General features: G+C 38.0%; 7 protein-coding genes and 1 long non-coding RNA gene across 8 annotated transcripts; 6 read left to right on the top strand and 2 right to left on the bottom strand.

The window, feature by feature from the left end:
• Positions 1 to 2,312: 2,312 nt before the first annotated feature.
• On the bottom strand, positions 2,313 to 4,890 carry LOC103432206 (FBD-associated F-box protein At4g10400-like). Its single transcript, XM_008370385.4, has 4 exons — positions 4,756 to 4,890; positions 3,380 to 4,294; positions 2,846 to 2,974; positions 2,313 to 2,749 (listed from the first exon to the last, which is right to left on the bottom strand). Exons 2-4 carry the CDS (start codon positions 4,286 to 4,288, stop codon positions 2,468 to 2,470), a joined length of 1,320 nt encoding a protein of 439 aa, XP_008368607.3. The 5' UTR covers positions 4,289 to 4,294; positions 4,756 to 4,890; the 3' UTR covers positions 2,313 to 2,467.
• Positions 4,891 to 11,827: 6,937 nt separating this feature from the next.
• On the top strand, positions 11,828 to 13,185 carry LOC103432372 (NAC domain-containing protein 41-like). Its single transcript, XM_008370561.2, has 2 exons — positions 11,828 to 12,292; positions 12,739 to 13,185. The coding sequence occupies exons 1-2, from the start codon at positions 11,828 to 11,830 to the stop codon at positions 13,183 to 13,185; spliced, it is 912 nt and encodes a 303-aa protein (XP_008368783.2).
• Positions 13,186 to 15,428: 2,243 nt separating this feature from the next.
• LOC103432370 (NAC domain-containing protein 41-like) lies at positions 15,429 to 16,769 on the top strand. Its single transcript, XM_070819772.1, has 2 exons — positions 15,429 to 15,893; positions 16,323 to 16,769. The coding sequence occupies exons 1-2, from the start codon at positions 15,429 to 15,431 to the stop codon at positions 16,767 to 16,769; spliced, it is 912 nt and encodes a 303-aa protein (XP_070675873.1).
• Positions 16,770 to 35,415: 18,646 nt separating this feature from the next.
• On the top strand, positions 35,416 to 36,819 carry LOC103424883 (NAC domain-containing protein 41-like). The gene is made up of 2 exons (XM_070819771.1): positions 35,416 to 35,880; positions 36,289 to 36,819. The coding sequence occupies exons 1-2, from the start codon at positions 35,416 to 35,418 to the stop codon at positions 36,817 to 36,819; spliced, it is 996 nt and encodes a 331-aa protein (XP_070675872.1).
• A 5,956-nt stretch (positions 36,820 to 42,775) lies between these two features.
• LOC103410133 (NAC domain-containing protein 41-like) lies at positions 42,776 to 44,093 on the top strand. The gene is made up of 2 exons (XM_070819770.1): positions 42,776 to 43,240; positions 43,647 to 44,093. The coding sequence occupies exons 1-2, from the start codon at positions 42,776 to 42,778 to the stop codon at positions 44,091 to 44,093; spliced, it is 912 nt and encodes a 303-aa protein (XP_070675871.1).
• A 1,402-nt stretch (positions 44,094 to 45,495) lies between these two features.
• Positions 45,496 to 47,466, bottom strand: LOC139194553 (uncharacterized). Its single transcript, XR_011579516.1, has 4 exons — positions 47,168 to 47,466; positions 46,445 to 46,479; positions 46,157 to 46,214; positions 45,496 to 45,853 (listed from the first exon to the last, which is right to left on the bottom strand). It is a non-coding gene; the product is annotated as an uncharacterized lncRNA (long non-coding RNA).
• A 5,789-nt stretch (positions 47,467 to 53,255) lies between these two features.
• LOC139194848 (NAC domain-containing protein 41-like) lies at positions 53,256 to 54,596 on the top strand. The gene is made up of 2 exons (XM_070819769.1): positions 53,256 to 53,720; positions 54,150 to 54,596. The coding sequence occupies exons 1-2, from the start codon at positions 53,256 to 53,258 to the stop codon at positions 54,594 to 54,596; spliced, it is 912 nt and encodes a 303-aa protein (XP_070675870.1).
• Positions 54,597 to 66,170: 11,574 nt separating this feature from the next.
• On the top strand, positions 66,171 to 67,580 carry LOC139194847 (peroxisomal and mitochondrial division factor 2-like). The gene is made up of 2 exons (XM_070819768.1): positions 66,171 to 66,207; positions 67,108 to 67,580. Exons 1-2 carry the CDS (start codon positions 66,171 to 66,173, stop codon positions 67,578 to 67,580), a joined length of 510 nt encoding a protein of 169 aa, XP_070675869.1.
• Positions 67,581 to 71,587: the final 4,007 nt, after the last annotated feature.

The following is a 71,587-nucleotide window of genomic DNA, read 5'->3' as shown; positions in this document are numbered from 1 at the left end:
TCCAAAGAAATCAACATTGTTTTAATAATATTGTCATAGAATGTATCTTTTCAAGTAAGCATCTGGGACAGGCCCAGCTGATCACCCTTAATTATTTACATTATATTGTTATTCTTTTGGTGATCCATCAGCCATAGATATGTTCTGCCGTACTTGTTTGCCTCGTATTCAATGCATGCACGATATCGCATTTTCGCTTGGTTTGCAAGCAAAGCTGGGGATATGCGCTTAAGACTCTGACAATGAGATATTTGTTTAATGGTGAAACTGTGAAGTGGTCCATTGTTAACATAGAGAGATTTTTCAGTGTGATTAGCACATGAAGTGATAAATCATGTGTTATTATACAAATTATGAGATGTATGAGTTAAAAAGTTAATAACTTACAAAATAAAATTTCTCACAATTTACATAAAAACATGTGGTGTACCACCTGTGTATCTGTCATAACAAAAAAATTTCTAGTTAACATGTATGTTTCATCATTACATAATCCTTTCTCTCTCTCTTTATAATTAAAAGTAAGTAGTCCACTTGTATACATGTTACGTTATATGCTGATAGATTGTCAATATAACTGATATTTCAAACAAAATTGAGTTCATTTGATTAGTGGTTACATAACATGTCGGTTTTAATATACTATATACATACCAAGTAGTATTACCAAATTGTCGTTAATTTGAACCACATATTCAAATACAAACTTACATAATTAATAATTTATATCGCTAGTCTGACAAACATTGATGTGTGTGTATATATATATATGTCAATGTTGATATCGACATTAACATATGGTTTGATAAGATGACATTTTTCTATTTGTTCATGCACACATGATTGGCCAGTCCATAATAAAAGGTCACCCCGGTGGTCATATGCCTATATAAAGTCCTACCTCTCTTGAAGGGAATCATATAACCAAATACACAAATATTTAAGGGCCAATATCTCACTTCTTGAGCTTGGCTTTCCTTGAAACTCTTTATTTTCTTCAATTGTTTTCTCTCCTTCAAGAAAATAAAAACTTCTTCTGCAAAATGGATTCTTCCACCACACTGATCAGAAACTATGCAAGCATGAATGACAACGACGCTTATGCTTTCGAAGTTCACGAAGGCATGGAAACAAATGGTGCCATTCTCATGTCGTTGCTAGAAGAATTGCAGGAGGAAGATCGAGACGAGGAGAGATTAAACAGTGTGATCCAATCCCTAGAGGCAGAAATAATCAAACCAACAATATTGGGCAGCGATGGTTTGAGTAATACAGACTCTGAATGCATCACTATCAAAGATTTGGAAGATAGTAACTTGTGGAACATCGTAGGAGGCTTGGACGGTCAGGATTGCTCACGATCACCGTCATCAGATGATTGTGATCATTTGGGATGGTTTGAAATGGATCAGGCGGCTTGCTCACCAAGTAATGACATGAATTGGTATGTGGATTCTTGTGAGTATGATCAAATGGATAATTTTCCGATTGATCATTGTGAATGGGTTGGTGATTATTCTCATGTTTATTGTAATGGTGATGGCATAGAAGAGGAGCATGTGTACAGCTCTATATGGCAGGAAACAGCCTATGATTCAATCATGTACGACTAGGCCAAAGAGATTTTTGCCCATCTGTAAATTTTAATTTGAAAGCCTTGGAGATTTTTCGATTCAGATATATAATGTATGCATCTGCAGCCATAATTGAATTTCCTCGAGATCTAAGAAGCAAAGAGATTTATTATAGCAAAAAACGCTTATGAACAAAAGTGCTTCTAAAGCAGTCCCAAACGGATCATTAATAACAAAGCCTGAATGCAGGTAGATTTATGATATATCTTCTAACAACAAACAGGATGGTTTTACATGTTTGAAATCATATAATTCTTCTGAACTCAGGCAACTGAACTTCAAAATTCAAATCTCTGGAAAACCAAAGGTTGCATCTTTAAAAATTCAACTTGACAAATCATCGAAGCCCTTTGGAACATCAGAATCCTCCTTGTACAACTCGTTCTCTAAATGTAGTGTGTATGGCATTGCATTTTCTATGTTTGAAGATTCATTTGACAACTCTGTTGGAGCACAAAAAATTCTTCGTAGGTAAAGTAAGATCAAAATGAAGTTACAGGAGCGTAACTAAAAATAAGCCTTTTATTTTTAGAGAAAGAGATTAAATATATATGAGACAATAGAGAGATAAAAAGGGGTGGAGAGAGATGTGAAAGAACACGAATAAAAACTAAAAACTAAATACATGCACGCGTCAACTAAAACAACGAGAAAAACTTGCAACTAAACAAAGCTAAATAAGCTTAAAGAGATTCTATCATTACATGGAACACAGACTGCAAAATAGGTTCAATCCACCATCAAAAAACAAACATGATGTGATACTTCTACAAGTTCGAAAAAAATCCTTGTAATCCAAAAAATTGAACTTCAAAGCTCAAACTATTGTACAACTACATCTTGATGAATTCAACTTGACAAGTCACCGAACCCCTTTGAAACATTAAGAATTCCTTGTATAGCTCTTTCTCTGTAATATGCACAAGACTTGTATATATCCTCATTTTCTTCAAAATCTTAGCGTTCTCTAACAAATACTTTGACACTTCCCTCTCAATCTCTCGTCCCTTGAATCCTCTTATGGTGATAGTCTTGAGGTGCGACCGCAGATAAAGAAGCAAAAACTTTGGTGGATTCCACCGAAGCTTTGAATAATCTCTTTGACATATGGTTCTCTGACAATGATTTACAAAAATGAATGAGATTAAGAATCTTTAAGAGGGCATGTTGATACCATGCGGCACAATATGCATCCGCCAAATCTTACTTACATCTTCTAAGATAAGATCCTCCAGATTGGGCGTCTTACGGAGTAACATTACTAGCATTTCCCAATAACAGCTATCATAAAGAACCACCTTCAGTTGGCTCAAATTAGGAAAAACAGGGAGATACCATTCCTACATGAAAGATACAAGTATTAAAGCACTCAATCAGAAATTAAGGATTCTCTTATCCATAACAAGCAATTTGAAATCAATCGTATTGACGAAAGGAAGGAACTGTTCCATCACTTTCTTTAAGCTCACAACAAAGGATAAAAAGGAAACACGTGTAAGCGGGAGAATGAGGGTATGTGGAGGATGTTCTTGTACAGTTAACATTTTATACAAACAAAGGATGACCTAGCGTTCGTTACTCCTGGACCCCAACATTATCAATAAATCCAAGTTTGAATTGATGAGGAATGGTGCACTATATGCTGGACTTGCCCCTCGTACCTTCCTCCTCTACCGCTTTCTTCATCCAATAAAATTATCTACCAAACAAGAAATGTAAAGGAACAAGAGTTAGGGTAAACTTACCTTCAAACGTTCAGCTGAAAGAGACAGATATTTCACATTTGATATTGCTTCCAGTAGTGCAACTACACGGCAGGGAACTTCTTTGAGAACAATATTAGCTTTTACTAGGGATTTTGAATGCTCCAGAGAATAATTTGACGAAAGATCTTGCTTGAAATCAATGTTTTCAAGCTTTGGGCCATTGATAAGAAGATTGTAATCATGATACTGAGGATCAACGGACAGATTTATACTCAATGTCTTCACTGTAGGCACAGAAATATGGATATTTGAAACTACGTCACATCTTAGAATTCCATCTATATTCAAGTTTTCCAGGATAGGGCAGCAAGAAATAAGCTTTTCAATTGAGTCGGTATCAGGATAATGAGCTGTGACATAGAGGAACTTGAGGCTTGGGAAACACCCCGATGTAGGAGGAGCATAGGTAATGCAGTTTGAGCTCAACTTCAAAACCGTTAGTGTTCTGCACGTGAAAAGGCTCTGAGGCAACTCAAATTCCCGGTATTGATTATAATGAGATTGACAAAGCTCAAAATCAAGTTCAACGACATTACGCCTTATGGCAGTGCAAAGCCAACCATCAACATGAGACAAATCATCAGTATAGGTAACTGAAAGACGGAATTTTTTTATGTCTGATGAGTCGCGGAAGTAAAGTACACGATCAACAAATCTGGTAAAAAGGTTAGAGCCATATGGACCTGCCTGAAAAGAAGGAAAATCTTTTCTGTCGTTGAAGTAGAGATTGGGAACAGAAGTCCATAAGTTCTTCCACCTTCTAGACAAAATGGTGGTCCTCACAGCATATTTTGTAGGAAGGAACGAAAGTATGTGACATAGAAGTGCATCTGGTAGCGCATTGATCCTATCTTTAACTTTTGCTCGACGCTTCAACACCAAGCTCATTTTTACCTTAAATATTTCAACAAAACATGGTTAAATTGCAACAATAACACACAAAATTAATCATTTTTGTTTTTACTTACAAGCGTAACCAGAGGAAAAGAGCAATATATATGTACACACACACACACACACACACACACACATTACGCTCTGTTTGATCGCTTAGAAACTAAGGTAAGAAAAATGCGTGAAATTTAACAGCATTAAGATATTTCAATTCAAGAATTTCCAATTGGATGCAAAAGCAACAAACTTTCAATCTATCCATAAACAACTAAAAATTCTAATTTCTAGTGAAACAGAAATAAATCATAAAGATTATATATTTATTTTCCAGGGGCACACAATACAAAAGGGTAAGGCTTTAATTGTCTAATCGTTTCCTCTGTTTTGATTTTTCTCAATTTACTCGGTAACCAAACAGATGGTAAGGAAAGGAGCTGACAATAAATACTGAAGAAAAATACCTGAGGAAAAAGCTACGGAGAACGGAGGGAAATGAGAACCACAGGAGCGTCGGATGCGGCGACGTTTTTATCACCTCTGCAACTGTAAAGTGGGAACCTTGCAGGCTTCGATCATTTTTGAGAACTTGACTCATATTTTTATAGTTTTTTTTTTATTTTAAAGTTTTTGCTTTGGTTGGGCCTTAGGATGACTTGGGTAAGGCCAACTAATTAGAATCTATTGGTAACTAAAAATATTACTAGAACATTGATAAATTAAGAAGACGATGAAGGAAAACTAGCATATTCCTAATCTACATTAAAAAATGTAAGGAAAAGTTTAAGAGTTGAACAAGCGTGAGTAAGGCAGTTTTTAACCCAAACATCAAAAGTAAGTGAAATTGGTTGAAATGATCATTTTTAAATTCAAATTTCTGACATGTGATCAAATATCTTAGTAGTTAGGTATTGTTTTTTAATTTGTTTTTCTCTGACGACTTGCGAGTTGGGACCACCATCACTTTCTACTCCTCCCAAACCTTCCAATTGCGACCACCTCTTCACCGCATTATTGAACACCACCATCGTCTATGGAGATGAGGGCCATCAAGTGTCCAAGTCGGAATTGGTGATGGCTGCTGTCAAGTGACTTGAGTCATGAGTGAATGGGATAGGAGTGTCTAAGTGAGGGAAAAAAAAATAAATAAATCCAACGGTGTAGTGGATGTGAGATTAATCATTAAATCCAATCTAATTATCCAATGCTAGAGGCACATTTCTCCTATTTTTGGACCCGCCCTGCCCCATCAATTCCTGCACCCGTCCTGTCCCACCCCGTCATGTTTCTTCTTCAAAATATTTAGACCCGCCCTGTACCCACCTCAAACTGCTTGAACCCACCTTCATGTTTCTTCTTCAAAATATTTAGACCGGCCCTGTACCCGCCTCAAACTGCTTGAACCCACCCGACCTGCGGGTCCATGACTCATTTGCCTACCCCTTAGATTTTGATGATGTAAAATGGTTGTTCTCTTTGACTTTTTGTTATTTTTTGGGATGCTTTTTGTTATTAGTTTACCCAATTAATTAAAATAAACCCTTATTGTAACTTAAATTTTTAAGTACTACCGTGTAGTGATATTTCCTCTTCACTGGTAAGTGAAAGGTTTTAGGTTCGATTTTCGCTAAAGACGAAGTCAAACCACATAATTGTTAGCCTATTGTGAAGCTAAGCCCACCCTGTTCCTGATAGAGTAAATAATATCATTTGTTAAGAAAAAACATTAAACTTAGAAAGAAAAAGAGAAATAAAACATCAAAATATAATTAATAAATGAGGTGACTAAATGTATTAAGGGACGAAAATTAGATATTGATCTTACACAAGGTTATACTCTAAAATTATCTTTTCCAAAGATTAAAATAAAGTTTTTTAATAAATACTAGCATATGCCCCACACTTTGTGTGTGAAAATAATTTTAATTTTTATTGTAAAATGGGAAGGAGAAAGGAAAAAAAAAGAATGTGGATTAGAGAGAGAAGTTTTCTTTTTTGTATTTTATTTTTCAAAATTAGAGGACGTTAGGATCACCTGTGGGTGAGGGTTTAAAAAAACTGCAAAATTTAATTTGTGTGAATTTATTTTACTGCCCATGATTTTGTTTTGTAGTAGGAGACAAAATTATCGTTTTACTCTCTTTTGATTGACAAAGAGGGTTTTATTAATGTAGTTTATGTTCATTTTGATAATACTGATTAGAAGAAAAAGAAAAGGAACAGATGAATGCATAGAGAAGATGAGAGAAGGATGGTTGCTCTTCCTCTTTGCTAAAATTCACAGAGGGATATTCTATTTCATTAATGCCTCTCTCCACTTTTACACAACGTGCAAAAGAGGAATATTATAGTTAACAAGAGCTAAGATGGATCAACACATCATAAAATTGATCTCAGCCATTCATTACCTAATAACTAGGATCATCACACATGACACTCATGGCCTTACATCTTTTGACTTCACACTTGGCAGATATGCTCAAGTGAATACACAAATAAACTCATCTTATTTCACTAATACTAATCAGCTATAGACTTATAATTCAACACTCCCCTTTAAGTCTTGAGCTGATTTCACTCTGAGCATATTTCTAAGATAGTTGAACCGATCCTTAGCCAAAGGTTTTGTGAAAATATCTGCTAACTGCTCTTTAGTTGGACAGTACACCAAATTTATAATTCCTTCCTGCAGTGCATCCTTAATGAAATGATAGCTTCTATCTATGTGCTTAGTCTTCTGATGAAACACAGAATTCTTGGTGATTGCAATTGCAGAGGTGTTGTCACACTACAATGGAGTTGCTTTAGTTTGAAGTTCTCCAAAATCTTCCAATACAAATCTGAGCCAGATTGCTTGTGCAGTGGCATCGGATGCACTTATGTACTCTGCTTCTGCAGTAGATAATGCCACACAGTTTTGCTTGACTAAAGCCCAAGAAAAAACTCCACTTCCAAAAGAAAATGCATATCCAGATGTACTTTTGCTATCATCTAGTGATCCACCCCAATCACTGTCACAATAGCCAATCAACATTGCCTTCTTGCCTTTCGTATACTCCAAACCATAGTTTAGAGTCCCTTTAATGTATCTGAGCACACGTTTGACAGTTCCAAAATGCTTGCTAGTAGGACAATGCATAAATCTAGCAAGTAGACTAGATGCATACATAATGTCCGGCCTAATAGTTGTAAGATATAGAAGACTCCCAACAATGCTTCTGTATAATTCTTCACTTACTGCTCAACTTCCATCTTCTTTGGTTAACTTCTCAGTTGCCACAAGTGGTGTGATCACAGACTTGCACTCATTTAAGTTGAACTTGTTTAGCAAAGAACTTGCATATTTCTTATGGTGAATAAAAATGCTAGAGTTGGTCTGAATTATTCCCATTCCAAGGAAATGATGGAGAAGACCCAAATCTGTCATTTCATATCTTCCTTGAATTCTTCAAGCATTAGTCTATCACTAACAGTATAAACTATGTCATCCAAATAGATAGAAACAATCAAGATGTTCTCTCCTCTTGTTTTGGTGTACAGAGTTGGTTCACTCAAACTTTTCTCAAAACCACACTGAGAGAAATATGTGTCAATTTCTCCATACCAGGCCCTTGGTGCCTGTTTTAACCCATAAAAAGCTTTGTACAACCTGTAAACTTTATCTTCATTTCCTTTGACCACAAAACCTTCAGGTTGATCTACATAAACTTCTTCTTCCAATACACCATTCAGAAATGTTGATTTTACATTAAGCTGATACAATTTCCAACTCTTATGTGCTGTTAAAGCTACAAGTGTCCTGATAGTATCCAATCTAGCCACTGGAGCATAAGTTTCATTGTAGTCTAGCCCTAACTTTTGAGCATAACCCTTTGCAACTAGCCTAGCTTTGTTTTTTAAAACTGAACCATCAAGATTTAACTTGGTTTTGTAGGCCCATTTAACTCCAATAACCGGCTTTTCTGTTGGTCTATCCACAAGCTTCTAGGTGCTATTCTTCTCAATCATGGCTAATTCATCTTCCATTGCTTTTAACTAGGATTCATCTTGCATTGCTTCTTCATACTTCTCTGGATCTATGATGCAGAGATTGCATTGAGCCAATACTTCATCTAGTTTTCTCCATTTCAATGGAGTGTGATCATATGCTTGAGTGTTTCTTTCATCTTGACTTGTGTTGCTAGGAGACTTTCTTGCAAAGTGAGTTGAATGTTTGAATTTTCAGCATTAACATTCCTTCCATGATTCTGTGATGCAGGAGTAGTTTGTGGTAGAAAAAAACTTTCATTATCTTCAGGACTGAAGCTGTCATATACAAGTTTTCCTTCAGTGAGAGGCATCACAGCTTGGCCAGAACTTCTTTTCCAATCCCAGGTTGTTTCCTCATCAAACACAATGTCCCTGGACAAAATAAGTTTCTTGGTAACTAGATCAAACACTCTATAGCTCTTTTCACAGGTTGCATAACCAACAAATATGCCTTTGAAACTTTTGGGTTCAAGCTTGTGTCTAACTTCTTTTGGAACATGAGCATAGCATAAAGCACCAAATATTCTCAGATGAGCAATACCAGGTTTTCTTCCAGAATAGGCTTCAAAGGGAGTGATATTGTTGTCCAATACTTTTGTGGGACATCTATTTAATAGATACATAGCTGTATGCACTGTTTCAGCCCAGAAATAGTATGGCATTCCTTTCTCATGTAGCATCGACCTTGCCATTTCAACCACTGTCCTGTTTTTTCTTTCTACAACTCCATTATGTTGTGGAGTGTAAGATAGAGTAAGCTGCCTTTGTATTCCTTCATTTTCACAGAATTGCACAAATTCAGTTGACATGAACTCTCCCCCTCGATCACTTCGCAAACACTTTGCTTTAAAACCACATTGTAGTTCAGTCATAGCCTTGAATTTTCTAAAACAACAGAATGATTCAAACTTTTGCTTTAGAAAATATACCCACACCATTCTGGTACAATCATCTATCAGCAGCATGAAGTATTTATTTCCAGCCATTGACTCAATCTTCATTGGACCACATAGATCAACATGAACAACTTCAAGTGGGACATTTGCTCTCAGTGCTCGATTCTTTGAGAATTCATCTCTGTGTTGCTTTCCATACTGACAACCTTCACATACACCACTGTGACTTTCAAGCTGTGGCAAACCATGTACCATATTCTTATCTCTCAATTGCTTAAGACCACCAAAATGTAGGTGTCCAAATCGTCTGTGCCAAACCCAAGCAAAATGATTCACACTAGCTCTCAGTGCAATTTGATTTTCAGGTAGAAAAGACAAAGGATAACATCTGTTTCCTTTCTTCTTCACTTTAATGACTAAACAATCCAGGGAAGGGCCATCAAATACATTGCACATTCCTCCTCCAAATAACAAGAAATATCCATGTTCATCCATTTGACCAACACTGAGCAAGTTCTCCTTTAAACCAGGAAGATACATGGCTTCTTTGACATACTTTCTGCCCTTATTAGTGTCAATAGCCAAAGAACCCATTCCTTCAACATTTACAAGGTCTCCAGTAGGCATTTGAACTTTGCCTACAATGTTATTTCTCACATCAACAAGAAGATTCACATTTCCTGTCATATGATTGCTGCATCCACTATCAATATACCATTCTCCATTCACTTTAGCTTCAGTAATTGCATTGTTTGCATAAAACAGATTTCCTGACACTTCTGCTTGATTCGCACTATTAGCCTTCTGCACTATTTTTCCTGCAGTACACTCTCTAGCCTAGTGCCCAAATTTATAACAACTATAACATTTTGGTTTACCCTTGTGTCTACATTCACCAAAATGAAACTTAGAGCACACCTTGCACTGATGTTTTATGACTTCTTGGTTCATTGATTGAGAGGGATTCACATTTTGAGATGTGTTTGTAAAAGATCTCTGCTGAAACTTGGATTTTGACTCCCATTTCTTTCCCTTAGAGTTCCAATTTCTAGGAGATTTTCCTGAGTAAGTGCTACCTCTATTTTGCCCCTTTTGACTCACAGAGAGTGAAGAGAAAGCTCTCTCTGTTGTATCAACAGTATGTAAGTCAAACCGTTGTTCTTGACTTTTCAAGATTGCTATAACCTCCTGCAATTCTACAGTCTCCAAGGACTTTGTATTCTGAATGACTAGACATATGGGATCATATGGTTTACTAAGGCTAATTAAAACTTTCTGAACTAATCTCGCATTAGAAAGAATTTCTCCAAACGTTTTCATCTGGTTTATCAAATCATTTAGCCTAGTAAGATACCCAGACAGAGTTTCATCATCACGCATTCTAGCATACTCAAATTCACGTCTCAGATTTTGTAATTTCACAGATCGTACCTGATCACCACCATGATACTATCCATATAACAAATCCCATGCCATCTTCGTTGATTCGGCATTGGCGATTCGAGGGAAGATTTGATCCGAGACTGCATTTTGAATGATTCCCAGAGCCTTTGCGTCTTGCATATATGCTGCGACAGTTTTCTCATCATTTTCTTCCTCTGAGCTTCCTTCAGCTTTCTTCTTCTTCTGTGAATCTAAGATTGTAATCCCTTTTCAACTAATTTCCATAACCTATGAGATTTGAAGATCGTCACCATCTTGATTCTCCAGAACTCGTAGTTCTCACCGGAGAAGATCGAAGTTCTCACCTCAGAACTTCCAGATCCAGCCATCTTTTGGCTTAGATGTAATGAACACAAATCGAAATCAGGTTCTATGAAATTCCGGCAACTTCACCTGAACTGAAACGAGCTCAAGTATAGCTCGATTGCTTCAACGTCAATAACGTTAGCTTCACAATTTACGCCCATGTTCATTTTGATAATACTGATTAGAAGAAAAAGAAAAGGAACAGATGAATGCACAGAGAAGATGAGAGAATGATGTTGCTCTTCCTTTCTGCTAAAATTCACAAAGGGATATTCTATTTCATTAATGCCTCTCTCCACTTTTACACAACGTGCAAAAGAGAAATATTATAGTTAACAAGAGCTGAGCTGGATCAACACATCAGAAAATTGATCTCAGCCATTCATTATCTAATAACTAGGATCATCACACATGGCACTCATGGCCTTACATCTTTTGACTTCACACTTGGCAGATATGCTCAAGTGAATACACAAATAAACTCATCTTATTTCACTAATACTAATAAGCTATAGACATATAATTCAACAGTTTAGATATCTATAAAATATGTATGTATGTTTGTATGGTTGGGCAATTTAAACCATACATGTATAATGACGGTTACTTTTTTATACTGGAATTATTTCCCATTTAGCTAGCGGTTGATGATAAAGATAAAATACTGTCTTAATTCCTGTTAAAAAGGCCACGTAATAAATACCAAGTAATTTTAACTAGCTTGACACACAAGAAACCCTAGCCCATTGTTACCTATATAAATACATGCCGCTAGCTAATGATCACCCTATTCAGTATCATTACTTGCTCATCGCCTCCGCTTTTCTCATTCTTCTCAAATCCTTGCTATTAGAAAGTTATTATGGCTGGTTACTACCAAGTTCCAGTAGGGTACAGGTTCATGCCTCGAGACGACGAACTACTTCTTGGCTACCTTCGTCCCAAACTTGACGGACAGGACTATCCCAAAGGCATTGTTCATGACTGTGATCTCTACGGTCTTGAAGAACCATCGGACATATGGAGACGTCTTAACCGTGCATCACATGATGGTCAAGAATGTACAGATGATAAAGATATCTACGTCTTCACCACACTCAACTCGAAGGCTCCTAATGGCTCGCGTGTTTGCCGAACAGTTGGCACCACCGGCGGCACTTGGAAAGGCGAAGATGCCGGCAAGGAAATCTACGCTTCTGGGATTAAACAAGCTATTGGCTTCAGAAAAAGATTTACGTACAGGAACAAAGGATCCCCGCAGAATGACCATTGGATTATGCTTGAGTTCCATCTTGATCCATCTTTACTACGAAACAAACATCATCAAGTAAGTACACTTTTCTTTCTTTTAAATTGTTTTTAGGTTTTCTGTCTAAACTTGGCCTCTAGAAAAAAGTTAAGAAGAACGAATCAAAAGCTTATAAAATATATTCACGCTTATACGTATATTAATATTGGCAGGCAAGGAAGTATATTGGCATGGAAACAATCTTAAAGGTCGTACCCAGTGCACAATCTTATAAGGACTTAATTATTTGCGATTTCCTTTTTCTTTTGTCTTAATTTTCTAGTTGACATTGAAACTTTGCTCACTAATAAAAAGTATTGCTCTCTTTTCTACAGTCGTTAGAGTAAGCAATACATTATATATATATATATACATATGTATGTATGTATGTATGTATGTATGTATATGCATGTAGAACCTTTTTATTTATTTTAGTAAGGATCGGAATTTATATTAACAAAAGCAAACACGATTCTCAAATGCAGGAGAAGAATATTGTTCTTTGTATTCTTAGAAGAAAGGATGACATATCAAAGAAAAGGAAGCTGGAGGGAAGAGATAACTATGAAGAAAACGCAGCTAATCACTTTCAACCTCAGGCGCTTAATGATATAAATGTTGGAGATTACAATAATGCCCCTAGCTATATGGAGCAAATCGCATTTGATCACTTGCAACCTCAGGCACTTACTGCTACAACAACTGGAGATTATATTAATGACCCTAGGTATACAGAAGAGAACGCAGCTAATCACTTTCAACCTCAGGAGCATTATGCTGCAACCACCGGAGATTACAGTAATGCACATTGGTATACAGAACAGAATGCAGCTGATCACTTTGAACCTCATGATGAGGCGCATAATGCTACAAATGAAGATTTAACTACTGCCCTTAGGCGTATGGAAGAGATCCTTATGAGCGGTTTTTGAGGATGACAAGTTATATGAGTCAGTATGTCCTGAGTGACTCCAAATTATAGAAGAAGAAGAAGAAATTGCAGCAGCTGTTGGTGTTGCTTCAACAAAAACAGGATTAATGTAAAATGCTTGTTAGTGTTCACTGGTATTGCCAACCAGAGTAAATCAATGGCTAACCACGAATTGTAAAGTGATCATGTTTTGTCCTTTATAACTTTCATACTGTTAATATTTTCGGCTTATATATTTACCTTCTTCCTTGAATTGTATCACGCACCTTGACACCTTGAAATTGGGTTGCTTTGTGTAAGATTATTTCATAAATCAATATACGATCTAACAAACAGGTAGTCACGGTCTTTTCTTACCTTTAACCTCCACCCTAATCATTATTACTTCCTTATAATTCTTCCCAACATACATAACACAAAGAAATGCTTACCTCCAAATTATAAGCTGAAAGAGACAGGCACTTGACGTTGTCGATATTTTCAAGAATTTTGATTGAAAGATTATCGAAGAAAAATACCTGAGGAAAAAGCTACGGAGAACGGAGGGAAATGAGAACCACAGGAGCGCCGGAAGCGGTGACGTTTTTATCACCTCTGTAACTGTGAAGTGGGAACCTTCCAGGCTTCGATCATTTTTGAGAACTTGATTTATATTTTTGTACAATTTAGTTTTTTGTTTTTATATATATATTTTTAAAGTTTTTGCTTTGGTTGGGCCTTAGGATGACTTGGGTAAGGCCGACTAATTTGAATCTAATGGTAACTAAAAAAATATTACTAGAACATTGATAAATTAAGACGATGAAGAAGGAAAACTAGCATATTCCTAATCTACATTAAGAAATAAAAGGAAAAGTTTAAGAGTTGAACAAGCATGAGTAAGGCAGTTGTTAACCCAAACATCAAAAGTAAGTGAAATTGGTCGAAATGATCATTTTTAAATTCAAAATTTTGACATGTGATCTAATATCTTAGTAGAAAAGGTGTTGTTTTTTAATTCGTCTCTCTGGCAACTTGTGAGTTGGGACTGCCATCACCTTCAACTCCTCCGAAGCCTTCCAATATCGACCACCTCTTCACCACCATCAAGTTTACCCAATTAATTAAAATAAATCCTTATTGTAACTTAAAGTTTTAAATACTACGATGTAGTGATATTCCTCTTCACTTGTAAGTGAAAGGTTTTAGGTTTGATTTGTCGAACCACAAATCGAACCACATTATTGTTAGCCTATTGTGAGGCTAAGCCCACCCTGTTCCCGATAGAGTAGATAATATCATTTGTTAAGAAAAAACATTAAATAGAAAGAAAAAGAGATATAAAACATCAAAATATAATTAATAAATGAGGTGACTAAATGTATTAAGGGACGAAAATTAGATATTGATCTTACACAAGGTTATACTCTAAAGTTATCTTTTCCAATGATTAAAATGAAGTTTTCTAATAAATACTATAATATGCCCCACACTTTGTGTGTGAAAATAATTTTAATTTTAATTGTAAAATGGGAAGGAGAAAGGAGAAAAAAAGGAATGTGGATTAGAGAGAGAAGTTTTCTTAAGTTATCTTTTCCAATGATTAAAATGAAGTTTTCTAATAAATACTATAATATGCCCCACACTTTGTGTGTGAAAATAATTTTAATTTTAATTGTAAAATGGGAAGGAGAAAGGAGAAAAAAAGGAATGTGGATTAGAGAGAGAAGTTTTCTTTTTTGTATTTTATTTTTCAAAATTAGAGGACGTTAGGATCACCCGTGGGTGAGGGTTTAAAAAAACTGCAAAATTTAATTTGTGTGAATTCACTTTACTGCCCATGATTTTGTTTTGTGGTAGGAAACAAAATTATCGTTTTACTCTTTTTTGATTGACAAAGAGGGTTTTATTAATGTAGTTTAGATATCTATAAAATATGTATGTATGTATGTATGTATGTATGTTTGTATGGTTGGGCAATTTAAACCATACATGTATAATGACGGTTACTTTTTTATACTGGAATTATTTCCCATTTAGCTAGCGGTTGATGATAAAGATAAAATACTGTCTTAATTCCTGTTAAAAAGGCCACGTAATAAATACCAAGTAATTTTAACTAGATTGACACACAAGAAACCCTAGCCCATTGTTACCTATATAAATACATGCCGCTAGCTAATGATCACCCTATTCAGTATCATTACTTGCTCATCGCCTCCGCTTTTCTCATTCTTCTCAAATCCTTGCTATTAGAAAGTTATTATGGCTGGTTACTACCAAGTTCCAGTAGGGTACAGGTTCATGCCTCGAGACGAAGAACTACTTCTTGGCTACCTTCGTCCCAAACTTGACGGACAGGACTATCCCAAAGGCATTGTTCATGACTGTGATCTCTACGGTCTTGAAGAACCATCGGACATATGGAGACGTCTTAACCGTGCATCACATGATGGTCAAGAATGTACAGATGATAAAGATATCTACGTCTTCACCACACTCAACTCGAAGGCTCCTAATGGCTCGCGTGTTTGCCGAACAGTTGGCACCACCGGCGGCACTTGGAAAGGCGAAGATGCCGGCAAGGAAATCTACGCTTCTGGGATTAAACAAGCTATTGGCTTCAGAAAAAGATTTACGTACAGGAACAAAGGATCCCCGCAGAATGACCATTGGATTATGCTTGAGTTCCATCTTGATCCATCTTTACTACGAAACAAACATCATCAAGTAAGTACACTTTTCTTTCTTTTAAATTGTTTTTAGGTTTTCTGTCTAAACTTGGCCTCTAGAAAAAAGTTAAGAAGAACGAATCAAAAGCTTATAAAATATATTCACGCTTATACATATATTAATATTGGCAGGCAAGGAAGTATATTGGCATGGGAACAATCTTATAAGGACTTAATTATTTGCGATTTGCGATTTCCTTTTTCTTTTTTCTTAATTTCCTAGTTGACATTGAAACTTTGCTCACTAATAAAAAGTATTGCTCTCTTTTCTACAGTCGTTAGAGTAAGCAATACATTATATATATATATATACACACACACACATATGTATGTATGTATGTATGTATATGCATGTAGAACCTTTTTATTTATTTTAGTAAGGATTGGAATTTATATTAACAAAAGCAAACGCGATTCTCAAATGCAGGAGAAGAATATTGTTCTTTGTATTCTTAGAAGAAAGGATGACATATCAAAGAAAAGGAAGCTGGAGGAAAGAGATAACTATGAAGAAAACGTAGCTAATCACTTTCAACCTCAGGCGCTTAATGCTATAAATGTTGGAGACTACAATAATGCCCCTAGCTATATGGAGCAAATCGCATTTGATCACTTGCAACCTCAGGCACTTACTGCTACAACAACTGGAGATTACATTAATGACCCTAGGTATACAGAAGAGAACGCAGCTAATCACTTTCAACCTCAGGAGCATTATGCTGCAACTACCGGAGATTACAGTAATGCACATTGGTATACAGAACAGAACGCAGCTGATCACTTTGAACCTCATGATGAGGCGCATAAAGCTACAAATGAAGATTTAACTACTGCCCTTAGGCGTATCGAAGAGATCCTTATGAGCGGTTTTTGAGGATGACAAGTTATATGAGTCGGTATGTCCTGAGAGACTCCAAATTATAGAAGAAGAAGAAGAAATTGCAGCAGCTGTTGGTATTGCTTCCACAAAAACAGGATTAATGTAAAATGCTTGTTAGTGTTCACTGGTATTGCCAACCAGAGTAAATCAATGGCTAACCACGAATTGTAAAGTGATCATGTTTTGTCCTTTATAACTTTCATACTGTTAATATTTTCGGCTTATTTATTTACCTTCTTCCTTGAATTGTATCACGCACCTTGACACCTTGAAATTGGGTTGCTTTGTGTAAGATTATTTCATAAATCAATATACATAGGGAAGTCTTTTTTAAGAAGCCGATGTAAGAGTATGAGTATGATTCTTGCAAGTCTTGGGATAATTGATATTATAAAGAAGTCTAAATCATGTTGACAAGAGTTAATCCAATCATATTGGTATATTGAGGACTCTTGTGTTTGCTCGTTTATAGGACTCATATTGATATAAGGAATGCAGTCTTGTATTTCTTGTGGGATTGTTATAGGGCAATCCAGGTCTTGTAGGTCTTGTAGTATAAAACCACAAGCCCCTGCTCTCACAAAATACGCTCTTATTGTTCCAATTACCTATAACTTGGAGAGCATTGAGTTTTGCAGAGAGGAGAAGGTTGTGTGTAGATTTCTCTAATGGCTCTTAATCCTAATTTGTTGAACATAGTTATGATATGGTGTCTAGCACTTTCTTTCCTGTGATCAATGTCGTGAAGAACATGTGTGTTGCTGTGGGAGATATTCATCAGCCAAGCATGTCGGGTTCTATAAGATGAGGCAGGAAACTCAATAGCCTTGGGTTGGTATAGACACAAATCCAATCTTCACCATGTGTGGGATAGGGAGATCATACAACAAACTATGAAGGACTATTGTGATAGAACACACGGGAAAGACTTCGGCAAATAGTTTGCAGGTATGTGTTGCAGATATTACTTCAGTATTTGCATATACATAATATATTTGGAGTTATGATTGTGATTTAGTTGGTTAAATCTTACGTTCTTGGCTAGTTTATTATAGTGCTTATATGGTTGCTCTAACAGCCGATGAATTCAAGAATGCTCGCTCGTGTAAATCAAATGAGCACAATGCCTCGTTTTATTTTCTTGTGTTGTAAGGAAGCTTTCTTTGCATTTGTGGTTTTAAGGGGATCGAGCCTTGTTTGCCAATCGCCTGCTTGGCTATCATACTAACAAGTTACTTCAGGGCGAATTATCAGGAGAGGAAAATTTAATGTGTTGATCACACATTATGACCTTGCCTTAAATCAGTCAGGGAGCTTATAACAATAAGCTTGGTTGAATTTGTTTCAAACAGAAGATATTTAACAAGCAGTACGTACTTTTTAATTTCTTGGAAATTGTATTGGTTGTATAATAAATCCTTCGCTTTTAGCGTTGAATTGGATTTCCTGAAATAGTTGGCATGCAACTGTTGGCACCACCGGCGGCACTTGGAAAGGAGAAGACGCCGGGAAGAAAATCTACGCTTCTGGGATTAAACATGCTATTGGCTTCAAAAAAAGATTTACGTACAGGAACAAAGGATCCCCACAGAATGACCATTGGACTATGCTTGAGTTCTGTTTATAACAGACTTAGGGCCTCCGTATTTAGACCTCGTATAAATACTCGGGGGACTCAAATGTCATTATGTAATAAATGGAGGGGCAAATATGTAATAAGTGAGGAGCCCTTATTCTATAAAAGGACTCCTTACTCTCCTCATTAAGGGATGCCAATTCTTAGGCCATGGGAAGAGCTCTCTCACCCTCAGAAGCTCTCACCCTCTCCTTCACAATCCTTTCAGAGAAATACAATATCAGTGTGGACGTAGCCCCAACATTGGGGTGAACCACGATACATATTGTGTTATTTACTTTCTTGTAGATTCACGGTTGGATTTACATTGTTCCAAGACCCCTCCGGTTTGTGCATCAACATTTGGCGCCGTTTGTGGGAATCGACACGAAAAGTTATGTCGGTTTTCTCTCAATTTTTCACCTCCGTCGTGAATCTGCAGAAACCCAAGAACGAAACACCTGTAGAGTCACTGCAAAACCCATTTCTCAAAAATGCAAAAATGAAAACTCCTAAACTCAACCACGGTTTCTTCTCTCTCCTCTCTCTGTCTTGTAATCTGTCTCTAGTTTCTTCTTCTTGCATCTCTAAAAACCAAAACTCATTTTCCACAGGGTAAATGGCTCTGGCGATTTCCCATGCTTTTCTCTGCCCCAAATTGCAATTTTCGCAAAGGAATTTCTGCCCTAAAGTCCTAGAGTTGAGGCTGCTACCCTCTTTCTCACTCATTTTCTCTATGCAACACAGAGAGCAAAATTACCTCTAGTGGACCAACCTCCAAACCACCATCGTGCTCTAGTCCTCAAACTCAACTCGCCCGTGTCTTTTGTACGTGTCCCAAACTTGGACCCAAAGCTAGACCACCACGATCTCAGTCGGGTTCGACTTTCCCGACAAGCCCCGTCGTTTCCCCAACGAAATTGAAGGCGGATAAGTCCACTGCAGAACTCCGTTGAGTTTCAAAGAAATTGAGATGGATCAGTTTTCAGTTTTTGCAAAAAAAAAATAAAACTAAATTGATTGAAACCAAGTTGTGAGTTGTTTATTTTGGTTCCCTAATTCAAGCTGAAGCTTTCTCTGATGGCTTCCCCGTTTCAATTCAAGTTATTGAGCATGGCAGAAAAGATCAAGCCAATAGAAAAACCAGCAGTCAGGGCCTTCCACGAGCAGCAGACGGAGGTGAAAACGCGGTTCTACCGTAGATAGAAGGACACGGGCGTATCGTATATCTCCAACGTGGACCTCTACATCTCATTCTTCGACTTCAAGATAAGTAGTAGCAGCAGCAGCAGCTCGATGAAACGTGGGTTCATGGAGACCGTTGATCAAATTTGCCTACAGAAAAGCTCTACCTGTAGCGGTTCATGTGGTAGTTCATTATCAAGTAGTAGTTCTACAACAACTCCCGTCGTCATCACAGCCTCAGTTGCAAAAGCAAGAATAATTTGGTGGCCGCCGGAGCTTTGTAACGACAACTATGGCTCGGCCATGGCATGTACATGAACGCAACAAGCTATGGTGTTGTTCGATAGTCGCGGTGCTTACATCACCGACGGAGAACATGAACATAGTAGCAGATACAAGACTGTCAGGTGCTGCAGTAGAAGACAAGATAGTCTACAAAAATAACTGGTTCGATCGAATGGCCATTAATCATTTTTCACAGAATGTCCAAGCTGAAACAAGAGATTGAAGGCTGGACTGCTAAGCTTTTGCCTTCCAGACAATAGTAAAACCTGTGCTCACCCATGCTTGTTGCTAACACGCTTGCCTGCTCACCCATGTTGTAAACTTGCAACTGTCGACCATGGGAACCAGCCACACATGGTTTCAGGTATGCAAATGGAGTTACAACCAGCAAGGCAGCAAAAAAAAAAAAAAGGAAAAGAAAGTCTGTAGGTGGAGAAAATGAATAAGATATATGCTGATGCCAAAGTGCTTTCGGAATACTTTTATCATTGTGGAATATTTTATGTACTGGGGAGGAGTGAAAGGAAGTGAGCCCTATTGGAGCGGGGAGATCAAGTAAAGCAAATGGGTGATGATAGAAAGGTTTTGTCACTTTGGCTTAAATCTTCAAGCGCCCTACCCCTCGCAACTGCTAGCTGGACATACTATCCCATTATCCAACCATATGCCATAACCACCTTTTGCAACAACTTTTTTGAATGATGTAATTTATTTTTCTAATCTTCTGGAGACATCTGTGTAACCCCATCAGAGAGTAATAAAAAATAAAAAAAACGACAAGCCCAAAATAATGGGCTGGAATGTTATGTGGATGGCGAATGCCCATATGCCCAAAAGAGCCAGGCCCTTTATTATCACCAACCAGGTGATCAAAAGTACGTCCAGTACTACAAAAAATTATTCGGCAACTTGCCGCTATTATCACCAACCAGGTGATCCAAAGTACGCCCAGTACTTCAAAATTATTCGGCACCCTGCCGCTATTATCACCAACCAAGTGATCAAAAGTATGTCCAGTACCCCAAAATTATACATGAGCATTACTCATGTCAATCATACATAAACATTCATGAGCATCACTCATGTTAATCATACATAAACATTCATGACCATCATTCATGTCAACATTCATGAGTATCACTCATGTCAACATTCATGAGCATCACTCATGTCAACATCCATGAGCATCACTCATGTCAACATCCATGAGCATCACTCATGTCAATCAACATAAAACATTCATGAGTATCACTCATGTCAATCAACTTCGAAAGCTTCATTTACAGAGCTCAAACTTCGAGAGCTCCAGCTTCAAAAGCTTCATTTACAGAGCTCCAACTTCGAGAGCTCCAGCTTCAAAAACTTTAGTTACAGAGCTCTAGTTTCGAGAGCTCCAGCTTCAAAAGCTTCATTTACAAAGCTCCAGCTTCAAAGCTTTACTTACAAAACTTTACCTACAAAGCTTCAGTGCAAGGTATACAAATACCGCCTCCGAACGACCGCCACTTCGGCCCATACATGGATTCAATTTGAATTCTCCAGCCAACAGACCCTATTGACTGAAGACTTGGGGGACTATACTATGTATCATATATTGGGCCTCATAAAAAATACTTGGGGGACTTAGCCCATTATTTATATATTGAGGAGCGAACCATTATTTTATAAAATGGACTCCCTCACTTTCATTAGAGAGCACCCAATATTCATGTATTGAGGAGCGAGCCCTTATTTTATAAAAGGGTTCATTAGAGAGCACTCATTATTCATGTATTGAGGAGCGAACCCTTATTTTATAAAAGGGACTCCCTCACCTTCATTAGAGAGTATCGCCGCCAGCTGAGCAATCGCCTCACCGTGAGCATCACTCCTAGCCCATCATTTTTGTATTGAGGAGCAATCCCTTATTCTATAAAAGGGACTCCCTCACCTTCAATGCCACAAGCCGAGCCAACCAAGGCAACATAAGCCACAAGCAGAGCAGCCTCGCAACATATGCTACTTCTGGTTGAGCATCATTTTAGCTTGGGCACCGCCTCATATTGAGTATCAATTTTGAACGACATCTAGTTACTTCGGCCCACACATGGACTGAATTTCAAGTCTCCAGCCAAAAGACTCTCTTGACTCAAGACATGGGGGACTACTGTTTATACCATACTTAGGGCTTTCATATTTAGACCTCGTATAAATACTCGGGGGACTCAAATGTCATTATGTAATAAATGGAGGGGCAAATATGTAATAAGTGAGGATCCCTTATTCTATAAAAGGACTCCTCACTCTCCTCATTAAGGGAGGCCAATTCTTAGGCCATGGGAAGAGCTCTCTCACCCTCAGAAGCTCTCACCCTCACCCTCACAATCCTCTCAGAGAAATACAATATCAGTGTGGACGTAGCCCAAACATTGGGGTGAACCACGATACATCTTGTGTTATTTACTTTCTTGCAGATTCACGGTCGGATTTACGTTGTTCGAAGACTCCTCTGGTTTTGTGCATCAACAAGTTCCATCTTGATCCATCTTTACTACGAAACAAACTTCATCAAGTAAGTACACTTTTCTTTCTTTTAAATTGTTTTTAAGTTTTCTGTCTAATTATTCGGAAAATCACTATATAAAATTGGCCTCTAGAAAAAAGTTAAAAAAAACAGATCACAAGCTTATAAAATATATTCACGCTTATACATATATTAATATTGGCAGGCAAGGAAGTATATTGGCATGGGAACAATCTTATAAGGACTTAATTATTTGCGATTTCCTTTTTCGTTTTCTTAATTTTCTAGTTGACATTGAAACTTATATATATATATATATATATATATATATATATATATGTATGTATGTATGCATGTATGTATATGCATGTAGAACCTTTTTATTTATTTTAGTTAGGATCGGAATTTATATTAACAAAAGCAAACGCGATTCTCAAATGCAGGAGAAGAATATTGTTCTTTGTATTCTTAGAAGAAAGGATGACATATCAAAGAAAAGGAAGCTTGAGGAACGAGATAACTATGAAGAAAACGCAGCTAATCACTTTCAACCTCAGGCGCTTAATTCTTTAACTGTTGAAGATTACAATAATGCCCCTAGCTATATGGAGCAAAACGCATTTGATCACTTTCAACCTCAGGCACTTACTGCTACAACGATTGGAGATTACAGTACTGACCCTAGGTATACAGAAGAGAACGCAGCTAATCACTTTCAACCTCAGGGGCTTTATGCTGCAACCACCGGAGATTACAGTAATGCCCATTGGTATACAGAACAGAACGCAGCTGATCACTTTCAACCTCGTGATAAGGCGCATAATGCTACAATGAAGATTTAACTGTTATCCTTAGGCGTATGGAGGAGATCCTTATGGGCCGTTTTCGAGGATGACAAGTTATATGAGTCGGTATGTCCTGAGGGACTCCAAATTATAGAAGAAGAAGAACAAATTGCCGCAGCTGTTGGTATTGCTTACACAAAAAGAGGATTAATGTAAAATGCTTGTTAGTCGTCACTGGTTTTGCCAACCAGAGCAAATCAATGGCTAACCACGAATTGTAAAGTGATCATGTTTTCTGCTTTATAACTTTCATACTGTTGATATTTTCGGTTTATATATTTACCTACTTCCTTGAATTGTATCATGCACCATGACACCTGAAATTGGGTTGCTTTGTGTAAGATTATTTCATAAATCAATATCCGTGGGGAAGTCTGTTGATGCACAAAACCGGAGGTCTTGGAACAATGTAAATCCAACCGTGAATCTGCATGAAATATAAATAACATAAGATGTATCGTGGTTCACCCCATGGTTTGGGCTACGTCCACACTGATTGTATTTATTTGAGGGAGAGAGAGCTCTGAGAGTGAGAGCGTTGAGAGGGGGTGAGAAGGCCTATTAATTGGCCTCAGGAATGGCCTCCCCTAGTTGTGAGGGTGAGAAGTCCTTTTATAGAATAAAGACTCCTCACTTATTACATATTTGCCCATTCCTTTATTATATAATTACATTTGAGTCCCCTGAGTATTTGTACGAGATCTAAATATGGAGGCCCTAAATATGGTATAAACAGTAGTCCCGCAAGTCTTCAGTCAAGAGAGTCTTTTGGCTGGAGACTTGAAATTCGGTTAATGTGTGGGCCGAAGTAACTAGATGTTGTCTTGAACTAATGCTCGATATGAGGCGGTGCTCAATCTGAAATGATGCTCAACTAGAAGTAGCACATGCCGTGAGGCTGCTCGGCTTGTGGCTTATGTTGCCTTGGTTGGCTCGGCTTATGGCTTTTGAAGGTGAGGGATGCCCTTTTATAGAATAAGGGCTCGCTCCTCAATACATAAGTGATGGGCTAGGAGTGATGCTCGCGGTGAGGCGGTTGCTCATTTGGCGGCGTTGCTCTCTAATGAAGGTGAGGGAGTCCCTTTTATAAAATAAAGGCTCGCTCCTCAATACATAAGTGATGGGCTAGAGTTAATGCTCGCAGTGAGGCGGTTGCTCAACTGGCGGCATTGCTCTCTAATGAAGGTGGGGGAGTCCCTTTTATAGAATAAAGGCTTGCTCCTCAATAAATAAGTGATGGGCTCAGTCCCCCAAGTATTTTTCATGAGGCCCAATATATGGTACATAATGTAGTCCCCCAAGTCTTCGGTCAATAGAGTTTGTTGGCTGGAGACTTCAAATTGAATCCATGTATGGGCCGAAGTAGCGGTTGTTCGGAGGCGGTATTTGTATACCCTACATTGAAGCTTTGTAGGTGAAGCTTTGCAAGTGAAGCTTTGAAGCTAGAGCTCTATAAATGAAGCTTTCGAAGCTGGAGCTTTTGTAAATGAAGCTTTTGAAGCTAGAGCTCTGTAAATGAAGCTTTTGAAGCTGATTGACATGAGTGATGCTTATGAATGTTTGATTGACATGAGTGATGCTCATGAATGTTTGATTGACATGAGTGATGCTCATGAATGTTTATGTATGATTGATATGAGTGATACTCATGAATGTTTATGTATGATTGACATGAGTAATGCTCATGTATAATATGAAGTATTGGGCGTACTTTTGATCACTTGGTTGGTGGCATGAAGGAGAGTACGGGTTGTACATTTCATCACCTGGTTGGTGTCATGAATGGCTAGTTGCCAAATGATATTAGAGTACGGGTTATACATTTCATCACCTGGTTGGTGGTAATAGCGGCGGGTTGTCGAATAATTTTGGAGTACTGGGAGTACTTTTGATCACCTGGTTGTTGGTAATAACGGTAGGTTGTCGAATAATTGTGGAGTACTGGGCGTACTTTTGATCGCCTGGTTGGGGCTATTTTGGGCTTATGGGCCTTCGCCCTCTACACAACATTCCAGCTCATTTATTTTGGGCTTTGCCCTTTTTTTTTTAATTTTTTTATTTTTTTATTACCCTCTGATGGGGTTTATACAGATGTCTCCGAAAGATAAGAAAAATAAATTACATCATTGCAAAAACAATAAAAGCAAATCACATCATTCTGGTGGGATGTTTATTCCTTGCTTTTGCAGTATGAGTGTTTATTCCTTGCTTTTGCTTTTGTTTCCCGCATATCACTTGATTGCTTTTGCCTTTCCTCTGCACTTTTATTGCTTTTGTTTTTGTTTCCCATGTACTCTCCTCATTCATTCTTTGATTTTTCTGTCAGCAAGACTTTCCCTCTTTTCAAGGCTCACTGCCAACCAGACTAGATTTTGCCTCCACATGGTGGGTAAGAAAGTGCATAACCCATGTGCTATCTTCTTTGATTTTTCTGTTGGCAGGGTCCCCCTTCACCATCTAGGGTCCCGTCTCCAACTGCTCCAAACTCCAAGAGTGACAAAGTGTCGAGAAGTTGCATGTTATGCTGTCACATTTTGCTTTTTCTTTTTGCTTTTTCTTTCCACTGCGTCTGAACATTAGCTGGTGTACTCTAGCTGTAAAATCTGTGAGATCTGGAGAAAGTTGTCTGGAGAAATGCAATAGCTGATGCACAAATGTTGATGGACCATATTTCGGGATTCGATGGACCACCATGTTTCGAGGTTCAGTTGATAGAGATGAGGGGCTGGTGGTTGAACTCGGTGAGGAGAGGGGTCGACACAGGTGGCGAGGTCGGAAACATTTGTAGAGGACGGTGTCGGAAGCGAGGAGAGGTCGCAGTGAGAGTTGAGATCGTCGAGTTTTTCGACGTGGCCGGAGATGGAGTCGTCGATGGTGGTATGGGTGACGACGAAGTGGCTGGTGGCGGTGCACTCGGGGTCGCTGGTGACTGGTGGTGCCACTGCCAGATCTGAAAAATCGAAAGTCTCGCGGGCATGAAGGAAGAGAGGAATTGGACGATCAGGGAACCAGAAACCCTCTTATGCAGCGAAATCAATGGGAACCCTAATGATTTGCAGGCGGAAGCTAAAATCTGGAAATTTTGAAGGTCTAAAGAAGGCGGAAGCTGAAATCTTAGTATCATCAAGCTCCTGTGGTTAGCAGATTTCCAATTTTCAAGGTCAGGTGGCTCTTCACGGCCAAACTCAGTGGTTCCTGAACCAGGCTTTCTCTCATGAATTAAAATCATTTGTTCATCAGATCCTGATGCAAGAAACCGACCATGTTTAGCCCACCTGCACCTTGTGATCACCCCTACCCGTGGCAAGCCTAAGTCCACCAGGTTGAACGTCAATGGAGAAAATTTGCATTCCCTCATGTCTAATCCAACTGGGCTTCTCTAAAATCATCTTTGCTACTTATTTCCAGAACCTAACAAAACAATACCACCTTTGTGTCGAAGAAGAGGCCATTTCTTTGAACGCGTTGAGAGAGATTGAAGAGATATTGAGAGATTGTTGTGTAAGCAAGCCGAGGCAGTGGCATATGGATGGAAGTTGTGCATCATCTCTGGGCGTTTTGAGATTTAGCCATGAGAGAAAGATTTGTCATTGTCGTCGTGCAGCGGGAGATCGCAGAGGGAAAAGGCATCTTCCTCAACTTCTTGCTATTGAAAATCTGAGAAAGTTTCCATCTTTGTGATCTGGGTAGTGGTGCGATTGATTTGTTTGTGTTGCTGGTTGCGTTTGGTAGTGGTTTTTGTATTCAGAAGCTTTGAAATTTGCATCTGGTAGTGGTTTTTTGGGTTGTGTAGATTCACGGTGGAGGTGAAAAATTGAGAGAGAACCGACATAGTTTTTTGTGTCGATTCCCAAAGACGGCGCCAAATGTTGATGCACAAAACCAGAGGTCTTGGAACAACGTAAATCCGACCGTGAATCTGCATGAAATATACATAACCCAAGATGTATCGTGGTTCACCCCAATGTTTGTGCTACGTCCACACTGATTGTATTTATTTGAGGGAGAGAGAGCTCTGAGAGTGAGAGCGTTGAGAGGGGGTGAGAGGACCTAGGAGAGGGCTCGCTCCTCAATACATTAGTGATGGGCTCAGTCCCCAAAGTATTTTTCATGAAGCCCAGTTGATGCCCAATATATGGTACACAACGTAAATTCGAGGTCTTGGAACAACATTATGTACCATATATTCTGAGGCCAATTCCTAGGCCAATTCTCAGGCCATTTTTAGGCCAATTCCTAGGCCCTCTCACCCCCTCTCAACGCTCTCACTCTCAGAGCTCTTTCTCCCTCAAATAAATACAATCAGTGTGGAAGTAGCCCAAACCTTGGGGTGAACCACGATACATCTTGTGTTATTTATATTTCATGCATATTCACGGTCGGATTTTCGTTGTTCCAAGACCTCTGGTTTTGTGCATCAACAAAGTCATTTTTAAGAAACCGACGAATTCAAGAGTGCTCGCTCGTGTAAATCAAATGAGTACAATGCCTCGTTTTAATTACTCGTGATGTCAGGAAGCTTTTTTTGCATTTGTGGTCTTAAGGGGACTGAGCCTTCTTTGCCAATCGCCTGATTGGCTATCATACAAACAAGTTACTTCGGACGAATTATCAGGAGAAGGAAAATTTAATGTGTTGATCACACGTTATGGCTTTGCCTTAAATCAGTTGGGGAGCTTATAACAATAAGCTTGGTTGTATTTGTTTCAAATAGAAGATAATTAACAAGCAGAAGATTTTATTCGCGGAAATTTTATTGGTTGTATACAAAAAACCTTTGCTTGTAGCGTTGAATTGGATTTCTTGAAATAGTTTGCTTAAATCCTCAAAGGAGCTGATTCCATGAAAACATTGGCATGCAACTGTACTCTCATCTTCTAGGCTCAAGTAGCTACGTTAAACCTCTTCCCAATTTGCGTGCTTGGAAAGAACTTTAACCAATGAAACTCCGCTTTCTAACCTATATACATGTTAACCCGCCGCAAGTCCGCCTTCTTTAAAACAAATGGTTAAAAGGTCAAGTGCTTCAGATAAGGCAACACACATCCCTGGATCGGAGCCCACCCTACCCTCGGGTGGAAGCAATGGAAGTTCTCTGGTAGGAGAGAACAAGCGCTTGCACATGATTTCAATTCAATTTTTCTAGAAAAGATCGGTCACTCTACATTCCTTTCCCTTTGAGATTTTTTTAGTAGTGATAGGTTATGGTTTTAGATAAACGAATGTTGCTAACTTGCCATATATAAGTGCTAACTAGTTAGTAACTTAATCTAACTTTAACTACTCAGCTAATCGCTTTCAACTTCAGGCGCTTAATTCATGCTATAACTAGGAAGATTACAATACATAGAGAAAAACACATTTGATAACTTCCAACCTCAGGCTTTTAATTCTACAAATGGAGATTTCACTAATGCCCTTAGGCATATAGAGAAGTTCCTTGTGAGCCATTTCGAGGATGACAAGTTATATGGGTTGGTATGCCCTAAGAGACTCCAAATTCTAGGAGACCCATGAAAATTTCGTAGGATCAAGTTTTTAATAGTATTTAATTTAGTGGGGCAAAACGATGTTATCGGGTATAATATTTTCGTTAGGTAAAGGCAATCAATGCACTTTATCCTAGCGACTTCTTTCATCGGGCAAAATCATTTTTGCCCGACAAACGACTACTTCTCGTCGAATAAGACTTCGAGTGATGGGTTTTTGCAGGACCAACTTTTCCCAACCAACTTTTGTCATCTAAAGTCTTAGGCGACAAAACAAAATTTGACCCAACGAAATTTTTCGTCCGCCCAGATGATTTATTTTTTTTTGTAGTGCATGTTCTGCCAAAATAGGTATTTTACCTTCTCATGAAATTTGGCCTGTGAGCATTCCGACGGACATGAAATGTAAAATATTAATTTTCCAACATCCTGCCTCTCGATTTATGATGCTTTAGTGTAAATATATCACAATATAAATAAACAACAAAAAATTGGTAGAATGGACTTCATACAAAAGCCAGGGTTCAATTCACCAGGTACGTTCATAAACTGTGCAATACAATTGAAAAAATGGCATCAGAAAAAGCAGATTCCTTCGAATCCCTAGTATTGCACTTGGCAAAATAAAGCAAAGTTTTAAAAGACACTAAGCACTAATCGGGCGGTGAGCTGATATCTAGCGCCTAGACGGATTTAAGTAAATTTACTATATAATATATAAATTAATTGAATTTACAATATTGTATATATATAAATGAATTGAATTAACTATTATTATTATTTCTCTAATTCACATCATAAAGTCATAACAAACTAATAGAACCAAGTTAGAAACATAAAGCTAGCATGAATTTTATAAAAACCCTGCCCAAAACGACGTCATTTTGGATTTAGGTTGTTCTTAAAAAAGAAAAAAAAATCAAACGTTGAGGTTGCCTAGGCGCCTGAGGCGAACAACCTAGGTGTTCAGGCTAGTCTATAGGCTATGCCCACTCCCGCCGGGCAAAGGCATTTCCTTCCTCCCCAAAAACTGTCTTGGCGAGTCTTAAAAATATTTTTTTAAAATACGGGCTACGATCTAACAAACAGGTAGTCACTGTCTTTTCTTACCTTTAACCTCCACCCTAATCATTATAACTTCCTTATAATTCTTCCCAACATACATAACACAAAGAAACAAGTGAGGACATGCTTACCTCCAAATTATAAGCTGAGAGAGACAGGCACTTGACGTTGTTGATATTTTCAAGAATTTTGATTGAAAGATTATTGAAGAAAAATACCTAAGGAAAAAGCTACGGAGAACGGAGGGAAATGAGAACCACAGGAGCATCGGAAGCGGCGACGTTTTTATCACCTCTGTAACTGTGAAGTGGGAACCTTCCAGGCTTCGATCATTTTTGAGAACTTGATTCATATTTTTGTACAATTTAGTTTTTTTGTTTATATATATTTTTTTAAAGTTTTTGCTTTGGTTGGGCCTTAGGATGACTTGGGTAAGGCCAACTAATTTGAATCTAATGGTAACTAAAAAAATATTACTAGAACATTGATAAATTAAGAAGATGAAGAAGGAAAACTAGCATATTCCTAATCTACATTAAAAAATGTAAGGAAAAGTTTAAGAGTTGAACAAGCATGAGTAAGGCAGTTTTTAACCCAAACGTCAAAAGTAAGTGAAATTGGTCGAAATTATCATTTTTAAATTCAAATTTTTGACATGTGATATAATATCTTAGTAGATAAGGTGTTGTTTTTGAATTCGTCTCTCTAGCAACTTGCGAGTTGGGACTGCATCACCTTCAACTCCTGCCAAACCTTCCAATCTCGACCACCTCTTCACCGCCATCAAGATTATTGAACACCACCATCGTCTATGGAGACCAGGGCCATCAAGTGTCCAAGTCGGAATTGGTGATGGTTGCTGTCGAGTGACTCGAGTCATGAGTGAATGGGACAGGAGTGTCTAAGTGATGGAAAAAAATTAAATCCAACGGTGTAGTGGAAGTGAGATTAATCATTAAATCCAATCCAATTATCCAATGCTAGAGGTACATTTCTCCTATTTTTGGACCGCCCTACCCCATCAATTCCTATACCAGTCCTGTCCCACCCCGTCATGTTTCTTCTTCAAAATATTTAAACCCGCCCTGTACCCGCCTCAAACTGCTTGAAGTTGAACCCACCCGACCTGCGGGTCCATGATTCATTTGCCTACCCCTTATATTTTGATGATGTAAAATGGTTGTTCTCTTTGACATTTTGTTATTTTTGGGATGCTTTTTGTTATTAGTTTACCCAATTAGTTAAAATAAATCGTTATTGTAACTTAAATTTTTAAGTACTACGGTGTAGTGATATTCCTCTTCACTTGTAAGTGAAATGTTTTATGTTCGATTTTCACTAAAGGTGAAGCTGAATCACATTATTGTTAGCCTATTGTGAGACTAAGCCCACCATGTTCCCGATAGAGCAGATAATATCATTTGTTAAGAAAAAACATTAAAATTAGAAAGAAAAAGAGAAATAAGACATCAAAATATAATTTGTTTGTACCATACTTAGGGCCTCTGTATTTAGATCTTGTATAAATACTCGGGGGACTTAAATGTAATTATGTAATAAAGGAATGGGCAAATATGTAATAAGTGAGGAGCCCTTATTCTATAAAAGGACTCATCACCCTCACAATTAGGGGAAGCCAATTCCTAGGCCATGGAAGGGCTCTCTCACCCTCAGAAGCTCTCTCCATCTCTCTTCCTCACCTCTCAGATAAATACAATATCAGTGTGGACGTAGCTCAAACATTGGGATGAACCATGATACATCTTGTGTTATTTACATTTCTTGCAGATTCACAGTCGGATTTACGTTGTTCCAAGACCTCTGGTTTTGTGCATCAATATTTGGCGCCGTCTGTGGGAAACGACACGAAAAACTATGTCGGTTCTCTTTCATTTTTTCATCTCACCAGAAAACCTCACTCTTTGGGCTTTTCCAAGAAACCTTCGCAGAATCTGTGCAGTCTAAAAAAAAAAAGGTCCAAAACCCTTTTTTTTTTCTCTCTCTCTCTCTATTCATTTCTGGAAGATCTGCAACTCACAAATCTGTCTACATAAAAACTCTGCGTTTTGCTGCTTCCTGGGAAAAGAAGCTATGAGCGACTCAATTGAGCCCGCAACAACATCGTCTTCGGCCAAGGATCCGACCCTCTTGGTTCACCCGCGCCACGAGTTGTTCAAGCTCGGGCTACTGCCCATCCCCAAGCCCATCTTCACCGACCTGACCTTTGCTCAAGCAGAAGCTGATCGTAAAGTCGCCGAGTCACCGAGTCGACTCGTTCGCGATCTCCGAGGCAACTCAGATTGCAAGGCGTCCAAGGGTAGTCTCAATATTCTTGAACCAGCGAAGAAAATTACACACAACTCGATCGTGGGATTTCTTGGGACTTGAGCAAGAGGGTGTTGTTCCACCTAATTCAATCTGGAAGAAGGCAATATATGGTGAAGATTCGATCATAGGAAACCTTGATACTGGCGCAAGGCCAGAATCCAAAAGCTTTAGTGATGAGGGGTATGGACCGATTCCATCCAAGTGGAAAGGAATCTGTCAAAATCAGACAGATCCAAAATTTCACTGCAACAGTTAAACATGATATGCTCGTTGTTAATGCATATTTGAGTTCCATTTGCTTCTCTCGCGGGTTCTCGGAGCGGACGCCGGCGGCTGACAAGGTCAGAGGCTCGCAACAGAGGGAAGTTTGTCAACAAGGTCAGAGGCTCGGGATTCCCGGAGATGAGCCTCGACGAAAGAGAGTGGGTGAAGAAAATGGTGATGACGGGGCAAGTCGCCGGAGGTCTGACGGCGTACGATCGCCACGTCTTGTTGGCAGTAAACATCGGAGCGGCGAGCCTATCGTTTGTTGGGTCAGGGTTCATCGTCCTCTTCAAAGAGCTCCGCAAGTTCTCCTTCAAGCTCGTCTTCTACCTCGCGCTCCACATCGCCTTGGAAACTGATCCACGGAAATGAAAAGAAAAAGTAAAGTAAGTCTGCCAGAGAGGGTGGAGGTGGAGAGATAGAGACACAGTGGAGAGAAAAGAAGAAAAGCAAAAGATTTTCCTATTATTATGATTCCTTTTGTCTGCCAGGTGAAGAGACAGAGAGAGTGCAGTGGAAAAAAAAAGCAGAAAAAAAGCAAAAGAGAAAGCAAAAGCAAGGAATAAACACCACACTAGAATGATATGATTTACTTTCCTTGTTTTTGTATGATGTGATTTATTTTTCTTATCTTTCGGAGACATCTGTATAAACCCTATCAGAGGGTAATAATAATAATAAAAAAAAACGGCAAAGCCCAAAATAAATGGGCTGAAATGTTGTGTGGAGGGCAATGGCCCATAAGCCCAAAATAGAACCAACCAGGTGACCAAAAGTACCCCCAGTACTACAAAAAATTATTCGGCACCCCGCCGCTATTATCGCCAACCAGGTAATCAAAAGTACGCCCAGTACTCCAAACTATCCAGCAGCCTGCCGCTATTATCACTAACCAGGTGATCGAAAGTACGCCAAGTACTTCAAATTATACATGAGCATTACTCATGTCAATCATACATAAACATTCATGAGCATTACTCATATCAATCATACATAAACATTCATGAGCATCACTCATGTCAACTTTTATGAGCATCACTCATGTCAACATCCATGAGCATCACTCATGTCAATCAACATAAACATTCATGAGCATCACTCATGTCAATCAACTTCAAAAGCTTCATTTACAAAGCTCTAGCTTCAAAAGCTTCATTTACAGAGCTCTAGCTTCAAAAGCTTCATTTACAGAGCTCTAGCTTCAAAAGCTTCATTTACAAAAGCTCTAGCTTTAAAAGCTTCATTTACAGAGCTCTAGCTTCAAAAACTTCATCTACAAAAGCTCTAGCTTTAAAAGTTTCATTTACAGAGCTCTAGCTTTAAAAGCTTCATTTACAGAGCTCTAGCTTCAAAGCTTCACTTGCAAAGCTTCACCTACAAAGCTTCAGTGCAGGGTATACAAATACCGCCTCCGAACAACCGCCACTTCGGCCCATACATGGATTCAATTTGAAGTCTCCAGCCAACATACTCTATTGACCAAAGACTTGGGGATGTACCATATATTAGGCCTTAATTGGGCCTCATGAAAAATACTTGGGGGACTTAGCCTATTATTTATGTATCGAGGAGAGCATCGCCGCCTGCTGAGTAACCGCCTCGCCGCGAGCATCAATCCTAACCCATCACTTATGTATTGAGGAACGAGCCCTTAGTTTATAAAAGGGACTCCCTCACCATCATTAAAAAGCATCGCCGCCTGCTCTAGCCCATCATTTATGTATTGAGGAGCGAGCCCTTATTCTATAAAAGGGACTCCCTCACCTTCAACCGCCACAAGCCGAGCCAACCAAGGCAACATAAGCCACAAGCCGAGCAGCCTCGCAACATGTACTACATCTAGTTGAGCCTTATTTCACATTGAGCGTCGCCTCATATCGAGTATTCAGCTCTAGACGACATCTAGTTACTTCGGTCCACACATGGACTGAATTTCAAGTCTCCAGCCAAAAGACTCTCTTGATAAAAGACTTGGGGGACTAGTGTTTGTACCATACTTAGGGTCTCCGTATTTAGATCTCGTATAAATACTCGGGGGACTTAAATGTAATTATGTAATAAAGGAATGGGCAAATATGTAATAAGCGAGGAGCCCTTATTCTATAAAAGGACTTCTCACCCTCACAATTAGGGGAGGCCAATTCCTAGGCCATAGAAGGGCTCTCTCACCCTCAGAAGCTCTCTCCATCTCTCTCCCTCACCTCTCAGATAAATATAATATCAGTGTGGACGTAGCCCAAACATTGGGGCGAACCACGATACATCTTGTATTATTTACATTTCTTGCAGATTCACGGTCGGATTTACGTTGTTCCAAGACCTCCGGTTTTGTGCATCGACATAATTAATAAATGAGGTGACTAAATGTATTAAGGGACGAAAATTAGATATTGATCTTACACAAGGTTATACTCTAAAATTATCTTTTCCAAGGATTAAAATGAAGTTTTCTAATAAATACTAGCATATGCCCCACACTTTGTGTGTGAAAATAATTTGAATTGTAAAATGGGAAGGAGAAAGGAGAAAAAAAGGAATGTGGATTCGAGATAGAAGTTTTCTTTTTTGTATTTTATTTTTCAAAATTAGAGGATGTAGGGTTTAAAAAAACTGCAAAATTTAATTTGTGTGAATTTACTTTACTGCCCATGATTTTGTTTTGTGGTAGGAGACAAAATTATCGTTTTACTCTCTTTTGATTGACAAAGAGGGTTTTATTAATGTAGTTTAGACATCTATAAAATATGTATGTATGTATGTTTGTATGGTTAGGCAATTTAAACCATACATGTATAATGACGGTTACTTTTTTATACTGGAATTATTTCCCATTTAGCTAGCGGTTGATGATAAAGATAAAATACTCTCTTAATTCCTGTTAAAAAGGCCACGTAATAAACACCAAGTAATTTTAACTAGCTTGACACACAAGAAACCCTAGCCCATTGTTACCTATATAAATACATGCCGCTAGCTAATGATCACCCTATTCAGTATCATTACTTGCTCATCGCCTCCGCTTTTCTCATTCTTCTCAAATCCTTGCTATTAGAAAGTTATTATGGCTGGTTACTACCAAGTTCCAGTAGGGTACAGGTTCATGCCTCGAGACGACGAACTACTTCTTGGCTACCTTCGTCCCAAACTTGACGGACAGGACTATCCCAAGGGCATTGTTCATGACTGTGATCTCTACGGTCTTGAAGAACCATCGGACATATGGAGACGTCTTAACCGTGCATCACATGATGGTCAAGAATGTACAGATGATAAAGATATCTACGTCTTCACCACACTCAACTCGAAGGCTCCTAATGGCTCGCGTGTTTGCCGAACAGTTGGCACCACCGGCGGAACTTGGAAAGGCGAAGATGCCGGCAAGGAAATCTACGCTTCTGGGATTAAACATGCTATTGGCTTAAAGAAAAGATATACGTACAGGAACAAAGGATCCTCACAGAATGACCATTGGATTATGCATGAGTTCCATCTTGATCCATCTTTACTACGAAACAAACATCATCAAGTAAGCACACTTTTCTTTCTTTTAAATTGTTTTTAAGTTTTCTGTCTAATTATTCGGAAAATCACTATATAAAATTGGCCTCTAGAAAAATGTTAAAAGACAGATCACAAGCTTATAAAATATATTCACGCTTATGCATATATTAATATTGGCTGGCAAGGAAGTATATTGGCATGGGAACAATCTTATAAGGACTTAATTATTTGCGATTTCCTTTTTCGTTTTCTTAATTTTCTAGTTGACATTGAAACTTTGCAGTATTGCTCTCTTTTCTACAGTCGTTAGAGTAAGCAATACATTACACATATATATATATATATGTATGTATATGCATGTTGAACATTTTTATTTATTTTAGTAAGGATCGGAATTTATATTAACAAAAGAAAACGCGATTCTCGAATGCAGGAGAAGAATACTGTTCTTTGTATTCTTAGAAGAAAGGATGACATATCAAAGAAAAGGAAGCTGGAGGAACGAGATAACTATGAAGAAAACGCAGCTAATCACTTTGAGCCCCAGGCGCTTAATGCTTTAACTGTTGAAGATTACAATAATGCAACAAGCTATATGGAGCAAAACGCATTTGATCACTTTCAACCTCAGGCACTTACTGCTACAATGATTGAAGATTACAGTACTGACCCTAGGTATACAGAAGAGAACGCAGCTAATCACTTTCAACCTCAGGGGCTTTATGCTGCAACTACTGGAGATTACAGTAATGCCCATTGGTATACAGAAGAGAACGCATCTAATCACTTTCAACCTCAAGAGCATTATGCTGCAACTACCGGAGATTACAGTAATGCACATTGGTATACAGAACAGAACGCAGCTGATCACTTTGAACCTCATGATGAGGCGCATAATGCTACAAATGAAGATTTAACTACTGCCCTTAGGCGTATGGAGGAGATCCTTATGAACGGTTTTTGAGGATGACAAGTTATATGAGTTGGTATGTCCTGAGAGACTCCAAATTATAGAAGAAGAAGAAGAAGAAGAAATTGAAGCAGCTGTTGGTATTGCTTCCACAAAAACAGGATTAATGTAAAATGCTTGTTAGTGTTCACTGGTATTGCCAACCAGAGTAAATCAATGGCTAACCACGAATTGCAAAGTGATCATGTTTTGTCCTTTATAACTTTCATACTGTTAATATTTTCGGCTTATATATTTACCTTCTTCCTTGAATTGTATCACGCACCTTGACACCTTGAAATTGGGTTGCTTTGTGTAAGATTATTTCATAAATCAATATACATAGGGAAGTCTTTTTTAAGAAACCGATGAATTCAAGAATGCTCGCTCGTGTAAATCAAATGAGCACAATGCCTCGTTTTATTTACTTGTGTTGTAAGGAAGCTTTCTTTGCATTTGTGGTTTTAAGGGGATCGAGCCCTGTTTGCCAATCGCCTACTATCATACTAACAAGTTACTTCAGGGCGAATTATCAGGAGAGGAAAATTAAATGTGTTGATCACACATTATGACCTTGCCTTAAATCAGTCAGGGAGCTTATAACAATAAGCTTGGTTGAATTTGTTTCAAACAGAAGATATTTAACAAGCAGTACGTACTTTTTAATTTCTTGGAAATTTTATTGGTTGTAATAAAACCTTCGCTTTCAGCGTTGAATTAGATTTCCTGAAATAGTTGGCATGCAACTGTACTCTCATCTTCTAGGCTGAAGTAGCTATGTTAAACCTCTTCCCAATTTGCATGCTTGGAAAGAACTTTAATCAATGAAACTCCGCCTTCTAACCTATATATACATGTTAACCCGCCGCAAGTCCGCCTTCTTTAAAAAAATTTGTGAAATGTCAAGTGCTTCAGATAAGGCAACACACATCCCTGGATCGGAGCCCACCCTACCCTCGGGTGGAAGCAATGGAAGTTCTCTGGTAGGAGAGAACAAGCGCTTGCACATGATTTCAATTCAATTTTTCTTGAAAAGATCGGTCACTCTACATCCCTTTCCCTTTGAGATTTTTTTAGTAGTAATACATTATGGTTTTAGATAAACGAATGTTGCTAACTTGCCATATATAAGTGCTAACTAGTTAGTAACTTAATGTAACTTTAACTACTACTTAGCTAATCGCTTTCAACTTTGGGCGCTTAATTCATGCTATAACTAGGAAGATTACAATACATAGAGAAAAACACATCTGATAACTTCCAACCTCAGGCTTTTAATTCTACAAATGGAGATTTCACTAATGCCCTTAGGCATATATAGAGAACTTCCTTGTGAGCAATTTCGAGGATGACAAGTTATATGGGTTGGTATGCCCTAAGAGACTCCAAATTTTAGGAGATCGATGAAAATTTCGTAGGATCAAGTTTTTAATAGTATTTAATTTAATGGACGTTATCGGATATAATATTTTCGTCGGGTAAAGGCAATCAATGCACTTTACCCTAGCGACTTCTTTCATCGGGCAAAATCATTTTTGTCCGACAAACGACTACTTCTCGTCGAATAAGACTTCGAGTGATGGGTTTTTGCAGGACCAACTTTTCCCAACCAACTTTTGTCATCTAACGTCTTAGGCGACAAAACAAAATTTGACCCAACGAAATTTTTCGTCCGCCCAGATGATTTATTTTTTTTTGTAGTGCATGTTCTGCCAAAATAGGTATTTTACCTTCTCATGAAATTTGGCCTGTGAGCATTCCGACGGACATGAAATGTAAAATATTAATTTTCCAACATCCTGCCTCTCGATTTATGATGCTTTAGTGTAAATATATCACAATATAAATAAACAACAAAAAATTGGTAGAATGGACTTCATACAAAAGCCAGGGTTCAATTCACCAGGTACGTTCATAAACTGTGCAATACAATTGAAAAAATGGCATCAGAAAAAGCATATTCCTTTAAATCAATAGTATTGCACTTGGCAAAATAAAGCAAGGTTTTAAAAGACAGTAAGCACTAATCGGGCGGTGAGCTGATATCTAACACCTAGACAGATTTAAGTAAATTTACTATATAACATATAAATTAATTGAATTTACAATATTGTATATATATAAATGAATTGAATTAACTATTATTATTATTTCTCTAATTCACATCATAAAGCCATAACAAACTAATAGAAACCAAGTTAGAAACATAAAGCTAGCATGAATTTTATAAAAACCCTGCCCAAAACGACGCAATTTTGAATTTAGGTTGTTCTTTAAAAAAATTAAAAAAAAATCATACGTTGAGGTTGCCTAGGCCCTTGAGGCGAACAACCTAGGCGTTCGGGCTAGTCTATAGGCTATAGCCCACTCCCGCCGGGCAGAGGCATTTTCTTCATAGTTCCTCCCCAAAAACTGTCTAGGCGAGTCTTAAAAATATTTTTTTAAAACACGGGCTACGATCTAACAAACAGGTAGTCACGGTCTTTTCTTACCTTTAACCTTCACCCTAATCATTATTACTTCCTTATAATTCTTCCCAACATACATAACACAAAGAAATGCTTACCTCCAAATTATAAGCTGAAAGAGACAGGCACTTGACGTTGTCGATATTTTCAAGAATTTTGATTGAAAGATTATTGAAGAAAAATACCTGAGGAAAAAGCTATGGAGAACGGAGGGAAATGAGAACCACAGGAGCGTCGGAAGCGGCGACGTTTTTATCACCTCTGTAACTTTGAAGTGAGAACCTTCCAGGCTTCGATCATTTTTGAGAACTTGATTCATTTTTTTGTACAATTTAGTTGTTTGTTTTTATATATATTTTTAAAGTTTTTGCTTTGGTTGGGCCTTAGGATGACTTGGGTAAGGCCAACTAATTTGAATCTAATGGTAACTAAAAAAATATTACTAGAACATTTGTAAATTAAGAAGATGAAAAAGGAAAACTAGCATATTCCTAATCTACATTAAAATATGTAAGGAAAAGTTTAAGAGTTGAACAAGCATGAGTAAGGCAGTTTATAACCCAAACATCAAAAGTAAGTGAAATTGGTCGAAATGATCATTTTTAAATTCAAATTTTTGACATGTGATCTAATATCTTAGTAGATAAGGTGTTGTTTTTGAATTCGTCTCTCTGGCAACTTGCGAGTTGGGATTGCCATCACCTTCAACTCCTCCCAAACCTACCAATCTCGACCACCTCTTCACTGCCATCAAGATTATTGAACACCACCATCGTCTATGGAGACCAGGGCCCTTAAGTGTCCATGTCGGAATTGGTGATGGCTACTGTCGAGTGAATCGAGTCATGAGTGAATGGAACAGGAGTGTCTAAGTGAGGGAAAAAAATTAAATCCAACGGTGTAGTGGAAGTGAGATTAATCATTAAATCCAATCCAATTATCCAATGCTAGAGGTACATTTCTCCTATTTTTGGACCCGCCCTGCCCCGTCAATTCCTGTACCAGTCTTGTCCCACCCCGTCATGTTTCTTCTTCAAAATATTTAGACCCACCCTGTACCCGCCTCAAACTGCTTGAACCCACCCGACCTGCGGGTCCATGACTCATTTGCCTACCCCTTAGATTTTGATAATGTAAAATGGTTGTTCTCTTTGACTTTTTGTTATTTTTTTTATGCTTTTTGTTATTAGTTTACCCAATTAATTAAAATAAATCCTTATTGTAACTTAAATTTTTAAGTACTATGGTGTAGTGATATTCCTCTTCACTTGTAAGTGAAAGGTTTTTGGTTCGATTTTCACTAAAGGTGAAGTCGAACCACATTATTGTTAGCCTATTGTGAGGCTAAGCCCACCCTGTTCCCGATAGAGTAGATAATATCATTTGTTAAGAAAAAACATTAAAATTAGAAAGAAAAAGAGAAATAAAACATCAAAATATAATTAATAAATGAGGTGACTAAATGTATTAAGGGACGAAAATTAGATATTGATTACACAAGGTTATACTCTAAAATTATCTTTTCCAAGGATTAAAATGAAGTTTTCTAATAAATACTAGCATATGCCCCACACTTTGTGTGTGAAAATAATTTTAATTTTAATTGTAAAATGGGAAGGACAAAGGAGAAAAAAAGGAATGTGGATTAGAGAGAGAAGTTTTCTTTTTTGTATTTTATTTTTCAAAATTAGAGGATGTTAGGATCACCCGTGGGTGAGGGTTTAAAAAAACTGCAAAATTTAATTTGTGTGAATTTACTATTTGCCCATGATTTTGTTTTGTGGTAGGAGACAAAATTATCGTTTTACTCTCTTTTGATCAATGACTAAAATATCGATAATATCGGCGAAATATCGCCGATATTATCGTTTTTCAAAGAGACCGATATATTCCCACGTATCCCCCTAATTGTCATCAAAATATCGCGATATTATCGATAATATCGATAATATTGCGATATATTCAATATTATTGAAACAATCGTCATGGCTCCGTCATCGAAAGGGCAGTCGAGGCTGCGTCGTCGCAGCTGCCTAGATCTCTCTTTGCAATCCAGGCTTAGACCCAAGATATGCGCCTCCGTCGTCGAAAATGAAAAATTCATTTTCTCCGGATCCCAAAACCCGCTCGGGTTTGAATCAAACCATTTGATGGATCCCCTTGCCTGATGGTGGTCGTCGGGAGGTGAGAAAGGGAGGAGGAACGGTCCACAGGTGGTGATGGCGCTCACCGGAATGTGCGCCACTGTGGTGCTCGGCGGGTGTGGGTGTGGTGGTCTGTGCTCCGGGAAGGAGAGTTGCAGAGAGATAGCCATGGTTGCTTTGCTAGAGGTTTCTGGAAAAGAGAGAGAGAGGGAGAAAGATTTCTGGGATTTTTAGTTTCACGGGGTGATAGGAAATAAGAGAGAGAGAGAAAGAGAGAGACTTATGGGATACGAAAAAGAAGAAAATAAAGTAGAGGAAGAAGAAGTGAGAGAGGAGGAACGAGATACGAAAAAGAAAATGTCTGATATAGGATTGTGAGTCTCAATTTGGGACCTTGGGTTATGTGAGGGAGGTGAGGTGGAAGGGTCACCATGTGGTTTAAAGAAAATGTTAAACACTAATTTCATTCAAAATATATTATATTTATTATTTTTTTTTAAATTAAATTGTTTTATTTGGGAAATCCATCTTTGAGACCTTGAAAGTCTCTTTGAAGATCAAATCATGCTATATACTTGAAACTCTAACGTCACATATACTATATTTTTGTAAAAAAAAGAAACATATTTTTCATGTCTTTCTTATATTGTACTAATTCATTATATATAAATGATTATGGTGTGTTTAAACTTGTTTCATTAATTACTACATATTTTCTACACTCACAATGTTTGCCAGCTCGCTATATAATCAACTTAAATCAGTTAAATCCATCATGCAATGCATTTCCTTCCAATTTTTTGTGATAAACTAATATATAATTGACAAAATAAACATCCTGCAAAGATTCAATAAAAAATTTCCAAGTTTTTCTTACAATTTCCATGGTTTTTATTCAATTTTTATCGATATCGATAATATCCCGATATTTCCATCGAAATTTCCGTGTTTTTGGACTACCGATATTTCCAATATCATCGATATTTCATGCCTTGCTTTTGATTGACAAAAGGGTTTTATTAAGGTAGTTTAGATATCTATAAAATATGTATGTATGTTTGTATGGTTGGGCAATTTAAACCATACATGTATAATGACGGTTACTTTTTTATACTGGAATTATTTCCCATTTAGCTAGCGGTTGATGATAAAGATAAAATACTCTCTTAATTCCAGTTAAAAAGGCCACGTAATAAACACCAAGTAATTTTAACTAGCTTGACACACAAGAAACCCTAGCCCATTGTTACCTATATAAATACATGCCGCTAGCTAATGATCACCCTATTCAGTATCATTACTTGCTCATCGCCTCCGCTTTTCTCATTCTTCTCAAATCCTTGCTATTAGAAAGTTATTATGGCTGGTTACTACCAAGTTCCAGTAGGGTACAGGTTCATGCCTCGAGACGACGAACTACTTCTTGGCTACCTTCGTCCCAAACTTGACGGACAGGACTATCCCAAGGGCATTGTTCATGACTGTGATCTCTACGGTCTTGAAGAACCATCGGACATATGGAGACGTCTTAACCGTGCATCACATGATGGTCAAGAATGTACAGATGATAAAGATATCTACGTCTTCACCACACTCAACTCGAAGGCTCCTAATGGCTCGCGTGTTTGCCGAACAGTTGGCACCACCGGCGGCACTTGGAAAGGCGAAGATGCCGGCAAGGAAATCTACGCTTCTGGGATTAAACAAGCTATTGGCTTCAGAAAAAGATTTACGTACAGGAACAAAGGATCCCCGCAGAATGACCATTGGATTATGCTTGAGTTCCATCTTGATCCATCTTTACTACGAAACAAACATCATCAAGTAAGTACACTTTTCTTTCTTTTAAATTGTTTTTAGGTTTTCTGTCTAAACTTGGCCTCTAGAAAAAAGTTAAGAAGAACGAATCAAAAGCTTATAAAATATATTCACGCTTATACATATATTAATATTGGCAGGCAAGGAAGTATATTGGCATGGGAACAATCTGATAAGGACTTAATTATTTGCGATTTCCTTTTTCTTTTGTCTTAATTTTCTAGTTGATATTGAAACTTTGCTCAATAATAAGAAGTATTGCTCTCTTTTCTACAGTCGTTAGAGTAAGCAATACATTATATATATATATACATATGTATGTATGTATGTATATGCATGTAGAACCTTTTTATTTATTTTAGTAAGGATCAGAATTTATATTAACAAAAGCAAACGCGATTCTCAAATGCAGGAGAAGAATATTGTTCTTTGTATTCTTAGAAGAAAGGATGACATATCAAAGAAAAGGAAGCTGGAGGAAAGAGATAACTATGAAGAAAACGCAGCTAATCACTTTCAACCTCAGGCGCTTAATGATATAAATGTTGGAGATTACAATAATGCCCCTAGCTATATGGAGCAAATCGCATTTGATCACTTGCAACCTCAGGCACTTACTGCTACAACAACTGGAGATTACATTAATGACCCTAGGTATACAGAAGAGAACGCAGCTAATCACTTTCAACCTCAGGAGCATTATGCTGCAACCACCGGAGATTACAGTAATGCAGATTGGTATACAGAACAGAATGCAGCTGATCACTTTGAACCTCATGATGAGGCGCATAATGCTACAAATGAAGATTTAACTACTGCCCTTAGGCGTATGGAGGAGATCCTTATGAGCGGTTTTTGAGGATGACAAGTTATATGAGTCGGTATGTCCTGAGAGACTCCAAATTATAGAAGAAGAAGAAGAAATTGCAGCAGCTGTTGGTGTTGCTTCCACAAAAACAGGACTAATGTAAAATGCTTGTTAGTGTTCACTGGTATTGCCAACCAGAGTAAATCAATGGCTAACCACGAATTGTAAAGTGATCATGTTTTCTCCTTTATAACTTTCATACTGTTAATATTTTCGGCTTATATATTTACCTTCTTCCTTGAATTGTATCACGCACCTTGACACCTTGAAATTGGGTTGCTTTGTGTAAGATTATTTCATAAATCAATGTACATAGGGAAGTCTTTTTTAAGAAACCGACGAATTCAAGAATGCTCGCTCGTGTAAATCAAATGAGCACAATGCCTCGTTTTATTTACTTGTGTTGTAAGGAAGCTTTCTTTGCATTTGTGGTTTTAAGGGGATCGAACCTTGTTTGCCAATCGCCTACTATCATACTAACAAGTTACTTCAGGGCGAATTATCAGGAGAGGAAAATTTAATGTGTTGATCACACATTATGACCTTGCCTTAAATCAGTCAGGGAGCTTATAACAATAAGCTTGGTTGAATTTGTTTCAAACAGGAGATATTTAACAAGCAGTACGTACTTTTTAATTTCTTGGAAATTTTATTGGTTGTAATAAAACCTTCGCTTTCAGCGTTGAATTGGATTTCCTGAAATAGTTGGCATGCAACTGTACTCTCATCTTCTAGGTTCAAGTAGCTATGTTAAACCTCTTCCCAATTTGCATGCTTGGAAAGAACTTTAATCAATGAAACTCCGCCTTCTAACCTATATATACATGTTAACCCGCCGCAAGTCCGCCTTCTTTAAAAAAATTTGTGAAATGTCAAGTGCTTCAGATAAGGCAACACACATCCCTGGATCGGAGCCCACCCTGCCCTCGGGTGGAAGCAATGGAAGCTCTCCGGTAGGAGAGAACAAGCCACTAGTAGAAATTTTGACTTTACCGACCAAATTACTTTGTCGGCAAAGGTCAAAATTTGTTGGCAAAGAGTCTTCCCCGACAAAAAATTTTGTCGGCCATTTCGTCACGCAAAGCATGTCGGGTAAGAGTTTTCCCGACAAATTTTTGTGTTTCGTTGGCTAAGGTTCAATTTTTCCCAACAAACTAATTTTTGTCGGCATTTACATCTTTCCCGACAAATATTTCATCAGTACAAAGCTTTTATGCCGACAAATAATACTTTTTAGCCAACAAATTATGTTCATCGTCATGGAAATTTTGTCGGCACAGTCTTCTCTCCCGACAAAATTAGTGTTATTGGGAAAGACATTTAATTTATATAAAAAAATAACGCTTTAATGCTCAACTATTATATATGCAAATCCAAATACAATACAAAAAAATTGTTAAGAAATAATACTTTATTGATTGATAAATTTCAAATGTACATCTAGAGTGCTTATACAAAAGCATGTCACACAATAAAATTATCCTACTGCCATTCCTTAAAGTCGGCTGCCATGTAGCATTATGCAAGAGCTTGTGTCATGAGGAAAGGGGCATTCCCAGCTTCATTTCCACGCAAGAAAATGAGCATTCCCAGATTTATATCAAATGGCCTTCAAAAATCCATTAGCACCAAATATGCAGGAGCTTGTGTCATGGGGCAAGATGAGAAGAATTTAGCGGCTTACTGAAGACCATCAGTTTGCGACCTCAAACCTTGGATGATATAGCACCATAGTAGAAAATGGGGAAGGGCTGCAATAACACCATAGTATTACAATAAACAATGAAAACTTAACCAATTTGTCAACAAGAAAGCATGTAGTTATATCTAATACTTTCCCATTACAAAGAGCCTAATCCCTTTCTAAGTTCATATTCCTCCAATCCCAATATACTTGAGACATTATATTGAATGTTAATTCACAAAGTCCTCCTTTACGATAGTCCAAATCGACATTACATTGAATGTTAACATTTAAAAGTTAAGTGCATGCCATATTTGGGTACTGCAAAACTAGGAAAAGTATTGACAAATAATTAGTTAATATCTATTACCTGATCAACCCGTAGAACAGTGCAGGCAGCATCTGCAGCATAATTGAGAGCAAAGAACCTGTAACAAACCACCCAACATAGAAGATTAATACCTATATCACATATGACAGAATCATTATGACAAGCTAGGGTCATAGTGTTTCTTAAACCAGAATCTAAGCAACATATAAACCTAGAATCTACAGAACCTACATGATTCCCTACACACAAATCCAAAGTACTAATGCAAGTAGAGGTTTGCCACAATATGCTGAAAGAAATAATTTCAAAAGTCAATTGCAACCTTACCTTTGTTCACATGTGAATAGGCATGTCATCACAACCTAGCAAAAAGGGAAAGCTGCTTAAACTGATTATGAATTCAGAAACTAGAAAATGAGTATTCCCAGTTTTAGACCAAACGGCCTTTACTGAAACCAACCCAAAGTTCAATAACCCCACATATGCAAACTCTAACATTTAAAAAGATTATATTACATTTAGCACAAACCAGAACACAAACTACAACATACTTTAAATAAGAATCCACCATCACAAGGCACTTGTAAGCATAAGAAGTTACATGGAGCGACTTCTGTTATCAAGCACATAGTTGCAATTAAGCACACCATCTTTGAGGGCATCAAACCTTCAAGCCCATTTCATTGCTCTAAAACATTTTGAGACCATTTTTCATGCTACTTCAGTTTCAATGTCAAGTACCATAAGCCTAATTTCAATTGATTACACAGAGGGATTGATTTTTGTGGTGCAAAGACTCACAATCAATTTTAACTATAAAACCATTACTGCAACTTGATTAAAGTCTCGCAGAAATTGAAGTTAAAAGCAATTAAATCCAGAACATGGATTACGCATCCTCAAACCCTAACTAAGGATCCTCCATCAAATCATTACCTAAAATCCCCTCAGAATTACATTGGAAAAACAAATCTAAGAAAGGAACCATAAAATTGAGACTAACAGAGAGCTGAGGGGAAGGATTACAATAGATAGGGTTTGAGAACATACCCAAAACGTTTTACAGAAACGAAGTGCAACGAAGCACCCAGTATTAGCGATTACGAAGCTAGAGTAGCAGGGGCACTTCAACGGCAACGGCAACAGAGAGTAGATGAACCGATGACGACGGCGAGCCAAAAAACAATGTTGACGGAAAGCGAACGGTGGCGCCGTGAGAGAGAGAGGGAGAGAGAGAAGGGGGCTGGGCTATCCGCATATAACAGGGTTTGTAGAAAATACATTGAATTTAGATTTAAGGGGGAAATTCTTTAAACTGAAAAATTGAGCGGGGAATCGAAAAGACAAAAAAAAAAAAAAGAGCAGGAAGGAATAAATTCGCGCTCCTCTCTTGATGACGAACGGACATGTTTTTGCCGACTATTAGTTTATTTGTCGGCTTGAATGTTCTTTGCCAACAAACTTTTCATCGACATAGGTCTAAATGTTTAGAGCCGACGAATTAAATTTTTTGTCGGGCAAAGACTCTTGTGCTGACAAAATTTTACTTTATCGGCTTTAAGTTTGTCGGCAAAATAATATTTTCTAGTAGTGAGCGCTTGCACATGATTTCAATTCAAATTTTCTAGAAAAGATCGGTCACTCTATATTCCTTTCCCTTTGAGATATGGTTTTAGATAAATGAATGTTGCTAACTTGTCATATATAAGTGCTAACTAGCTAGTAACTTAATGTAATTTTAACTACTACTCAGCTAATCACTTTCAACTTTGGGCGCTTAATTCATGCTATAACTAGGAAGATTACAATACATGGAGAAAAACACATCTGATAACTTCCAACCTCAGGCGTTTAATGCTACAGATGGAGATTTCACTAATGCCCTTAGGCATATAGAAAAGTTCCTTGTAAGCCATTTCGAGGATGACAAGTTATATAGGTTGGTATGCCCAGAGAGACTCCAAATTCTAGGAGACTGATGAAAATTTCGTCGGATCAAGTTTTTAATAGTATTTAATTTAGTGGGGCAAAACGACGTCATCGGGTATAATATTTTTGTTAGGGAAAGGCAGTCATTGCACTTTACCTCGACGACTTCTTTCATCGGGCAAACTCATTTTTGCCCGACAAACGACTACTTCTCGTCGGATAAGACTTCCGGTGATGGGTTTTTGCAGGACCAACTTTTCCCAACGAACTTTTGTCGTCTACAGTCTTAGGCAACAAAACCAAATTTGACCCAACGAAATTTTCTAGTTGACATTGAAACTTTGCTCACTAATAAAAAGTATTGCTCTCTTTTCTACAGTCGTTAGAGTAAGCAATACATTACATATATATATATATATATATGTATGTATATATATGTATGTATGTATGTATATGCATGTAGAACTTTTTTATTTATTTTAGTAAGGATCGAAATTTATATTAACAAAAGCAAACGCGATTCTCGAATGCAGGAGAAGAATATTGTTCTTTGTATTCTTAGGAGAAAGGATGACATATCAAAGAAAAGGAAGCTGGAGGAACGAGATAACAATGAAGAAAACGCAGCTAATTACTTTCAACCTCAGGCGCTTAATGCTTTAACTGTTGAAGATTACAATAATGCCCCTAGCTATATGGAGCAAAACGCATTTGATCACTTTCAACCTCATGGCATTTGATCACTTTCAACCTCAGGCACTTACTGCTACAACGATTGGAGATTACAGTACTAACCCTAGGTATACAGAAGAGAACGTAGCTAATCACCTTCAACCTCAGGGGCTTTATGCTGCAACTACTGGAGATTACAGTAATGCCCATTGGAATACAGAACAGAACGCAGCTGATCACTTTCAACCTCGTGATAAGGCGCATAATGCTACGAATGAAGATTTAACTATTATCCTTAGGCGCATGGAGGAGATCCTTATCGGCCGTTTTTGAGGATGACAAGTTATATGAGTCGGTATGTCCTGAGAGACTCCAAATTATAGAACAAGAAGAACAAATTGCCGCAGCTGTTGGTATTGCTTACACAAAAAGAGGATTAATGTAAAATGCTTGTTAGTCGTCACTGGTTTTGCCAACCAGAGCAAATCAATGGCTAACCACGAATTGTAAAGTGATCATGTTTTCTCCTTTATAACTTTCATACTGTTGATATTTTCCGTTTATATATTTACCTACTTCCTTGAATTGTATCATGCACCTTGACACCTTGAAATTGGGTTGCTTTGTGTAAGATTATTTCATAAATCAATATCCATAGGGAAGTCATTTTAAGAAACCGACGAATTCAAGAATCCTCGCTCGTGTAAATCAAATGAGCACAATGCCTCGTTTTAATTACTCGTGATGTAAGGAAGCTTTTTTTGCATTTGTGGTCTTAAGGGGACTGAGCCTTCTTTGCCAATCGCCTGATTGGCTATCATACTAACAAGTTACTTCAGGACGAATTATCAGGAGAAGGAAAATTTAATGTGTTGATCACACGTTATGACCTTGCCTTAAATCAGTCGGGGAGCTTATAACAATAAGCTTGGTTGTATTTGTTTCAAATAGAAGATAATGAACAAGCAGAAGATTTTATTCGCGGAAATTTTGTTGGTTGTATACATAAAACCTTTGCTTGTAGCGTTGAATTGGATTTCCTGAAATAGTTTGCTTAAATCCTCAAAGGAGCTGATTCCATGAAAACATTGGCATGCAACTGTACTCTCATCTTGTAGGCTCAAGTAGCAAGGTTAAACCTCTTCCCAATTTGCATGCTTGGAAAGAACTTTAATCAATGAAACTCCGCCTTCTAACCTATATACATGTTAACCCGCCGCAAGTCCGCCTTCTTTAAAACAAATGGGTAAAAGGTCAAGTGCTTCAGATAAGGCAACACACATCCCTGGATCAGAGCCCACCCTACCCTCGGGTGGAAGCAATGGAAGTTCTCTGGTAGGAGAGAACAAGCGCTTGCACATGATTTCAATTCAATTTTTCTAGAAAAGATCGGTCACTCTACATTCCCTTCCCTTTGAGATTTTTTTAGTAGTAATAGATTATGGTTTTAGATAAACGAATGTTGCTAACTTGCCATATATAAGTGCTAACTAGTTAGTAACTTAATGTAACTATAACTACTCAGCTAATCGCTTTCAACTTCAGGCGCTTAATTCATGCTATAACTAGGAAGATTACAATACATAGAGAAAAACACATCTGATAACTTCCAACCTCAGGCTTTTAATTCTACAAATGGAGATTTCACTAATGCCCTTAGGCATATAGAGAAGTTCCTTGTGAGCAATTTCGAGGATGACAAGTTATATGGGTTGGTATGCCCTAAGAGACTCCAAATTTTAGGAGATCGATGAAAATTTCGTAGGATCAAGTTTTTAATAGTATTTAATTTAGTGGACGTTTATCGGATATAATATTTTCGTCGGGTAAAGGTAATCAATGCACTTTACCCTAGCGACTTCTTTCATTGGGCAAAATCATTTTTGCCCGACAAACGACTACTTCTCGTCGAATAAGACTTCGAGTGATGGGTTTTTGCAGGACCAACTTTTCCCAACCAACTTTTGTCATCTAACGTCTTAGGCGACAAAACAAAATTTGACCCAACGAAATTTTTCGTCCGCCCAGATGATTTATTTATTTTTGTAGTGCATGTTCTGCCAAAATAGGTATTTTACCTTCTCATGAAATTTGGCCTGTGAGCATTCCGACGGACATGAAATGTAAAATATTAATTTTCCAACATCCTGCCTCTCGATTTATGATGCTTTAGTGTAAATATATCACAATATAAATAAACAACAAAAAATTGGTAGAATGGACTTCATACAAAAGCCAGGGTTCAATTCACCAGGTACGTTCATAAACTGTGCAATACAATTGAAAAAATGGCATCAGAAAAAGCATATTCCTTTAAATCAATAGTATTGCACTTGGCAAAATAAAGCAAGGTTTTAAAAGACAGTAAGCACTAATCGGGCGGTGAGCTGATATCTAACACCTAGACAGATTTAAGTAAATTTACTATATAACATATAAATGAATTGAATTTACAATATTGTATATATATAAATGAATTGAATTAACTATTATTATTTCTCTAATTCACATCATAAAGCAAGGTTTTAGAAACATAAAGCTAGCATGAATTTTATAAAAACCCTGCCCAAATCAACGTCATTTTGAATTTAGGTTGTTCTTTAAAAAAAAAAATCATACGTTGAGGTTGCCTAGGCCCTTGAGGCGAACAACCTAGGCATTCAGGCTAGTCTATAGGCTATAGCCCACTCCTGCCGGGCAGAGGCATTTTCTTCATAGTTCCTCCCTAAAAACTGTCTAGGCGAGTCTTAAAAATAATTTTTTAAAACACGGGCTACGATCTAACAAACAGGTAGTCACGGTCTTTTCTTACCTTTAACCTCCACCCTAATCATTATTACTTCCTTATAATTCTTCCCAACATACATAACACAAAGAAATGCTTACCTCCAAATTATAAGCTGAAAGAGACAGGCACTTGACGTTGTCGATATTTTCAAGAATTTTGATTGAAAGATTATCGAAGAAAAATACCTGAGGAAAAAGCTACGGAGAACGGAGGGCAATGAGAACCACAGGAGCGCCGGAAGCGGTGACGTTTTTATCACCTCTGTAACTGTGAAGTGGGAACCTTCCAGGCTTCGATCATTTTTGAGAACTTGATTTATATTTTTGTACAATTTAGTTTTTTGTTTTTATATATATATTTTTAAAGTTTTTGCTTTGGTTGGGCCTTAGGATGACTTGGGTAAGGCCGACTAATTTGAATCTAATGGTAACTAAAAAAATATTACTAGAACATTGATAAATTAAGACGATGAAGAAGGAAAACTAGCATATTCCTAATCTACATTAAGAAATAAAAGGAAAAGTTTAAGAGTTGAACAAGCATGAGTAAGGCAGTTGTTAACCCAAACATCAAAAGTAAGTGAAATTGGTCGAAATGATCATTTTTAAATTCAAAATTTTGATATGTGATCTAATATCTTAGTAGAAAAGGTGTTGTTTTTAATTCGTCTCTCTGGCAACTTGTGAGTTGGGACTGCCATCACCTTCAACTCCTCCGAAGCCTTCCAATATCGACCACCTCTTCACCACCATCAAGTTTACCCAATTAATTAAAATAAATCCTTATTGTAACTTAAAGTTTTAAATACTACGATGTAGTGATATTCCTCTTCACTTGTAAGTGAAAGGTTTTAGGTTCGATTTATCGAACCACATTATTGTTAGCCTATTGTGAGGCTAAGCCCACCCTGTTCCCGATAGAGTAGATAATATCATTTGTTAAGAAAAAACATTAAATAGAAAGAAAAAGAGATATAAAACATCAAAATATAATTAATAAATGAGGTGACTAAATGTATTAAGGGACGAAAATTAGATATTGATCTTACACAAGGTTATACTCTAAAGTTATCTTTTCCAATGATTAAAATGAAGTTTTCTAATAAATACTATAATATGCCCCACACTTTGTGTGTGAAAATAATTTTAATTTTAATTGTAAAATGGGAAGGAGAAAGGAGAAAAAAAGGAATGTGGATTAGAGAGAGAAGTTTTCTTTTTTGTATTTTATTTTTCAAAATTAGAGGACGTTAGGATCACCCGTGGGTGAGGGTTTAAAAAAACTGCAAAATTTAATTTGTGTGAATTCACTTTACTGCCCATGATTTTGTTTTGTGGTAGGAAACAAAATTATCGTTTTACTCTTTTTTGATTGACAAAGAGGGTTTTATTAATGTAGTTTAGATATCTATAAAATATGTATGTATGTATGTATGTATGTATGTATGTTTGTATGGTTGGGCAATTTAAACCATACATGTATAATGACGGTTACTTTTTTATACTGGAATTATTTCCCATTTAGCTAGCGGTTGATGATAAAGATAAAATACTCTCTTAATTCCAGTTAAAAAGGCCACGTAATAAACACCAAGTAATTTTAACTAGCTTGACACACAAGAAACCCTAGCCCATTGTTACCTATATAAATACATGCCGCTAGCTAATGATCACCCTATTCAGTATCATTACTTGCTCATCGCCTCCGCTTTTCTCATTCTTCTCAAATCCTTGCTATTAGAAAGTTATTATGGCTGGTTACTACCAAGTTCCAGTAGGGTACAGGTTCATGCCTCGAGACGACGAACTACTTCTTGGCTACCTTCGTCCCAAACTTGACGGACAGGACTATCCCAAGGGCATTGTTCATGACTGTGATCTCTACGGTCTTGAAGAACCATCGGACATATGGAGACGTCTTAACCGTGCATCACATGATGGTCAAGAATGTACAGATGATAAAGATATCTACGTCTTCACCACACTCAACTCGAAGGCTCCTAATGGCTCGCGTGTTTGCCGAACAGTTGGCACCACCGGCGGCACTTGGAAAGGCGAAGATGCCGGCAAGGAAATCTACGCTTCTGGGATTAAACAAGCTATTGGCTTCAGAAAAAGATTTACGTACAGGAACAAAGGATCCCCGCAGAATGACCATTGGATTATGCTTGAGTTCCATCTTGATCCATCTTTACTACGAAACAAACATCATCAAGTAAGTACACTTTTCTTTCTTTTAAATTGTTTTTAGGTTTTCTGTCTAAACTTGGCCTCTAGAAAAAAGTTAAGAAGAACGAATCAAAAGCTTATAAAATATATGCACGCTTATACATATATTAATATTGGCAGGCAAGGAAGTATATTGGCATGGGAACAATCTTATAAGGACTTAATTATTTGCGATTTGCGATTTCCTTTTTCTTTTTTCTTAATTTCCTAGTTGACATTGAAACTTTGCTCACTAATAAAAAGTATTGCTCTCTTTTCTACAGTCGTTAGAGTAAGCAATACATTATATATATATATACACACACACACACATATGTATGTATGTATGTATGTATATGCATGTAGAACCTTTTTATTTATTTTAGTAAGGATTGGAATTTATATTAACAAAAGCAAACGCGATTCTCAAATGCAGGAGAAGAATATTGTTCTTTGTATTCTTAGAAGAAAGGATGACATATCAAAGAAAAGGAAGCTGGAGGAAAGAGATAACTATGAAGAAAACGCAGCTAATCACTTTCAACCTCAGGCGCTTAATGATATAAATGTTGGAGATTACAATAATGCCCCTAGCTATATGGAGCAAATCGCATTTGATCACTTGCAACCTCAGGCACTTACTGCTACAACAACTGGAGATTACATTAATGACCCTAGGTATACAGAAGAGAACGCAGCTAATCACTTTCAACCTCAGGAGCATTATGCTGCAACTACCGGAGATTACAGTAATGCACATTGGTATACAGAACAGAACGCAGCTGATCACTTTGAACCTCATGATGAGGCGCATAAAGCTACAAATGAAGATTTAACTACTGCCCTTAGGCGTATGGAAGAGATCCTTATGAGCGGTTTTTGAGGATGACAAGTTATATGAGTCGGTATGTCCTGAGAGACTCCAAATTATAGAAGAAGAAGAAGAAATTGCAGCAGCTGTTGGTATTGCTTCCACAAAAACAGGATTAATGTAAAATGCTTGTTAGTGTTCACTGGTATTGCCAACCAGAGTAAATCAATGGCTAACCACGAATTGTAAAGTGATCATGTTTTGTCCTTTATAACTTTCATACTGTTAATATTTTCGGCTTATTTATTTACCTTCTTCCTTGAATTGTATCACGCACCTTGACACCTTGAAATTGGGTTGCTTTGTGTAAGATTATTTCATAAATCAATATACATAGGGAAGTCTTTTTTAAGAAGCCGATGTAAGAGTATGAGTATGATTCTTGCAAGTCTTGGGATAATTGATATTATAAAGAAGTCTAAATCATGTTGACAAGAGTTAATCCAATCATATTGGTATATTGAGGACTCTTGTGTTTGCTCGTTTATAGGACTCATATTGATATAAGGAATGCAGTCTTGTATTTCTTGTGGGATTGTTATAGGGCAATCCAGGTCTTGTAGGTCTTGTAGTATAAAACCACAAGCCCCTGCTCTCACAAAATACGCTCTTATTGTTCCAATTACCTATAACTTGGAGAGCATTGAGTTTTGCAGAGAGGAGAAGGTTGTGTGTAGATTTCTCTAATGGCTCTTAATCCTAATTTGTTGAACATAGTTATGATATGGTGTTTAGCACTTTCTTTCCTGTGATCAATGTCGTGAAGAACATGTGTGTTGCTGTGGGAGATATTCATCAGCCAAGCATGTCGGGTTCTATAAGATGAGGCAGGAAACTCAATAGCCTTGGGTTGGTATAGACACAAATCCAATCTTCACCATGTGTGGGATAGGGAGATCATACAACAAACTATGAAGGACTATTGTGATAGAACACACGGGAAAGACTTCGGCAAATAGTTTGCAGGTATGTGTTGCAGATATTACTTCAGTATTTGCATATACATAATATATTTGGAGTTATGATTGTGATTTAGTTGGTTAAATCTTACGTTCTTGGCTAGTTTATTATAGAGCTTATATGGTTGCTCTAACATGTGGTATCAGAGCCATAAGGATTCAACCATTAAATTCAACTCATGATTAAGAAATATTGCATAAAACCTCATTGCCTGGGTTTTCGAACTGAGCTTTAGGGCTCTTAGAAATACATAAATTCAAAAACTATGTATTTTGTTTATAATAAAGTCGTTGGAAAAGGAATCGTGAAACCGTGTCGTTTTAGGTAATATTTTAATAACTAAAATTTTTGTTGGCTGGGAGATTTGGATCTTTACCTTTGATGGTGTTCTTCTGAAAAAGGGCTCTCCCTTGCTCATCTAAATCTAAAATTAAGTCAAGATTGATGCTGAGATTGATACGGTCCTGAAACCATTCATAAAAGGGTATGTATTTTGAAATCTTATTGCAATTTCCTGAATTTTGTTTGACATTTAGACTGAGTTAAATGAAATTGGTGTCAAGATTAGTTCCTTGTTCTGAAACTTGTGTTTCTCAATCTAGGGTTGACAGAACTTTTTCATGCTTGCTTATTTGATGATAAGTATAGTAATTTAGCAGTATACATCTCTCTTAAACATCATAATTCTGATTTTCGAAATTATTGCTTCCGCTGTGTCGATTATGATGTCTGCAAATTGAGATAATTTTGGTTTATTATTCCTCCTTGTATTATTAGTGTAATGAATAAACTTGTATTCTGATATGCTAATTGTGTTATTAAGAACCATTGAACAAAGATCATGTTATTTGCATTTTGAGATTATACTATTATTCTGGTTCTTCATGTTGACGTTAACTCGTTCGTCATTCTATTGTTGCAATGGTACGAGGTACATGGGAATTGGGAATGATGGCAATCCGTATGGATAGGTCTCGAGCATTGATGGATAATTTGTTTCATTGATTTGGAGCCGAGGAATTGCAATTGGGTTGTCGAATACGAGTCCAATGATGCATTCAGGTAACTCAGTTCACTGTTTCATGCATAATTAATTGTTCTCCTATATGTGTGATTATAGTGCGATGAGTTGGAGCATAATGAATTAGGGCTTTTGCTATTCCGAGTATGCTTGTTTATTTTGTGAAGGCACAATTAAACTCGAAATCCCTATAGATGTCAACTTATGATTTATATGAGATGACTGGAATCATTCTTTCTGAATAAAGATTCATTAGACTAATATTTGGTGTACACATTGCTCTTCTATTTTTGAGTTAGAGCCTGTGTAATTAGATTAGGTGGAAAATATTGTTTTGTTGCTATTTTGTTGTCTCAAGCAGATGTAAGATTTCTCATTAACTTGCTTGAAACTTGGAAGCTTGCATCATGATTTTCCATTATGAATTATGATAATAGAATTTGACTTATTGTTGCTACCAAATACATGTGGCTTTTATGTGGGTCTGATTGGTTTGAATTATTCTAGAAAAGCAAAATTGGATTATACGAGTATCCATAATGATGTTTTTAAAATTATGAGTGTAATTCATATCCCAATTTTGGTTAGACTATATATAATAGGTTTTGGGGGTGTTGCCATATATGTGAATGATGTAGTTCGGAATTTTTTGGTTTGTTAATGCCAATATGTGCACTGTATAACCAAAAAAAAAAAAAAAAAACATGTGAAGGCTCTTGTGTTAGTACCTGTATGAAATGATATAAATTGTTTAGTGAAACCTTGTTGGCAAGAATGTATTCTGAAACTCATCTCACTTGATATATTGTAAGTGTAAGAGATTTGATATTATGTATTAAATCTATAAGTACACTAAATTTTATTGGATGATCATCTTGATTATCTTGTTTTATTCAAGATGACTTGTGCCTTTATATCCAGACATTATCAAATTTTAGTTGATCTTGCTCGATGGGTATTGAACTAGTTAGGATCAAATTGAATGCAAGAATATTGTGCTTGCTATTCTAATTTGATTATTGTTGAAACTGGTGATTTTGGGTTTATGTGAGATAAGTTTTTCCGAATGGATTGTGACTATCTTTTGATACATAGACTGTTTGCATAATGGTTTAGGTGTATTTGACTAAACTGAGATTATGCAATTGGTAAGGAATCGGGAATCAATTGGTTCATATCTCCGGTTTCTTTATTGGCTTTGCAGTACATTCTGCTTATGCTTAAGTGGGAGAATCATATGTTCGAATGTAAGCATAAGGTTATTTAGGCCGGCCATTATAATTCATTTGGATGCTTGAAAACCAGATTATGGTTTTATTGAAGCAATTGGTAATTATTTATGTTACTTAATTTGTTTAAGTAATGAGAAGTTTAGTGCTATTTGCTGGAACTAAACTTAACTTGATATAGTGGGAGCAAATCAATTTATGTGTTTGTTCTGGTCAAGTAAAATCACATTTTTGTAAATACAAATTGGATGAATGTGATCATGGAATTTGTTTGCATATTGGTTGCGGCAATTGATCACATTGATAAGACATTCAGTGTATTGCAATGATTGTTAGTTAATACAGTTGATATTAACTTATACTTAACTTGTTTGTGTTAAGTATGGCCTAGATAAGTGGGAGCAAATTTGGTTTGGTTTTGCTATATTGGTTCACATAATTACAAAGTGCAAATTAAGTATGTTGTGACTTTTGAGTTAATTCTGCGATGTAACAGAAAAGATTCTTAAGTTCAATACTTTAAAATGCATAGGTAAGTTGTATGTGAGGTTAAGCTTTTGTTATCCAAAAGATTTGGTGATATGATAAAGCTATTGATTGATATAACTGTGCTATTCATACAATTATGAATAATTTTAAATTGATAGCCTACTGTCAAGAATGTTTGGTATTTTATATCAATTTTGGGCTATATGAGTGGGAGTAGACATCTTGGTTTACTCTTGAGCTTAGATACATTGCTATGAACATGAACTGGACATTGTGATTTGTAAGTTAAATCTGTATTTTGTGTTGCAGAGGCAATTATAAATTCATTGTTTTGGCTTATGTAAGCTGGATGTGTCTATATACTAGTGTGTTGATGAATGACTTATGCGATCACCTTTATAATAATTTGAGATGATTATCTGTTGTGATGAATCATACTCAAGTGGGAGAATGTAAGAGTATGAGTATGATTCTTGCAAGTCTTGGGATAATTGATATTATAAAGAAGTCTAAATCATGTTGACAAGAGTTATTCCAATCATATTGGTATATTGAGGACTCTTGTGTTTGCTCGTTTATAGGACTCATATTGATATAAGGAATGCAGTCTTGTATTTCTTGTGGGATTGTTATAGGGCAATCCAGGTCTTGTAGGTCTTGTAGTATAAAACCACAAGCCCCTGCTCTCACAAAATACGCTCTTATTGTTCCAATTACCTATAACTTGGAGAGCATTGAGTTTTGCATAGAGGAGAAGGTTGTGTGTAGATTTCTCTAATGGCTCTTAATCCTAATTTGTTGAACATAGTTATGATATGGTGTCTAGCACTTTCTTTCCTGTGATCAATGTCGTGAAGAACATGTGTGTTGCTGTGGGAGATATTCATCATCCAAGCATGTCGGGTTCTATAAGATGAGGCAGGAAACTCAATAGCCTTGGGTTGGTATAGACACAAATCCAATCTTCACCATGTGTGGGATAGGGAGATCATACAACAAACTATGAAGGACTATTGTGATAGAACACACGGGAAAGACTTCGGCAAATAGTTTGCAGGTATGTGTTGCAGATATTACTTCAGTATTTGCATATACATAATATATTTGGAGTTATGATTGTGATTTAGTTGGTTAAATCTTACGTTCTTGGCTAGTTTATTATAGAGCTTATATGGTTGCTCTAACAGCCGATGAATTCAAGAATGCTCGCTCGTGTAAATCAAATGAGCACAATGCCTCGTTTTATTTTCTTGTGTTGTAAGGAAGCTTTCTTTGCATTTGTGGTTTTAAGGGGATCGAGCCTTGTTTGCCAATCGCCTGCTTGGCTATCATACTAACAAGTTACTTCAGGGCCAATCGCCTGCTCGTATGTATGTATGTATATGCATGTAGAACCTTTTTATTTATTTTAGTAAGGATCAGAATTTATATTAACAAAAGCAAACGCGATTCTCAAATGCAGGAGAAGAATATTGTTCTTTGTATTCTTAGAAGAAAGGATGACATATCAAAGAAAATGAAGCTGGAGGAAAGAGATAACTATGAAGAAAATGCAGCTAATCACTTTCAACCTCAGGTGCTTAATGATATAAATGTTGGAGATTACAATAATGCCCCTAGCTATATGGAGCAAATCGCATTTGATCACTTGCAACCTCAGGCACTTACTGCTACAACAACTGGAGATTACATTAATGACCCTAGGTATACAGAAGAGAACGCAGCTAATCACTTTCAACCTCAGGAGCATTATGCTGCAACCACCGGAGATTACAGTAATGCAGATTGGTATACAGAACAGAATGCAGCCGATCACTTTGAACCTCATGATGAGGCGCATAATGCTACAAATGAAGATTTAACTACTGCCCTTAGGCGTATGGAGGAGATCCTTATGAGCGGTTTTTGAGGATGACAAGTTATATGAGTCGGTATGTCCTGAGAGACTCCAAATTATAGAAGAAGAAGAAGAAATTGCAGCAGCTGTTGGTGTTGCTTCCACAAAAACAGGATTAATGTAAAATGCTTGTTAGTGTTCACTGGTATTGCCAACCAGAGTAAATCAATGGCTAACCACGAATTGTAAAGTGATCATGTTTTCTCCTTTAAAACTTTCATACTGTTATTAATATTTTCGGCTTATATATTTACCTTCTTCCTTGAATTGTATCACGCACCTTGACACCTTGAAATTGGGTTGCTTTGTGTAAGATTATTTCATAAATCAATATCCGTGGGGAAGTCTGTTGATGCACAAAACCGGAGGTCTTAGAACAATGTAAATCTAATCGTGAATCTGCTTGAAATATAAATAACACAAGATGTATCGTGGTTCACCCCATGGTTTAGGTTACGTCCACACTGATTGTATTTATTTGAGGGAGAGAGAGCTCTGAGAGTGAGAGCGTTGAGAGGGGGTGAGAAGGCCTATGAATTGGCCTCAGGAATGGCCTCCCCTAATTGTGAGGGTGAGAAGTCCTTTTATAGAATAAAGACTCCTCACTTATTACATATTTGCCCATTCCTTTATTATATAATTACATTTGAGTCCCCCGAGTATTTGTACGAGATCTAAATATGGAGGCCTTAAATATGGTATAAACAGTAGTCCCGCAAGTCTTCAGTCAAGAGAGTCTTTTGGCTGGAGACTTGAAATTCGGTTAATGTGTGGGCTGAAGTAACTAGATGTTGTCTTGAACTAATGCTCGATATGAGGCGGTGCTCAATCTGAAATGATGCTCAACTAGAAGTAGCACATGCAGTGAGGCTGCTCGGCTTGTGGCTTATGTTGCCTTGGTTGGCTCGGCTTATGGCTTTTGAAGGTGAGGGAGGCCCTTTTATAGAATAAGGGCTCGCTCCTCAATACATAAGTGATGGGTTAGGAGTGATGCTCGCGGTGAGGCGGTTGCTCATCTGGCGGCGTTGCTCTCTAATGAAGGTGAGGGAGTCCCTTTTATAAAATAAAGGCTCGCTCTTCAATACATAAGTGATGGGTTAGAGTTAATGCTCGCGGTGAGGCGGTTGCTCAACTGGCGGCATTGCTCTCTAATGAAGGTGGGGGAGTCCCTTTTATAGAATAAGGGCTTGCTCCTCAATAAATAAGTGATGGGCTCAGTCCCCCAAGTATTTTTCATGAGGCCCAATATATGGTACATAATGTAGTCCCCCAAGTCTTCGGTCAATAGAGTTTGTTGGCTGGAGACTTCAAATTGAATCCATGTATGGGCCGAAGTGGCGGTTGTTCGGAGGCGGTATTTGTATACCCTACATTGAAGCTTTGTAGGTGAAGCTTTGCAAGTGAAGCTTTGAAGCTAGAGCTCTATAAATGAAGCTTTCGAAGCTGGAGCTTTTGTAAATGAAGCTTTTGAAGCTAGAGCTCTGTAAATGAAGCTTTTGAAGCTAGAGCTCTGTAAATGAAGCTTTTGAAGCTGATTGACATGAGTGATGCTTATGAATGTTTGATTGACATGAGTGATGCTCATGAATGTTTGATTGACATGAGTGATGCTCATGAATGTTTATGTATGATTGATATGAGTGATACTCATGAATGTTTATGTATGATTGACATGAGTAATGCTCATGTATAATATGAAGTATTGGGCGTACTTTTGATCACTTGGTTGGTGGCATGAAGGAGAGTACGGGTTGTACATTTCATCACCTAGTTGGTGTCATGAATGGCTAGTTGCCAAATGATATTAGAGTACGGGTTATACATTTCATCACCTGGTTGGTGGTAATAGCAGCGGGTTGTCGAATAATTTTGGAGTACTGGGAGTACTTTTGATCACCTGGTTGTTGGTAATAACGGTAGGTTGTCGAATAATTGTGGAGTACTGGGCGTACTTTTGATCGCCTGGTTGGGGCTATTTTGGGCTTATGGGCCTTCGCCCTCTACACAACATTCCAGCTCATTTATTTTGGGCTTTGCCCTTTTTTTTATTTTTTTTATTTTTTTATTACCCTCTGATGGGGTTTATACAGATGTCTCCGAAAGATAAGAAAAATAAATTACATCATTGCAAAAATAATAAAAGCAAATCACATCATTCTGGTGGGATGTTTATTCCTTGCTTTTGCAGTATGAGTGTTTATTCCTTGCTTTTGCTTTTGTTTCCCGCAACTCACTTGATTGCTTTTGCCTTTCCTCTGCACTTTTATTGCTTTTGTTTTTGTTTCCCATGTACTCTCCTCATTCATTCTTTGATTTTTCTGTCAGCAAGACTTTCCCTCTTTTCAAGGCTCACTGCCAACCAGACTAGATTTTGCCTCCACATGGTGGGTAAGAAAGTGCATAACCCATGTGCTATCTTCTCTGATTTTTCTGTTGGCAGGGTCCCCCTTCACCATCTAGGGTCCCGTCTCCAACTGCTCCAAACTCCAAGAGTGACAAAATGTCGAGAAGTTGCATGTTATGCTGTCACATTTTGCTTTTTCTTTTTGCTTTTTCTTTCCACTGCGTCTGAACATTAGCTGGTGTACTCTAGCTGTAAAATCTGTGAGATCTGGAGAAAGTTGTCTGGAGAAATGCAATAGCTGATGTTGATGGACCATATTTCGGGATTCGATGGACCACCATGTTTCGAGGTTCAGTTGATAGAGATGAGGGGCTGGTGGTTGAACTCGGTGAGGAGAGGGGTCGACACAGGTGGCGAGGTCGGAAACATTTGTAGAGGACGGTGTCGGAAGCGAGGAGAGGTCGCAGTGAGAGTTGAGATCGTCGAGTTTTTCGACGTGGCCGAAGATGGAGTCGTCGATGGTGGTATGGGTGACGACGAAGTGGCTGGTGGCGGTGCACTCGGGGTCGCTAGTGACTGGTGGTGCCACTGCTAGATCTGAAAAATCGAAAGTCTCGCAGGCATGAAGGAAGAGAGGAATTGGACGATCAGGGAACCAGAAACCCTCTTATGCAGCGAAATCAATGGGAACCCTAATGATTTGCAGGCGGAAGCTAAAATCTGGAAATTTTGAAGGTTTAAAGAAGGCGGAAGCTGAAATCTTAGTATCATCAAGCTCCTGTGGTTAGCAGATTTCCAATTTTCAAGGTCAGGTGGCTCTTCACGGCCAAACTCAGTGGTTCCTGAACCAGGCTTTCTCTCATGAATTAAAATCATTTGTTCATCAGATCCTGATGCAAGAAACCGACCATGTTTAGCCCACCTACACCTTGTGATCACCCCTACCCGTGGCAAGCCTAAGTCCACCAGGTTGAACGTCAATGGAGAAAATTTGCATTCCCTCATGTCTAATCCAACTGGGCTTCTCTAAAATCATCTTTGCTACTTATTTCCTGAACCTAACAAAACAATACCACCTTTGTGTCAAAGAAGAGACCATTTCTTTGAGCGCGTTGAGAGAGATTGAAGAGATATTGAGAGATTGTTGTGTAAGCAAGCCGAGGCAGTGGCATATGGATGGAAGTTGTGCATCATCTCTGGGCGTTTTGAGATTTAGCCATGAGAGAAAGATTTGTCATTGTCGTCGTGCAGCGGGAGATCGCAGAGGGAAAAAGCATCTTCCTCAACTTCTTGCTATTGAAAATCTGAGAAAGTTTCCATCTTTGTGATCTGGGTAGTGGTGCGATTGATTTGTTTGTGTTGCTGGTTGCGTTTGGTAGTGGTTTTTGTATTCAGAAGCTTTGAAATTTGCATCTGGTAGTGGTTTTTTGGGTTGTGCAGATTCACGGTGGAGGTGAAAAATTGAGAGAGAACCGACATAGTTTTTTGTGTCGATTCCCAAAGACGGCGCCAAATGTTGATGCACAAAACCAGAGGTCTTGGAACAACGTAAATCCGACCGTGAATCTGCATGAAATATACATAACCCAAGATGTATCGTGGTTCACCCCAATGTTTGTGCTACGTCCACACTGATTGTATTTATTTGAGGGAGAGAGAGCTCTGAGAGTGAGAGCGTTGAGAGGGGGTGAGAGGACCTAGGAGAGGGCTCGCTCCTCAATACATTAGTGATGGGCTCAGTCCCCAAAGTATTTTTCATGAAGCCCAGTTGAGGCCCAATATATGGTACACAACGTAAATTCGAGGTCTTGGAACAACATTATGTACCATATATTCTGAGGCCAATTCCTAGGCCAATTCTCAGGCCATTTTTAGGCCAATTCCTAGGCCCTCTCACCCCCTCTCAACGCTCTCACTCTCAGAGCTCTCTCTCCCTCAAATAAATACAATCAGTGTAGAAGTAGCCCAAACCTTGGGGTGAACCACGATACATCTTGTGTTATTTATATTTCATGCATATTCACGGTCAGATTTTCGTTGTTCCAAGACCTATGGTTTTGTGCATCAATAAAGTCATTTTTAAGAAACCGACGAATTCAAGAGTGCTCGCTCGTGTAAATCAAATGAGTACAATGCCTCGTTTTAATTACTCGTGATGTCAGGAAGCTTTTTTTGCATTTGTGGTCTTAAGGGGACTGAGCCTTCTTTGCCAATCGCCTGATTGGCTATCATACAAACAAGTTACTTCGGACGAATTATCAGGAGAAGGAAAATTTAATGTGTTGATCACACGTTATGGCTTTGCCTTAAATCAGTTGGGGAGCTTATAACAATAAGCTTGGTTGTATTTGTTTCAAATAGAAGATAATTAACAAGCAGAAGATTTTATTCGCGGAAATTTTATTGGTTGTATACAAAAAACCTTTGCTTGTAGCGTTGAATTGGATTTCTTGAAATAGTTTGCTTAAATCCTCAAAGGAGCTGATTCCATGAAAACATTGGCATGCAACTGTACTCTCATCTTCTAGGCTCAAGTAGCTACGTTAAACCTCTTCCCAATTTGCGTGCTTGGAAAGAACTTTAACCAATGAAACTCCGCTTTCTAACCTATATACATGTTAACCCGCCGCAAGTCCGCCTTCTTTAAAACAAATGGTTAAAAGGTCAAGTGCTTCAGATAAGGCAACACACATCCCTGGATCGGAGCCCACCCTACCCTCGGGTGGAAGCAATGGAAGTTCTCTGGTAGGAGAGAACAAGCGCTTGCACATGATTTCAATTCAATTTTTCTAGAAAAGATCGGTCACTCTACATTCCTTTCCCTTTGGGATTTTTTTAGTAGTGATAGGTTATGGTTTTAGATAAACGAATGTTGCTAACTTGCCATATATAAGTGCTAACTAGTTAGTAACTTAATCTAACTTTAACTACTCAGCTAATCGCTTTCAACTTCAGGCGCTTAATTCATGCTATAACTAGGAAGATTACAATACATAGAGAAAAACACATTTGATAACTTCCAACCTCAGGCTTTTAATTCTACAAATGGAGATTTCACTAATGCCCTTAGGCATATAGAGAAGTTCCTTGTGAGCCATTTCGAGGATGACAAGTTATATGGGTTGGTATGCCCTAAGAGACTCCAAATTCTAGGAGACCCATGAAAATTTCGTAGGATCAAGTTTTTAATAGTATTTAATTTAGTGGGGCAAAACGATGTTATCGGGTATAATATTTTCGTTAGGTAAAGGCAATCAATGCACTTTATCCTAGCGACTTCTTTCATCGGGCAAAATCATTTTTGCCCGACAAACGACTACTTCTCGTCGAATAAGACTTCGAGTGATGGGTTTTTGCAGGACCAACTTTTCCCAACCAACTTTTGTCATCTAAAGTCTTAGGCGACAAAACAAAATTTGACCCAACGAAATTTTTCGTCCGCCCAGATGATTTTATTTTTTTATATATTTTTTTGTAGTGCATGTTCTGCCAAAATAGGTATTTTACCTTCTCGTGAAATTTGGCCTGTGAGCATTCCGACGGACATGAAATGTAAAATATTCATTTTCAAACATCCTGCCTCTCCATTTATGATGCTTTAGTGTAAATATATCACAATATAAATAAACAACAAAAAATTGGTAGAATGGACTTCATACAAAAGCCAGGGTTCAATTCACCAGGTACGTTCATAAACTGTGCAATACAATTGAAAAAATGGCATTAGAAAAAGCAGATTCCTTCGAATCCCTAGTATTGCACTTGGCAAAATAAAGCAAGGTTTTAAAAGACACTAAGCACTAATCGGGCGGTGAGCTGATATCTAGCGCCTAGACGGATTTAAGTAAATTTACTATATAATATATAAATTAATTGAATTTGCAATATTGTATATATATAAATGAATTGAATTAACTATTATTATTATTTCTCTAATTCACATCATAAAGTCATAACAAACTAATAGAACCAAGTTAGAAACATAAAGCTAGCATGAATTTTATAAAAACCCTGCCCAAAACGATGTCATTTTGGATTTAGGTTGTTCTTAAAAAATAAAAAAAAAATCAAACGTTGAGGTTGCCTAGGCGCCTGAGGCGAACAACCTAGGTGTTCAGGCTAGTCTATAGGCTATGCCCACTCTAGGGATGGACATTGGTTATGGCGGGCGGATAACCGCAATTATTTACCCATAACCGTTTATACTCATACCCGCATAACCGTTTACCCGTTGGGTAATTGCCTAAACGGTTATACCCATACCCATAACGCGTACCCATTTAACCGTAACCGTTTACCCGTTTATCTATACCCGTTTACCGTTTATCCATTTTTTAAACCCATTTACCCCTTTTTACTCGCAACATTCTCATCCCACGCACGCTCGCAGATCACTGAACCGCCATTGCTGATTGCTTTCAGGTTTCCTCTCTCTCTCTCTCATGCTTTCGTTCCCCGATAAAATAAAAAACTGTAAGAAAATTGATAGAGAAAACTGCCAAACAGGGATTTTGAAGTTTTGTAGTTTTTATTTGCGGATTGTGATTGGCATTCTGTTGTTTGTTTGTTTGTGTGTGTTTTAGGGTTGGAAATGGCAGAGAAGACGACGGTTGAAATCGTGGCCGAGGCGGCTGAGGATTTCTTCGATGCCGATCAGGCGGCGGAGTTGGGCCGCAAGGTCGAGGGTTTGGAGTGGGAGAAGCTTGAGCTGCAGCGCGAGAACAAGGAGACGAAAGAGAAAATCCAGGAATTGATGGCGGAGATCGAGAAATTGAAGAGCAGCGAGAAGGAGACGAAGGAGAGGCTTAGGGAGATGGAGTTGGTGATCGAACGGACTGAGGAGGGGAAAGATGTGCTGGAATCGGTTGCGAATAGAGCGATGGAGCTTGAGACTGAGGTAGTGAGGCTCCAACACGATCTGATCTCCGCCATGGCCGAAGGGGAGAGAGAGAGACAAGCGGAGATGAGAGGGAGCAGCGAGGAGAGAGAGACAAGCGGCGGACGGAGGTCCTGGCCTCCTGGCGGAGAGAACGAACAGTACAGTCTTACAGATTAGGTATTTTTGTTTTTTTAATTTTATATATCTATTAATATAAACGGGTAAACGGTAACCGTTATAACCGCGGTTAATACCCATAACCGTCCATTTAAATTTAGCGGGTAAACGGTTATACCCATAACCGTTTATTTATCTAAACGGTTACCCATAACCGTAACCGTTTAATTTAAATGGACGGATATCCGCGGTTATCCATAACCAATGGGTATTTGCCCATCCCTAGCCCACTCCCGCCGGGCAGAGGCATTTTCTTCATAGTTCCTTCCTCCCCAAAAACTGTCTAGGCGAGTCTTAAAAATATTTTTTTAAAATACGGGCTACGATCTAACAAACAGGTAGTCACTGTCTTTTCTTACCTTTAACCTCCACCCTAATCATTATAACTTCCTTATAATTCTTCCCAACATACATAACACAAAGAAACAAGTGAGGACATGCTTACCTCCAAATTATAAGCTGAGAGAGACAGGCACTTGACGTTGTCGATATTTTCAAGAATTTTGATTGAAAGATTATTGAAGAAAAATACCTGAGGAAAAAGCTACGGAGAACGGAGGGAAATGAGCACCACAGGGGCATCGGAAGCGGCGATGTTTTTATCACCTCTGTAACTGTGAAGTGGGAACCTTCCAGGCTTCGATCATTTTTGAGAACTTGATTCATATTTTTGTACAATTTAGTTTTTTTGTTTATATATATATTTTTAAAGTTTTTGCTTTGGTTGGGCCTTAGGATGACTTGGGTAAGGCCAACTAATTTGAATCTAATGGTAACTAAAAAAATATTACTAGAACATTGATAAATTAAGAAGATGAAGAAGGAAAACTAGCATATTCCTAATCTACATTAAAAAATGTAAGGAAAAGTTTAAGAGTTGAACAAGCATGAGTAAGGCAGTTTATAACCCAAACGTCAAAAGTAAGTGAAATTGGTCAAAATTATCATTTTTAAATTCAAATTTTTGACATGTGATATAATATCTTAGTAGATAAGGTGTTGTTTTTGAATTCGTCTCTCTAGCAATTTGCGAGTTGGGACTGCATCACCTTCAACTCCTCCCAAACCTTCCAATCTCGACCACCTCTTCACCGCCATCAAGATTATTGAACACCACCATCGTCTATGGAGACCAGGGCCATCAAGTGTCCAAGTCGGAATTGGTGATGGTTGCTGTCGAGTGACTCGAGTCATGAGTGAATGGGACAGGAGTGTCTAAGTGATGGAAAAAAAATTAAATCCAACAGTGTAGTGGAAGTGAGATTAATCATTAAATCCAATCCAATTATCCAATGCTAGAGGTACATTTCTCCTATTTTTGGACCGCCCTACCCCGTCAATTCCTATACCAGTCCTGTCCCACCCCGTCATGTTTCTTCTTCAAAATATTTAGACCCGCCCTGTACCCGCCTCAAACTGCTTGAAGTTGAACCCACCCGACCTGCGGGTCCATGACTCATTTGCCTACCCCTTATATTTTGATGATGTAAAATGGTTGTTCTCTTTGACATTTTGTTATTTTTTGGGATGCTTTTTGTTATTAGTTTACCCAATTAGTTAAAATAAATCGTTATTGTAACTTAAATTTTTAAGTACTACGATGTAGTGATATTCCTCTTCACTTGTAAGTGAAATGTTTTATGTTCGATTTTCACTAAAGGTGAAGCTGAATCACATTATTGTTAGCCTATTGTGAGACTAAGCCCACCATGTTCCCGATAGAGCAGATAATATCATTTGTTAAGAAAAAACATTAAAATTAGAAAGAAAAAGAGAAATAAGACATCAAAATATAATTTGTTTGTACCATACTTAGGGCCTCTGTATTTAGATCTTGTATAAATACTCGGGGGACTTAAATGTAATTATGTAATAAAGGAATGGGCAAATATGTAATAAGTGAGGAGCCCTTATTCTATAAAAGGACTCATCACCCTCACAATTAGGGGAAGCCAATTCCTAGGCCATGGAAGGGCTCTCTCACCCTCAGAAGCTCTCTCCATCTCTCTTCCTCACCTCTTAGATAAATACAATATCAGTGTGGACGTAGCTCAAACATTGGGATGAACCATGATACATCTTGTGTTATTTACATTTCTTGCAGATTCACAGTCGGATTTACGTTGTTCCAAGACCTCCGGTTTTGTGCATCAACATTTGGCGCCGTCTGTGGGAAACGACACGAAAAACTATGTCGGTTCTCTTTCATTTTTTCATCTCACCAGAAAACCTCACTCTTTGGGCTTTTCCAAGAAACCTTCGCAGAATCTGTGCAGTCTAAAAAAAAAAGGTCCAAAACCCATTTTTTTTTCTCTCTCTCTCTATTCATTTCTGGAAGATCTGCAACTCACAAATCTGTCTACATAAAAACTCTGCGTTTTGCTGCTTCCTGGGAAAAGAAGCTATGAGCGACTCAATTGAGCCCGCAACAACATCGTCTTCGGCCAAGGATCCGGCCCTCTTGGTTCACCCGCGCCGCGAGTCGTTCAAGCTCGGGCTACTGCCCATCCCCAAGCCCATTTTCACCGACCTGACCTTTGCTCAAGCAGAAGCTGATCGTAAAGTCGCCGAGTCACCGAGTCGACTCGTTCGCGATCTCCGAGGCAATTCAGATTGCAAGGCGTCCAAGGGTAGTCTCATTATTCTTGAACCAGCGAAGAAAATTACACACAACTCGATCGTGGGATTTCTTGGGACTTGAGCAAGAGGGTGTTGTTCCACCTAATTCAATCTGGAAGAAGGCAATATATGGTGAAGATTCGATCATAGGAAACCTTGATACTGGCGCAAGGCCAGAATCCAAAAGCTTTAGTGATGAGGGGTATGGACCGATTCCATCCAAGTGGAAAGGAATCTGTCAAAATCAGACAGATCCAAAATTTCACTGCAACAGTTAAACATGATATGCTCGTTGTTAATGCATATTTGAGTTCCATTTGCTTCTCTCGCAGGTTCCCGGAGCGGACGCCGGCGGCTGACAAGGTCAGAGGCTCGCAACAGAGGGAAGTTCGTCAACAAGGTCAGAGGCTCGGGATTCCCGGAGATCAGCCTCGACGAAAGAGAGTGGGTGAAGAAAATGGTGATGACGGGGCAAGTCGCCGGAGGTCTGACGGCGTACGATCGCCACGTCTTGTTGGCAGTAAACATCGGAGCGGTGAGCCTATCGTTTGTTGGGTCAGGGTTTATCGTCCTCTTCAAAGAGCTCCGCAAGTTCTCCTTCAAGCTCGTCTTCTACCTCGCGCTCCACATCGCCTTGGAAACTGATCCACGGAAATGAAAAGAAAAAGTAAAGTAAGTCTGCCAGAGAGGGTGGAGGTGGAGAGATAGAGACACAGTGGAGAGAAAAGAAGAAAAGCAAAAGATTTTCCTATTATTATGATTGCTTCTGTCTGCCAGGTGAAGAGACAGAGAGAGTGCAGTGGAAAAAAAAAGCAGAAAAAAAAAAGCAAAAGAGAAAGCAAAAGCAAGGAATAAACACCACACTAGAATGATATGATTTACTTTCCTTGTTTTTGTATGATGTGATTTATTTTTCTTATCTTTCGGAGACATCTGTATAAACCCCATCAGAGGGTAATAATAATAATAAAAAAAAACGGCAAAGCCCAAAATAAATGGGCTGAAATGTTGTGTGGAGGGCGAAGGCCCATAAGCCCAAAATAGAACCAACCAGGTGACCAAAAGTACCCCCAGTACTACAAAAAATTATTCGGCACCCCGCCGCTATTATCGCTAACCAGGTAATCAAAAGTACGCCCAGTACTCCAAACTATCCAGCAGCCTGCCGCTATTATCACCAACCAGGTGATCGAAAGTACGCCAAGTACTTCAAATTATACATGAGCATTACTCATGTCAATCATACATAAACATTCATGAGCATTACTCATATCAATCATACATAAACATTCATGAGCATCACTCATGTCAACTTTTATGAGCATCACTCATGTCAACATCCATGAGCATCACTCATGTCAATCAACATAAACATTCATGAGCATCAC

This window comes from Malus domestica, chromosome 03 (genome assembly GCF_042453785.1).
Source record: "Malus domestica chromosome 03, GDT2T_hap1".
Lineage (NCBI taxonomy): Eukaryota > Viridiplantae > Streptophyta > Magnoliopsida > Rosales > Rosaceae > Malus > Malus domestica.
The sequence above is the reverse complement of the archived record's forward strand: the minus strand, read 5'-3'. Positions and strand labels throughout refer to the sequence as shown.

Excerpts from the sequence above, each read along its gene's own strand:
- LOC103432370 (XM_070819772.1), top strand. The coding sequence starts at position 15,429 with ATGGCTGGTTACTACCAAGTTCCAGTAGGGTACAGGTTCATGCCTCGA. Across the intron at positions 15,894-16,322 it reads TACGAAACAAACATCATCAA|GAGAAGAATATTGTTCTTTG; the intron begins GTAAGTACACTT and ends TCTCAAATGCAG.
- LOC139194847 (XM_070819768.1), top strand. The coding sequence starts at position 66,171 with ATGGACTTCATACAAAAGCCAGGGTTCAATTCACCAG. Across the intron at positions 66,208-67,107 it reads GCCAGGGTTCAATTCACCAG|GGTTGGAAATGGCAGAGAAG; the intron begins GTACGTTCATAA and ends TGTGTGTTTTAG.
- LOC103424883 (XM_070819771.1), top strand. The coding sequence starts at position 35,416 with ATGGCTGGTTACTACCAAGTTCCAGTAGGGTACAGGTTCATGCCTCGA. Across the intron at positions 35,881-36,288 it reads TACGAAACAAACATCATCAA|GAGAAGAATACTGTTCTTTG; the intron begins GTAAGCACACTT and ends TCTCGAATGCAG.
- LOC139194848 (XM_070819769.1), top strand. The coding sequence starts at position 53,256 with ATGGCTGGTTACTACCAAGTTCCAGTAGGGTACAGGTTCATGCCTCGA. Across the intron at positions 53,721-54,149 it reads TACGAAACAAACATCATCAA|GAGAAGAATATTGTTCTTTG; the intron begins GTAAGTACACTT and ends TCTCAAATGCAG.
- LOC103432372 (XM_008370561.2), top strand. The coding sequence starts at position 11,828 with ATGGCTGGTTACTACCAAGTTCCAGTAGGGTACAGGTTCATGCCTCGA. Across the intron at positions 12,293-12,738 it reads TACGAAACAAACATCATCAA|GAGAAGAATATTGTTCTTTG; the intron begins GTAAGTACACTT and ends TCTCAAATGCAG.
- LOC103432206 (XM_008370385.4), bottom strand. The coding sequence starts at position 4,288 with ATGAGCTTGGTGTTGAAGCGTCGAGCAAAAGTTAAAGATAGGATCAAT. Across the intron at positions 2,975-3,379 it reads TTTCAGCTGAACGTTTGAAG|GAATGGTATCTCCCTGTTTT; the intron begins GTAAGTTTACCC and ends TCTTTCATGTAG. Across the intron at positions 2,750-2,845 it reads AGGATCTTATCTTAGAAGAT|AGAACCATATGTCAAAGAGA; the intron begins GTAAGTAAGATT and ends AATCATTGTCAG.
- LOC103410133 (XM_070819770.1), top strand. The coding sequence starts at position 42,776 with ATGGCTGGTTACTACCAAGTTCCAGTAGGGTACAGGTTCATGCCTCGA. Across the intron at positions 43,241-43,646 it reads TACGAAACAAACATCATCAA|GAGAAGAATATTGTTCTTTG; the intron begins GTAAGTACACTT and ends TCTCAAATGCAG.